The sequence below is a fragment of the Lissotriton vulgaris genome, chromosome 4_1 (assembly GCF_964263255.1).
Source record: "Lissotriton vulgaris chromosome 4_1, aLisVul1.2, whole genome shotgun sequence".
Lineage (NCBI taxonomy): Eukaryota > Metazoa > Chordata > Amphibia > Caudata > Salamandridae > Lissotriton > Lissotriton vulgaris.
Genome location: NC_141691.1, coordinates 834,307,938 through 834,380,026, shown reverse-complemented (window position 1 = coordinate 834,380,026; position 72,089 = coordinate 834,307,938).

The following is a 72,089-nucleotide window of genomic DNA, read 5'->3' as shown; positions in this document are numbered from 1 at the left end:
ACTCAAAAGCAGTAAAAAACAGGTATGGTCAGATAAAGTTTCAAAAAGTATATTTTTATAGCCCTAACAAAAGAATCTCCCGCAAGACCCTCCCTAACCCCAACGATTGTCCTTCAAAAGTCCCCAAAAATCACAACTCCCAATTCCCACCCCCCAAAAGTCTCTAAAAAAGGGGCAAGGGACACTATGGCAGGGTGCTGTTGGAATTAGCAGCCAGGGCATCATGCTCCTTGCGGAGGGTGGCAAGTTCGAAGCGGAGGCCCTCCACCACGTTCTTATAATTATGGACCTCCTGCTCCAGGTAGGACAGTCTGAGGGATAAGCGGCGCCGGTGTGCCTTGCAAATCCTGTGAGGGGCAGCTGCTTTCTTTGCTGCTGGGCGGTGGCGTTTGGCTTTGGTAGCCCGGCTCCGTACCGCTGGAGCACTGCGCTGGCTGGCAGCCCGCACGGAGGAGGAGGCAGCTGTCCCAGTGGACGTTGTTGTTGTTCCAGACTGCGTCTCCTCCTCCTCCAGGGCCACCAGCCGCCGATATTCAGCAACAGTGGCATCCAGCCTCCGTTGCCGGGCCATTCGAGCCAGCTCCTTCCTCCTTGATGGTGTCTTGGATTTGGAAGGAGCAACTACATGAAAAAAGAAAGACATAGTCTGTAACCAATGCTCCTTAAGATTAACACAAAATGATTGAGCAGAAAGTTGTCACAGTACAAGTAGCAAATTGAAAGCACAGTGCATAACTATTGAGGACAGTATCTATGTAACCTCCGACTTCTTCATCCTTGCTCTAACATTAGTGGGAGTTTAAGGAACAAATTCTACGAGCACTATGGACTTCTATTACAGTCGACTATGACAGTACACCACTCTTATTCTTCTTCTTCTCTCTTGTTTAGGAAAATTGGTACGTTATCTTATGCAAGCCGGCATAATGCCAGCGCAGTGAACTTGCACCCGAGAAAAACAGACGCACACCATGGTGAGTGAGACAGACTTGCGTTACTGTACCGGTCCAGTACATGCAGGTGGTGAAGCTCTTACTTTTCTATTACGGGTGGCACTGAGAATACTCTGTTAAAAGGGCTACTGCTTAATTAATTTAGCTTTCACCCTACAGTGCAAATGAGTATTAGAAAAGGAAAATGAAGAAGCTAAATTATCTGATTATCTATCACTTCACATGGGATGTATTTGATGACATATGGGATGACTTTAGGTGCTTTGCTTATTATTGAGTGAACAGTGATACCCCCACACATGAATGACGTACTACTACTAAACTAAAGTTATTAAGGGAGGTAGGGAGTGCCCACCGTAATAACTGGATATATGCTGTGCTTGCAGTTGCAATACAAACTACTGCTACTATTCATGGTAGTCTTTGGACAACGTTACAACTTCTTTTCCTTGCCTTTCCTACACTGGAACGGACGTGCGGGTGCGGTGTTACATGCTCTTCAAAGTAACACTTAGTTCATCCAGTGACCGTCTACTCTCTCTAGATTCACATATGCTATCTAAGAGTCAGATAGTACCATGAATGATCCAGGCATCCATCCATTCAAAGTATATTGCACACATACAGTTTCTGTCTCACCCACCCAGGCTGTTCTCCTTCCACCCATCCTTGCTTCATCATTCACCCAGCCATGCACCATACCATTTTCTTACCTTCCCAGCCACCTCGGGGACCAAGCAAACACATATCATTCTTCTTTGCCAGTCATCATTACATTTCTCGTGCTTCCACACTTACTTACACCCTTCTTTCGCTTTTCGTTCATCCCATCCATCAAGTTCACCTCAGATCTGATTGGGATTCTTCTCGCCAAAAACTTCACAGCTAAGTCGAAGTACATTTAGAGGAGGCTACTACCTGCTTTTTTTATAATACACCCGTGCAGAAAGCACACTCTGCAGTCTTCAATCTCAATGACTAAGGAATGTATAGCTTACCTCTGCCCGCCACCACCGTGTGAACCCTCACAGGCATGTCCTTTTCCGGCACTTGCACCGCCTCCTCCCCAGAGTTGTCCTCCTCGTCCAATGCCACCACCTCCGCGCTGGCCCCGTCTCCAGATGTTCCACCTACAAAGTACATTTAATAATGTTAGAATACACCACTCACTACTATATAATATTTGGTCTAGGAGGAAGAAAGAAATGTGAAAAAAAGTGTACAATTTAATAATTTTTGACTGTGTACTCTAGAGTAAAAATGTCCCTTTTTCCAGGGAAGGCTGTTGTCTTGCTGCACTTTTTGGCACAACTGATGAATGTTTGCTTTTTACTTTTTAACACGCACCACTTTTTCTCCTAACAGACAGAACCTTGACTTCTAAGAACACGAGCAGGATCAAGTTCAAACCAGGTGAGAGCTCGGCTCGACCACAAGAAATGTGTCCAATTAATCGTCAGCACTAAGCACTTTTCCATTTTCAGTTACACGTTCACTTTTATGACAAACTTGAATTTAATAAATGTGTTTACTTTTAATAAAGCTTTTAAACTTAAATAGACTCTGTGGTTTTTGGTCCTCCAGACTAGAGTGGATGAGCTAAAGGTTTTCGAATTTTTGCAAGCATGAGTCCGTGCCTCTGCCATCGGTGACTTTGGGAGCTAAATGACTCTGCCACACTATCTAGTCAGTAAGGAGATTGGGGGTTCAACTACAAAGTCTGTTATCACTGAGGTATGTGGAAAGTCTAACAGTTACAGCACCTATTATAATTGATAAGCTAAGCGATGCATTATTTAGTGTCCATAGTTCTGTTTGTGCAGATTTGTCCCTGCAACAGTAGTAGAATGGATTGTCCTATCCAAACCAAAAGAAAAGTAGTATCTTATTATTTCTTGGTGGTGGTCATTCACCTTTTTATTGTTGGCAATGGTCAAAGCATAAACATTTAGAATACTTGAAAAGACATTATGGACAATCCCAGAGGACTACACTCAGTGCATAGAGCTATTGCTGACTAGAATGGGAGTCCAATGGAAATGCCAAATGTGCAATCTTAGTTAGCTACACAGACAGACTAATAAGAATAATCTAGTAATACCACACGGAGTCATAGGGATAAGAATTTAGATCCTGTCTACAAGAAGATCAAAGACGATTTAGAAAAAATCAAATGAGGAACGCTAGGAAAAAATAAGTACTCTATATTAAAATTAAAACTTACTGGGGCCAGCAAAGGAGCCCTCGACTGCCCGGTCCTGGCCTGCATCGACAACAGCACCCTCCTCCTCCTCCTCCTGTGTCCTCCTCTTGCCCCTGGGGGAAGCTGATGTACAACATGAAAGAAAGAAAAACAGAAAACATGGATGATATTTATTTCTCAACCAAATCAAACATTTAAAAAAGAACTAACAAAGTAACAAAATATTTTTGCGAAATAGCAAATAGGGAACGACTCCACGGGATATATTATTGACCAATCTCATGTGGTCGACTACGTCATTACTTTAGTATTGCTTGATTTGCGGACCGTCGAATTGGAAACTACCCTATGTAACTCACTAAACAAAGTACTAAAAAGGTTTGCCTAGGATTGGCAGGCAGCAGTCCGCAGCACGCAAAGTGACAGCCAAAGTCCATCGTGATTGAAGATCAGCGACAACACTAAAGTTTCCTACTACATTCACCAGTCATTAAAATACTCAAACTATTAATCCACCACCACTATTTCTTCTTATCGCCATGTGTACAAAGGAAGGACTGGACTTGAGTCTGTAGGGGCTGATTTATAAGGCCCTTGCGGCTCTTTTGCTCCATTGTTGCGTGACTTTTGTGACGCAGCGACAGCACAAAAGAGGCGCAATGGTGCGGCGTATATTAACAACGTGACGCATCTGGGAGATGCATCACGTTGTAAAGCCCTGCGCCAATAGGGGTGTTCCGGCGCAAGGGAGGGCGTTCCTGCGCAGGAACGCATCCTAAAAGTGGCTGAGGGAAATCTACAAGATTTCAATCAGTCACTTTGAGGACAATGATGCGTGACTCAAACCCTGCGCCTGCTTGAAGCAGACGTACGGCTTGACGCAGCATTGGGGAGATAGGGCACCCCAGAGAATTGATGGAGCTGCACCATCGTTGCGACGCAACTCCAGCAATGCGCCACCTTTACGGCACAGATGCGTAACGCTTTGGTGACGTTTTGGGCCCATGGCGCGCCGCATTGTAATACGGCGCACCATGGGTGATGGTGGCGTGACGCACAATTACTGGCGCATCCCTGCAACTTTGCAGGGATGCGCCGGTAATTAAAAATCTGAACCTTAGTGTGTAGCATTGCGCAGTTCTTTCAACTACACTCATACATAATTTCACAGGCCAATGAAATGAACACAAAATCTAAAACAAATAAGCATAGTAGCAACACTACTGAGAAGGAGAGCAGTGTACCTGAAATGCACAGAAGATTTTGAAATAAAATGTACCTACAATGTAATGAGCAGCATTATTGCTCTTGGTAAAAAACAAAAATTTGCAATATAATAACACAGCAGGAGAAAACATAGTAGTAAAGACATAGCTACTACTACTCACCAAGCCCGGGGATCTCAAGGCCAAGGAGGTCGAGCAGATCTCGCTCACGGGTCAGGACATCCGTCCAGCGGTGGGTGGCCTGGTTGTAGGTGCGCCAGACCCGAGAGTGGTGGTAAATGGCCTGGCACACCTTCTCCCACCGCTTCCGGCGCTCCCGGGCCCCGTACCCGGCACTGATCTTGCCGCCTCCCATGATGGTCCTGGGGAGGCGTCGCTGAACATAAAAAATGAGTTGGCCCACCTCCTCCGGGGTAAAGATCTCCCTGGGTACGACCTCCTCCCCCCTCAAACGCCCGCACGGGGACCGGACACGGGGTGCGGGACCCTTCCCCTTCTCGGGATGCTTCCCGGCTCCCTTCACCATGGTCTGGGTGGAAAGGAATAAAGAAAATAGAATAGGGAAGAGAAGAAAAGAAAAGAGTTTACAAAAGTAGTTTAAAATTAACCAAAAGTAGCAGTAAACACAAAAATATAGGGCTAGAAAAATAGAGGGATAGATAATAAGTAAAATAGATAAAAAAAAACTTCAAACAAGCAAAGGATGGCAGAGATTGACAGAGGATACAAAGACCATGCCCAGAACCATAGCAATGAATGAGAAACAAGATGGCCGCGCCCGTTCACGACCGCGCGGGTAAGTTCGCGCGAGATTTTCCTTGCGAACACGCGCGAGACTGTACTGGCAAACCGCGGACTTTGCGAGAATACACTTCGCGCCCGGAAACGGAAATACGTCAGGCAAACAAGATGGCTGCGCCCTTGAACGACCGCGAGGGTAACTTCGCGTCTTGCGCTACGAGCGGCTCGCAAAAACGCACAAAACCTTGCCAACTAACACGCCGCAAAAAAAACAAATTGCATATTCGCACGAATTTGCGGCTTCCGAATCCGATCTTGCGCGTGTTCGCACCCCGCGAACCCCGCGAAATTGCAGAAAAACGAGTTTTTCAAAAGTGAAAGCACTCGGCAGGGGCAAGAGTTCAAACTCATCATTAGTAACAATTCCCGGTAGTGCTTCCTGACTGGGGCCCCTCCAGAATTCAGTTGCTAGTTGCAACAATTGTATGACCCTGCTCTGACCCTCACAGCAGGCTCATACAATAGCTACAAGTAGGCCACAAAGAAGGTCCTGGGGAAAAAAAATGCACTGCAACAGAAAGCAAAATTACAGATAAGGAAGCAGGTGCCAGACTGGAATTTTAAAACAGTGACACATTAATAAACTAACCCCAAATTAATTCATCTGAGTTGAAGCAGGGATGGTGTGCTTGCTTTTCCCCCCCATAATCTACAGTAATGATGAACCAGAGGGTGGCATTGATGTAACAGAGGGTTGCAGTGGTGAAACAGAGGGTGCTGGGAACCTGTGATGATGAACCAGACGTAGAAACAACATAATTCGCGACCGTTGCGCGACGAAATGTAAGTTCGCAATTGCGAACTGGTACGAAACCCTCGCGAACTGGCAGAAATCCTTGCGAACACAAAAAAAAAAAAAATTCGCAAGAATTCGCGGATTTTGCGGATTGCGAGTTCGCAAATCCGCAAATTCGCGAACGCGAGATCCGCAAAATTCGCCCATGCTTAATGGGGAGTGCCTTAGTGCATGGATGAGTGCATGGGTAGTGTTTGAGGGAATGGATGAGTGTAACAGTAGTGCCTGAGTTAATGCATGACTGCAGGGGTACTGCCTGGGTTATTGGAGGAGTGCATCAGTAGTACCAGAATGCATGGATGACTGTATAGTTAACTGGAAGAGTGCATGATTAGTGCCTTAGTGCATGGATGAGTGCATGGATAATATTCAAGGGAATGTATGAGTACATTAGGAGTGCCTGAGTGATTTCATGACTGCAGGGGTACTGCCTGGGTGATTGCTTGAGTACAGAAGCAGTACCTGGGTGATTGGAGTGGTGCATAGGTAGTGTCTGAGTGCATGGATGAGTGCATAGATTGTGTTTGAGGGAATGGATGTGTGCAACAGTAGTGTCTGAGTGATTGCAGGAGTGCAACGGTAGTGCTTGGCTGCTTGCATGAGTGCAAGAGTATTGCCTGTGTGATTGGAGGAGTACATGAGTAGTGCCTTAGTGCATGGATACGTGTATGGGTAGTGTTTGAGGGAATGGATGAGCACAATAGTAGTGTCTGAGAGATTTCATGACTGCAGGGGTACTGCCTGCGTGATTGCTTGAGCACAGGGGTACTACCTAGGTGATTGGAGGAGTGCATGGGTACTGCCTGAGTGCATGGATGAGTGTATGGGTAGTGTTGGAGGGAAGTGAATGACTGCAACAGTGAGGCCTGAGAGATTACATGAGTGCAAGGGTAGTGCCTGGGTGATTGCTTGAGTGCAGGATATTACCTGGGTGATTGGAGGAGTTCATGGGTCATGCCTGAGCGCATGGATGAGTGCATGGGTAGTGTCGGAGGGAATGGATGAGTGCAACATTAGTGCCTGAGTGATTACATGAGATCAGGGGTACTGCCTGTATGATTGCATGAGTGCAGGGGTACTGCCTGGGTGATTGGAGGAGTGCATGAAATGAAATGAAATGAATGAGACTTATATAGCGCATGACTTACCCTGGGGCATCTCAGCGCTTGCTTAGGGAACCCGTCCTGGTATTCCCCTGTGAGATAACCCTGGCAGGGTATCCACAAGGTGAAAGCCAGGCATCCCACCGCGAGGGGCCGTTGTGGAGATTAAGCAAGCTATTGCCCAGAGTCGCAGAGTGTGAACCCGTGAGTCGAGAAGGCACCGGAGCGAGAATTAACGAGTCCGTGGAATTTTGAGCCCAAGACCCGCCGAGGCGGGGAATTGAACCCTGGTCCCGGGCCGAACTCAAGCTCCAGGTCTGCCGCCTCTAACCCCTGAGCCATACTTCTCCACATGGGTATGCATGGGTAGTGTTTGAGGAAATGGATGAGTGCAACAGTAAAGCCTGCTGATTACACAAGTGTAGGGGTACGCCATGGTGATTGGAGGAGTGCATGTGTAGTGCCTGCATGCATAAATGAGTGCATGGGTAGTGTTGGAGGGAATTAATTAATGCAACAGTAGTGTCTGAGTGATTATATGACTTTAGAGGTACTGCCTGGGTGATTGCATGAGTGTAGGAATATTACCTAGGTGATTGGAGGAGTTCATGGGTAGTGCCTGAGTGCATGGGTAGTGTTGGAGGGAATGGATGAGTGCAATAGTAGTGCCTGAGTGATTACATGAGAGCAGAGGTACTGCCTGTATGATTGCATGAGTGTAGGGATACTGCCTGGGTGATTGGAGGAGTTCATGGGTAGTGCCTGAGTGCATGGATGAGTGCATGGGTAGTGTCGGAAGGAATGGATGAGTGCAACAGTAGTGCCTGAGTGATTGCATGAGTGCATGGGTAGTGCCTTAGTGCATGGATGAGTGCATGGATAATGTTTGAGGGAATGGATGAGTACATTAGGAGTGCCTGAGTGATTGCATGACTGCAGGGGTACTGCCTGGGTGATTGCTCGAGTACAGGAGCAGTACCTGGGTGATTGGAGTGGTGCATAGGTAGTGCCTGAGTGCCTGGATGAGTGCATAGATTGTGTTTGAGGGAATGGATGTGTGCAACAGTAGTGTCTGAGTGATTGCAGGAGTGCAAGGGTAGTGCTTGGCTGCTTGCATGAGTACAAAGGTATTGCCTGTGTGATTGGAGGAGTACATGAGTAGTGCCTTAGTGCATGGATAAGTGTATGGATAGTGTTTGAGGGAATGGATGAGTACAATAGTAGTGCCTGAGAGATTGCATGACTGCAGGGGTACTGCCTGGGTGATTGCTTGAGCACAGGGGTACTACCTAGGTGATTGGAGGAGTGCATGGGCAATGCCTGGGGGCATGGATGAGTGTATGGGAAGTGTTGGAGGGAAGTGAATGACTGCATTAGTGAGGCCTGAGAGATTACATGAGTGCAAGGGTAGTGCCTGGGTGATGATTGCTTGAGTGCAGGATATTACCTGGGTGATTGGAGGAGTTCATTGGTCATGCCTGAGTGAATGGATGAGTGCATGGGTAGTGTCGGAGGGAATGGATGAGTGCAACAGTAGTGCCGGAGTGATTACATGAGAGCAGTGTTACTGCCTGTATGATTGCATGAGTGCAGGTGTACTGCCTGGGTGATTTGAGGAGTGCATGGGTAGTGTTTGAGGAAATGGATGAGTGTAACAGTAATGCCTGAGTGATTACACAAGTGTAGGGGTACGCCATGGTGATTGAAGGAGTGCATGTGTAGTGCCTGCATGCATAAATGAGTGCATGGGTAGTGTTGGAGTGAATTAATGAATGCAACAGTAGTGCCTGGGTGATTATATGACTGTAGAGGTACTGCCTGGGTGATTGCATGAGTGCAGGAGTATTACCTGTGTGATTGGAGGAGTTAATGGGTAGTGTCTGAGTGCATGGGTAGTGTTGGAGGCAATGGATGAGTGCAACAGTAGTGCCTGAGTGATTACATGAGAGCAGGGGTACTACCTGTATGATTGCATGAGTGTAGGGGTACTGCCTGGGTTATTGGAGGAGTGCATGGTTAGTGCCTGAGTACATGGAGGAGTGCATGGGTAGTGATTGATGAAATGGATGAGTGCAAAAGTAATGCCTGAGTGATTACACAAGTGCAGGGGTACGCCTATGTGATTGGAGGAGTGCATGTGTAGTGCCTGCATGCATGAATGAGTACATGGGTAGTGTTGGAGGGAATGAATGAGTGCAACAGTAGTGTCTGCGTGATTATATGACTGTAGAGTTACTGCCTGGGTGATTGCATGAGTGCAGGGGTACTACCTGGGTGATTGGAGAAGTGCATTGGTAGTACTAGAATGGTTGGATGAGTGCATAGGTACTGTTTGATGGAAAGAATGAGTGTGACAGTAGTGTAAGAGTGATTGCACAAGGGCATGGTTAGTGCTTGGCTGATTGCATGAGTACAGGGGTACTGTCTGGGTGATTGGAGGAGTGCATGGGTTGTGCCTTAGTGCATGGAGGAGTGCATGGGTCGTGTCAGAGGGAATGGATGAGTACAATAGTAGTGCCTGAGTGATTGCATGACTGCGGGGGTACTGCCTGGGTGATTGGAGGAGTGTATGGCTAATGGATGAGTGTATTAGCAGTGCCTGGGTGGTAGTATGACTATGGGTAGTGCTTTGGTAATTGGATAAGTGTCTGGGTTATTGTATGAGTGCATGGGTTTTGACTCTGTGAAAGGAAAAATGCAAAGATAGTGCTTGGGTTATCCTATTAGTGCAAATGTTATGCTACAGAGATTAGATCACAGCATGGATATTGTTTGTGTGAAAGGATCATTACCTGGCTGATGATATCTGAAAGTTTTTATATAGTGTAAAGGATCAACGTTATTTTTATTAGAAATAAATAACATTTTAATGAACTTTAAACATTGTTTCTGGTTATCAAGCACATTATGTTATGGGTTCTTTCCTTTTTTAGTAATTTAGATACATAACTCTGAGGAACTATTTTAGAGTAGTATGGTGGTGAACAGCATTAAAACTCTTTTCAAACTTCACCATTACTCCCAGTAAACAAGAAGAAGAAACATTGCTATGTAATGTAATGTATTATAGAAAATATAATAATATATGTGTGAAAACACAATATAATTTTAGAACTACATAACATTTTTAGTTTCCCTTTTTTGCTGTTCTCTGATTCTATTGAACATCACCATACTCAGCGATTTCAACGTAGTATCATCAATGAACAGCGGGGGAAGAAACAATCAACAAGATTGTAAAAAAATCATTAACCCTATTATTTCTCTCAAGTACATTTGCTGAAATGTACACTCTCATGTATATCTGGTACAATATAGAGAATAAATATATAAACTATTTGCTTTTTAACACAACTTTCCAGATGCAATATCAATTAGCACAAATATTAATCCAAAGTCTACTTATAAATAGTAATTGTTTCAATGTTGTCCATTTTCTGTTCACATCTTCCCAATAGGACGAGTAATGTTTTCAAAACTTTCCCTTCAAAAATATCCAAAATAAATTCATTATTTTGTGTTCACATCTTCCCAATAGGCCAAATAATGTATTCCAAATTTTGGCTTCAAAAATATTAAATATGAATTTAGTAATTCAGAAGGCAACCTAGTTTTGAATTCCAAATGGGCATCTTTGCAATGTGTCCGTCCTTTATTACACTTTAAATACACAGTATAGTGTCCAGATATGGTGGTAGGTCCAGCATGGAAAATAATAGCCACTGCTATAAAAGTTCTTCCAGAAATAGATATTTGACTTGCACCAAAATTTAAATTGTTGTTTCACATTTTCTTCCATTTGCTCTACAACATTGTAGCATTAAAGTGAGATACTTTCCATATATTTCTATATGTAATGAAGACAACATCTCTGATCTACAATGTGAACATTTCATGTCCTGATAGACTGTTTTAATCAATTTGTTAAAAGGTACTGATTCAGAGTCTGGCATTGTCAGCATATGAATTGTTCTGTTTGTATTTCAGTGATGGTAGTAAAAGAACACTCTTCACATTTATGATCCCTACTGTAACTTAGTCCAAATACATTTTCAATCAGAATTCCTTCATGTTCTAACACTCCAAGTATAACCGTTAACTATTCTTGTACATCGTGTTGTACATTAAAAGTAAATGTCAGTGAAATACTACTTATATCCAAAAGATGATAAACTTAAGAAGCAGCATGGATTTCACTTCTGTCAGTTACCAACTGTTGAAATACATTATGTAATAAAGAACAGAATGTTTTTTCATGATTTCCCACGATTTCTCAATGAAGATCTTCTAGATAAAACACAACATTCAGAATCACATTAGCATAGCAGTTGATACCTGTACTATTTTTCAACTGATATCCTTCAATCTCATCAACAGTTTCCATTTTCTTTTTCTTTACACCTTCAACTTTCTGTTCATTTCTTTTCTTTTTTTGAACCTCAATTCCATCTTTGACATATTTCCATTTTAGACGGAATGTACGTTTCTCATATATGGGGTATTCACCTAAATCAGGAACATAAAGTCTTCTTAAACGATTATACTCTCTTATTCAGTTTGCATCGGCAGTAACCTTTTTGTCATCAAAATCTATCAAATACAAACCAGAACATTTTCTTACTTGAGAGAACGCAACATATGCCATTCCCTCTTTGAACACGGTACTTATAATATTTACCAAAGAGCTGTCTATACTTAAACCTTGAGATTTATGATTATTTACTGCATATGCTAAAGACATAGGAAACTGTTTTCTGCGAACTTTTACGAGCAAAAAACATACAACACAACGCCCAATCTGTGTTACCTCTTTAATCTGATCATATTTTATCTTCAAAAATTCTATTCCATCTCTGTTCTGAAATTTTTACAAACTCAACAACTTTTCCCATTGCTCCATTTACTAAACCTTGTTCGAGATTTAAATTACGCCGTAAAATTACCCAACAGTTTATACATACATGTAAAGCGTTTTCTAAGCCTGCTGTTTAAGATATAGACTTCTCCAAAGAATTCAATTTACACTGCAGTTTGTCTATGAGAATAATTGTCAATCCCTGGTGTTCAATTTTATCAATAACTTTCATTTCAACTATTTCCTGATTTCCAGTTTCAAAAGTTCTTGATAAGATGAAGAACAGTCTTGCAGTGTGGCTTTAGGCAAAAAATAGACTTCTTTTCTTCAAGCTTATTGTACAATTTTTCAGACGCTGTGTTTCCAGTTGTATACAAGTTTCTTAGTAGCCGACTTTCCAAAAGCTTGTTTATCATGTTTTGTCAATACACCAATTCTTATATCTTGAAGAATATTTCAATAATGTCCATCACTTGCTTGTCGCATATTCTTAATAAGTTCTTTATCTTCGAAATTTGACCAATTGTTCACATTTCAAATACTTCCCAAAGAATTTATAGTGTCTTCATGCACAACTGTTTTAAAAATAGGTTGTCCTTTTACAGGAGTAAGTTGTAGTAGATATCCAGATACAATTACATGTTTACCTCCAAACAGTACATCGTACTCTGTTTTTAAAATCTGTTGCATCCTCAAATGTACAAACACAAGTATCAAGTTTGAGACCATGCTCACCTCATCAGTGATTAAAAGTTTCATTTTTTCCATTACTCTTGAAACTTCATAAGAAGCTTCTCTAGATAGCCTCTGATATTCAAATTTATTATCATGCTCAACTGGTAGCATAATTAATCGATGTAAAGTAATGCCTGTAATGTTGTGTGCTGCAAAACCAGTTGGAGCTGTTACAACATAAGATAAATGTGATTCTGTAGTTTTGCAGAGCTAACTGGTCAAAACTTTAATTAAAAAAACGTTTTCCTGTTCCAGCTTGTGCTGCACATCATGTTGTATCTGTTGTGTCACTTGTTGATACATTTATTTTTGTGCGATGTTTAGTTGTTCTTCTAACTATTCTAACTGGATAATATTGTGTTGTGCTTGTTTCATTGCAGTTTCTACTTCATTCATGGCAGTTGCTGCTTCATTTACGATAATTGGTTGTCCTAGTGGATCTTGGCTTAGTGTAACTGAACTTTGACTATCTTGAAAACTGTCTCTAGCTATTTCACCTGCCATAGTAGTTTCATGTTCAATCTCATCATTTAACATTTGTAGATAAGTTGGGAAAATTGTGCATTGAATGCTATCTTTACAGGCATTGAAAGAATCTTCATAGCAGTCATAATCTCCCAAGTAATTCCTTTACACTACGCCAAGGCTTGAACAGTTGCAGAAGTGCTAAATAGAAACATTCCCTCTCATCTGGACTTTCACAAATGAGTTTTCTGTGGTTAATAAGATTTCCTTTGCCATGTTTTACCAAACATCCGTCGCATCCAATTACTGCATATTTTTCTTCATTTATATTTTCTGTAACATTTTGTTTAACGCTGTAATGTTGAAGTACTTCATAGAGACATAGGTTGTCCAGATGTGGACTCCTTTTGGGATAGTATGTATCCAACATATTAGTTTTACCAGTACCTGTACTTTCTGGTTCATTCAATGCTAAGTATTCGATTTCTCGTAGCGATTTCAATATTCTATTTCATGTGGTGGTAAGACCTAGACTTACCCAAATTATTCTTCTTGACTTTGAATATAAACTGGCAGTGCTCAACCAATCCGAACATTCATAGGATCCAATCTCTCGGTGGGAAAGCATTTTCAAGCTAAAGCTGTACAATTTCTTGCTAAGACTCTTTTCCTGTGAAATTTCTTCCCACATTTCTTTCAACTCCTTCTTTTCTGATTTGGTTATATATGATGTAACATAGCGAGCAACAGCAATTGAATTATCTGCAACATATTGAAAATCCATGTTTGCATTCCACATTGTCAAAGTCTCTGGATTGTAGTCATTCATATACTTTGAATCTTCGGTTCTTTTTAAGTTGTATGTATTTTTCGGAGATATCCAGGTTATTGTATGCCTTTTTGCTGACATAAAACTATTTACTCTTCCTTTAGAAATTATTGGACGTGGGAATCCAAAGCAACATTTTGTATAAAATGTTCCCTTTGATTTGTATTTTCATCTACAATATTTTCCACATTGATGACTTTGAAACCATAAAACTAGTTGTCTCAAGTTGGTTTCTCCTCTTTCTTTTGGAATGGCACAGGTAGCATACTCTTTGATGAAAAACAAAACACTTTCATCAGTATCAATTCCAAATGTTGGTGCATTCTTGATCCATATTAGCATGTGTATATGAGGAGCACCTCTGGCTTGGTACTCCTTTCTCCAAAAGAAATCAGTAAATTTTCCAAGAGGTGGATTCTTTCTATTGTAGATAAAAGACATCATAGCTTCAAACCTATGATTAAATTAGCTGTACGCATTTACAGGATCCAACTAACAGAGTTCTCCAGCTGTCTTCAATTAAATATTTTTTAGATTTGAATTTGTTTTTTGTAGAAATTCTAGTAAATCGTCCCATGCATATTCAGCACAGCTAAGTGTTACAAACCATGTAGGTGTACCTAAGTTTCTTTACATACATTTAAGTTCCCCGTGACGACGATACCAATACTCATTGGTACCACATTGACACACCATTAAATTAATTAACTGTGATTCTAAATGATCATCTCTTTATTGAACTTTGTCCATGAATTCCTTTGCAGAAACATGTGTAATATGAGCTCCTGTTTTTAATATGTAGTTCACTGCATAGAAAAGTGCAGACAAGTCACTTTCAAACAGAAGATGAAATATATATGCAATGCACTGTTAAAATCTTGGATCTTCTGAGTACAATCTTGTCGAGTGGTATTCTGATGCTGGAATCTGTACAGTTCGTTCATCATATTGTCCACCTTCTCCTTTGGGGAACAGCTGTGGAAAACAAGAAGCTTCTAAATATGTTCCCTTACACTCATGGGAGTTACCTTTGCTTTCTTCATTTTAAGTAATTTAATACTGTTTCCTATCTCTTCTCTTGAATGTAGAGGATGTACCCTGTAATGTTCGTAAATCTCTTCACTCCTGGACCTCTCCACTTTTTCTATTTGGCCACTTGAAATTTCTTTTTAATATTCTAAACATATTTCCTGTACTTCCACATTTACAGTTGTATAATAAATATTGTTCTGTACACGATATAATGTAGCCTTTTGAATTTTGGTAACATCTACTAACCCTTGCCATATTTTTCGACTCTTTGTTGGTAGACCATTAACTAGAATAAATACAGGCTCACTTTCCTCTCTGTCGATACCAACAGTTTCAACATTTTTCTTAAAATCTAAACATAAGTACACAACTCTTCCTTTTAGGCCTCTTTGTAAATCTGTTGGAGACAGCTTACCTGTTTTATGCTCCATACAAATTATGGCCTGAAACGGGTGCACAGATTGAATAAGAATGGCTTCATATGCATTTAAATCTGCCAGTTCCGGAGGTATAGCTACCAACTCTAAGTTGTTATGTACAGGTCTAGGTGGCATTTTGTTCTTTTCTAATTGTTGTAACAATATTTACAAATATGTTGATCAGTACCCAACTCAAAACGAACTTCCACCAACAAATAAGCACCAAATTGCTGCCACTTATCATTGTTTTCTTTTCACTTTTTAAATATACATCAACATTCCTAGTTTGACTTCTATAGGGAGTACATCGACAACAAATGCAAACACAGTTTGGTTTTTCAGATGAAACTATCTTAAACTTTGAAATTTCTTCTGCAAACTTGTCAGTACTAATATCTTCCATCTGTTCTTCAACACCTAAACTTATCAAGCTGTCACTTTCTCTACACTCCTCCTGTGAACCAAGGAAACAAACCTGTATATCATCACAAACGTTTTTTACATCTCATACTGAACCATGCAAAAGGGCTGCGTTCATTTCACTTAAAGATAATGCAGGACTTTTTACATAGCACAATCTCCTTACTAACTTCCGCATTTCTGAGTGGCGTACTGCTAACATTCTTAAATGATTAAATGTACCTTTATACACTGTTCTAGAAAGACAAGCCAGAGAATGACCCTGCAATTTAGTATATTTTCTTACTTTATATGGATTTAGTCCTGGCAACATCTTAATCTTCTGTTTAATACTTTTTTGGCATATTTTCGTATGAAAACTTGTAATATATCAATAGATTCCTATTGAATATTATAAATAATACTACAATCCCACTTATACACTGGGGCTTCTGTATAAGTCTTCCTTGAACTTCTTCAGCTATTACCTATTCCACATTTCTAGGGAACATCTTTTCTTTTTCAATTGGACAATCATCTTTCATCTCATAACATTGACCACTGGTATCAACTGCCTGAACTAATGTGTTTTGTTCAAAATAGCTTTCTTCATTAAAGAAAGGCTCAGTACTAGAAGCATGCTTCTATTCACCAGAAAACGTTTTGCAAAAGTTACTTCTGTTAACCAGTCTTATTCTTTGACTTTTCTCCTTCATAAAGTGCATTGTTTTATTCAATGTTTTCATTCCATTCAATACCAATACAAATAATGTTAGTTTCAATTCAAAAGCAGTATGAATTAATATAACATTTATAGAATAAATGAATGAATATAAAATTTATAGAGCGCTAACTTAGCCCAAGGGCATCAAGGTGCGATCAGCAGAACAATATGCAAGCAGAAGAAGCCGCACTCAGATAAAACTTCTAAGGAAACAGCCAGGTCTTTAAAACCTTTCAAAAAAAGTGTAATTGTTGCCCCGAAATTTACTCAGGGAGGGAATTCCACAGTTTGGCCGCAGCAATTGAGAAGGCTCTCCCACCCCATCCCACCCTTTTAAACCTAGGAACAGTGAGGAGGTGCTTGCTTGCTGACCTGAGTTTCCTAGTGAGAGCATAGTGTTGAAATAAAGCTTTAATGCCATCAGGACCCAGGCCGTAGTAAGCATTGTGAGTACGGCAGAGGGTTTTGAACATAATTCTTCAGTCCATAAAGAGCCAATGCAAAGAAAGAAAAGAAGCCGAGACTGAGTGGTATTTAGTCAAGTCCATCACCAGCCTGGCAGTGGCATTCTGCACCAGCTGCAGGCACCGCAACAGTCCCTTGTTAATGCCCAAATAAAGGGCACTACAATAGTCCAATCTGGACACCATAAGCACAATGACAACTTGTTTGGGTGAGGCAAATGAAAGAATCTGCGAGATCTTTCTTATAAGCCTGATTAGCCCAAAACAGGTAGCCACCGTCCTGCTAATCTGCAAATTCAAAGAAAGGGAATTTTCCACAAAAACTCCCAAGTTTTTTCCATGGGAGATGGGACTTGGGCAAGTGCCCAGAGAGTCAGGCCACCACTCCCCAGGCCAAATGTTCAACTTGTCCCCAAAAATAAGAACCTCCGTCTTCTCGCCATTTAATTTCAGATAGTTTTGCACCATCCATGAAGAAACTGCTTGCATGTAATTTTTAAAATTGCGGGCGGAGTCACTGATGTTATGAGTGATAGACACACTTAATTAGGTGTCATCCGCATACGATAACACATCTACACCAAAAAATGTTACCACCTTTGCCAGCGGGGCAACATAAATATTTAATAGCGTAGGGCTCAGGGAAGAGCCCTGGGGTACTCTGAATAATAGGGGAGTTGGATCCAAAAAGAAATGTCCTAATTTCACTGTTTGAGTCTGCTCACTAAGGAAAGAAGCGAGAAGACCTAAAGCTGAGCCCCCAATCCCTATCTCCCTGAGACGCTCCACAAGTATCAGTGGGGATAAGGTATCAAAAGCTGCGTAAGATCATGTAAAATTAATAAGGTGGCATGACTTGCATCCACCTGTTTATGAATGTTGTCAAAAACCACAGTGAGAGCAGTTTCTGTGCTATGACAGCTTCTGAACCCGTGTTGTGAACTATCAAGGATTTGATGGTCCCTCAAATAGACACTCAGATGGGAATTCAAGTGAGAATCTAAAATCTTCTCTGGGACAGGCAAGAGGGAAATGGGACGATAATTTGTCAGTTCTATCGGGTCCAATAAGGGCTTTTTTAGAAGTGGCCTAACTACTGCCGCCTTTCATACCAGGGGATATTGCCCTCCGAGATGGCTAAATTTAGGACAGTAGTGAGATGCGGTATGATAGCATCTTTAGCACTTTTGTAGGACCTTCAAGGGACAAGGATCCATGGGAGATCCAGACTTAGCTCCTTCTAATAAATGGCCTATAATCTCTGGTGACATACTCGGAAAAGCAAGTAACCTAAGGGTCACCTTCCTGCTGGAACTTTCCGTTGGATGAATTACAGGCTGGGCATCTAAGTCTTTATTTGAATTTAAAGCTTCGAACTGGGCATAGATATCTGGGATCTTAATGCAAAAGAAAGCTGAAAGCCTATCGCAAAGTTCCTGTGAATACTCCACAGGGTCAATAGCCGGGGGAAAGAGAGATAAGGGAGTTAACAATGTTAAAGAGCTCTTTGGAGGATTTAATCGACTCTAAGAGTTTAACATACTACCTTCCCTTTTCCTCCATGATAGCTGCTTTGTATGCTTTCAAGCATTGTTTATGCAGTTGTCTGCCTGCAGGTGCTAGGTCAATGCGCCAAAGTCTTTCCTGCTTCCTACACTCCTGTCTCAAATTACGGAGTCTATCGGAGAACCAAAGTGAGGAAGGCCTTTTTCTTGCTGAATAATGACATTTTACCTGTGCTAAGGTGTCCATAAATGCTAATCATTTTTTGGATAACTCGTCTGCAGCTAAATTAGTGCCTAAATGTCCTGGAAGCTGAAAATTTGTGAAAAGATTAGCGAAAGCCTCATTACTAATCAGATTAAGATTCGGTTTGTCAGCCACTCTCCTATTTTCAGATCGAGTATTCCAAGATGCCGTGACCCTTAAATTAAAGGGAATGGCAAAGTGGTCTGACCAGGCTAGCGGAAGGGGCTCTCCCATCCTAATACGATGATCGTTAGAAAAGATCCCATCTAGGTTGTGGCCCGCCGCATGTGTGGGGGATGTAACCAGTTGTGAAAAGCCACAGCAATTCATACTTTCCAGGAGGGTTTGTGTGTCGTGGCTTAAGCTATTATCTAAATGAAAATTTAAATCGGCAAGAAGTGTAAAATTTGTTCTTTCTAGGTAGGGCTCCAGAAGATTGCAAAAATCCTGACTGAAGGATGCCCTAGGGCCAGGCTGTCAGTAACAGAGAAATCCAGAAAAACTTTCTGTAGGATGCGTAATTATAGAGAAGTATAAAGCCTGGTACTGGTCGAGAGATGAGGTGAGTGGTTCATAGCGACAGGTAAAAGTATCCCTGAACAAAATACCCAGTGCCCCCCTCGTCATCCTGCCCTGTCCAATCTGGTAAGGCGGTATCCAAAAGGGATAGCCTCACAAGGTCGGGACCTGAGTAAACATTAGCCCACATTTCAGATACGAACACCCAGTCCGGTTATCGTTGAAGAACAAAATCTTTAAAAGCCACTTTGTTTTTAAACAGGGATCTCGCATTAACGAGGAAGCCCTGAACTGACTCCTCAGTAAAGGAGGGAGTACCCATAGCCTTTGTAATAACAGAGCTCTCCTCTCCTCCCCTATAATACCAAAATCACAGAACATACAAGAAGAAGGCCCTTTCCTAGCAAGGGTTTCTGGGTCTAAAATATGTTTGCAATGGGCCTTTACCTTGTACAGTTCCAAAGGTTCCTCTCTAGAATACCTAATCCCTACCTTTAAACCTGGCAGAGAAGAACCAGCATCCCTGGCGCCTGGTGCTGTCTTGGTGCAGACGGGTACAGACGGGCTTGCCTTTGATGTGCCGGGGGTGCACCCGCTGCACGCATCCTCTGCGCGGCGGGCCGGGCAAGCTGTTTTTATAGGCTTTGCGCACTAGAGCACTAACCCTCCGTCTCCGGGTCTACTACACTTTCAAGCTGTTGCTTCTTCTTATATGCTGCTGATCTTTTTTTATACTTTTTATAATCTTTTAATACATTTCTAATTACTCTATTCCGCAACATACATACACGTATGTCTTTACATTTTTTCTGTCTTTTTGTGAAATGTGTTTCTTTTCTATTGTATCTCTTTATTTGCATGTGCTTTGTTGTAATACTTTCTTTTCTCCTTTGGTTAATATTTTGTTCGTTCAATCTCTCTACAACTTTTTAAATAAATTGTTTAGTTCTCTTACCAGAAGAGACTTTGGGCTAGATGTAGGTAAACTACATTTACCGAATTTAAAATACAGAATTTTACCGATTCGGTATTTTAGAATCGGTAAATGCTATGTAGGTAATTACTCGGTAAGTATTACCGAATTGGTAAATACCGATTCGGTAATTCCCATTCATTCTTATGGGCCTGTAGGCCCATAGGAATGAATGGGAATTACCAAATTGGTATTTACCGATTCGGTAAAAGGGGGGAAACATTCAAGGGGGGCAGGGTGTCACTTTGACACCCTGTTGCACCCCTGAATTGTGCATGGGTGCACATGTGGCACACATACATGCCCTAAGGGCATGTATGTTTGCCACATGGCACTGTTATTAAATGCAAAAAATTGCTTTTTTTTAGGGTTTTCGTAATTTACCACCAACTTGTAGTTGGTGGTAAATAACAAATTCTTACAGGTGAAAATCACTCACTTGAGTGCTCCCTACATTACAGATTCGGTAATTTACCAAATCGGTATTTTAAGAATTCGGTAATTTACCGATTTCTTAAATACCGATTCGGAAAATTACCGATTCGGTAAATTACCGAATCCTGAAATGTGGCCTCCTACATCTGAAAAGCCTAATATCGGTCGGTAACGGCCGAAAGTCGGTAATTTCGGCCGTTATCGACCGGTATTAGGCTTCCTACTGTGGAATTTGACTAAAAAGCTCCCTTTTTTCCCTGGTGTCCCATCATGCACCCTATCCACCCTGACATCGACCAGGCAAGCCGATCCTCCTACTTCAAGCACAAACCCCGTTGTACCCCCTCTTGCCTGCTCTCTTTTCGTAAAGCTGACACATGCCAAGAATAATGTCCAGCTACCATGTAACCTACGGGTTTCCGTCCCGTTTGATATTTTCCCTCAGACAAGAACGGAGTCAGTCGGATGGTTGACTCGGAAAACCCCCCTCCCTAACTCTGTCACCGAACGAGCAGCTCTCGCTCATCAATGATTTCCTAGTTTGCGAGGACAGCCACGGGTTGGGTTAACAACCAAGGGAAAACCTAATCACACACACGAGACAGCCACGAAGAAGAATAGTTTACTACAGCCCATTCTCCTTCTTCCCCGCTGCACACACATACCATTGTGAAACATCACCACCCTTGTGTACGAAGTAAAGAACGCACAATGCCTAGTCCTCTTTACCTTTCCGACAGAAATGACCCTGTAACAATGCCTCGATTCTCTGTCCTCAGATACCAGCAACTCTGTAACTTACCACCACAATCGCCCCGATGCAATATGTTTGTTTATGTGTAAATGCTATTCAGGTTATCCTTTAAACGAGAACAAGTATGCTATGTCTTCTGTATGATTACATCATGAAATGATTGAATCGAGTCTAAGGGAAACTCCTTCTTTTCGATTGTACTCGTACTGTATATAAGTGCTGTTATGTTTCAAGCAAAGTAGACTACTCCTGAACCCGCTTGGTGAAGGAGCTCTCCCTTAACACGAGTTCTGGAATAAAACCCTTTCAACTCGAAGACCACGGACTCTGCTCCTCATTTTATGCATTACCATTTCCTTGGGTAATTATAGAAATTCCGAACGGTGTAAATAACTAGCTTTTTATTTACCACATTAATTGGCACCTGAACAGGGACGCTCCCTCTTCCCTACGCGCCGGAGATGTAAGTCGAGTCCTTGTCCCTTCCATACTTTCGACGGACTTCAAGTGCACAACAGCGGGGTGTTCCCGCTAACTCCCTCGAGACGAGGAGGAGGCAGACTGCGACTGATCATCTACACGAGGCGGTGAAGAAGATTGCGGAGCGTCCCAACCCAGAGCCTGACCAGTGAGAGTGCCGAGTCCGAGGTCTTTGGAGCCCCGAATTCTTGCGCAAGCGTCAAGAGTCCGATGACCAGGTCTTCAAGTTTTGCTTCTTGGTGAGTACCACTGAGATAGTATAAAGACGGGTTCCATTTTTGGAAAATGGTAAAGACGTGTTTCATTCGTGAAACCGGTATGGTTGCACTATATTCTAGTGTATAAAGTGTTCGTTTTGTTTTTGTATATTCCAAGTCTCTTTTAAATCGTAATTTGTTGAGTTTAAGAATGCCTCTATTTTCCAAATTACATACAATTGGCACCAAAAAGAATCTGTTAGAAAAACCAGTTAAAGTCCCGCCTAGGGACACTCCTGGATATTTTATGTACAACAAACATGGGTTGAGTGCCATATTATTTTTAGACCTTTGGGTAGACTATACCGAGAAATTAGAGATGGCGTATAGGTGGCCTGCCACAGGTACATGGGATATAGAATGCATTATGAGAGTGGAGGAAGAGTTATGGAAAAGAAAGGCGAGGCCCTCACAGACAGAAGCCATTGAGTTATGGCGTAAGGAAGCACACAGGAGGGCCCAGAAAGAACTAGGGAAAGTCGAGAAAAGTAAGAGAATGTCGGAGCAGGCTAAAGAAAAGCAATTACAGGTAGAAGGTGAGAAAGTCTTAGCTGAACAGGTAGAGAGAGAGAGAAACGCTCTTGAGACTGGTATTTATCCCGTTTTGTCTGAAGAAAATGTAGAAGAACACCCCAAGTCCCCAGTCAAAGTAATTCCCACTGCTCCCGAAAATTTCCTTCCTGCCTATCTGTCCGAACCACCCCCCGCTTATGTAAACATGCCTAGAACACGCCCGCCTGCACGTGCTCCTGAACTAGTAGCCAGTGGTTCTACCTCTGATTTAGGAGTGTCCGGGAACGGGACAGAGGATAAAGATGATGTCCCGCCTCTTGAGTGTCCTTACGACCCCGAACCCGGCAATGGCCCAATGGCCACGATATCAGAGAGATTGAGACTAGCCGTGGGTCAACTCCAAAAAGTCCCCCATTTAACGAAGCATTTGGATAGAGTTTACGAATTCATACGGACAGGTGAAGGTCCGGATACTCTGGTCCAGGTCATGAAGAACAGAAAAGTTCCCATCAGAGGACTGCTCCTGCGGTTCATCATAAATTGTCTGATCCGGGAACTAGACCCGGGTAATGGAAGCATAGACTCTGAGTTAATAGATCTTAGCGATCAGATACACCGAGGAGCACACGATCTAGGACATCAGATCGACAAAGTAACTAAAAGACTGGTTAAGAAAATTGTCACTATTCACTCTGAGAAAGTCACACAAGAAGATGACTCAGAGGAAGATGATAGTCCGACACTAGATAGAATGAATTTCCTGGGTGTAGCGCGACATTGTCCTGGCTCCAAGTGGCGGATCCCACGAATGTTACGGAAAATTAAAAGATTAGATCCTTCTTCGGAAGATCTTTTTCAGTCCACAGAAAGAGCCCTAGATGAATGGATGGACAATGAGCCTCCCCTTACCCAACAAGAAAAAGAATTGGCCCGGTCTGCCACCCATTGGATCTCACAGCACCGGGTATACGGCCCAGATATAGTAGCGCAAATGTTTTTGGCTCTTCCCCGAGCAGAACAACGACTAGCAGGTATTTATATGGTCCAACACCTGGCTACCTTACACGAGAACAACTCCCACCGACCAGACAAACTATACAAACTGTTACAGAAAGTAGTGACAGATAGATGGAGGTCTCGGGGACCGGAATTGATCAACACCATTCTGGACCTGCGTTTCCGTTTCCTCCAACTTACCTTAGCCTCATCAGATCATGAACCTTACAGTATAGGCCAATATCCTTTACGAGAAGTCCACCCCATACCCCAGCCAGATGGTACACTGCAACGAGTACATGTGTATACTCCCCTCACCAAATTAGAGATAATGGAAATGAAAAAGATGGTGCCCTCTCACGAAAAAGATCCCGGAGGATTCCATAGGGAATTGAAAGTATCCTCCAAATGGGTAGTTTTACATATCCAGATATAATAATACTCCTTAAAGTAATTCTACCTACAGGCATATTTGACAAATTGAAGGAAAAAGATTGGGAAGTGGGTGGTAAAAAGATCATGTGGACTGCCCTAGAACAAGAAGAGACAGACAGAAAACCAGGTGAAGGTTTAGGTGAGCGCGTAAGAGAACTGCCCAGTCTCCTCATACAGGTCTTGCCTCTGTTGTTGACAACGAAAAAGGAAGATTGGGATGCCATTTCTGCCTGTAAACAAAAACCAGACGAGGATACGGGTGATTATTACACCAGATTGGAGAAATGTTTCTCTATAAATAGTGGTCTCGCACATAACAGCGAGGCATATCCTCATCTTTTTGTGTCCAAATTGGTGGACAACGCCTTACCTTCCATCAGGAATAGAGTGTTGAAAGTTGAGAGTACCTGGCAGGCAAATAGTCCTTCACAAATGTTACAGATGTTACAGTACCACCACAACAGAATAAGGGAAGAACAGGAACAGGAAAAGAAAAGGGTAAAAGACACAAAAATGAAGGTACTGGTTGCACAGACGGCACCAGTAAACACGGGCCCCAAAGGTAATGTGGGGGCCAATAAAGGTACTTGTAACTACTGCAAGCAGCAGGGCCATTTTGTGAAAGAATGTCCAGTTCTGAAACACAACATAGCGACAGGAAAGACGAAAGAACGCCCACACACTCCTAGACCAGGTAACACTCAGCAGCCTCAAACCATTACGCCGCCACAGGTTCAGAAGCCCGCTACTGCTACCACACAGATGTACCAGTACGCCCAATCAGATTACCCCGAGTTTGAACCGTGTGCATGAGACAGCCTTGAGAGAGAAAGTGACTTGCCCCTTATTCCAGTTCCAGTAGATCAGAAAGGTCCATATGTACAAGCTCACTTACTGGGACAAGACAGAAAATTCCTCATAGACACGGGGGCGAGTAGGACTACCATAAGTCATAAGGAAGTCCCAGAGGTTCCTCTCTCTGGCTCACATAATATATCTCTGGGCTTTTCAGGAAAACCGATCATAAACAAAGTATCTGAACAAGTCTCTTTAGGAGTGGGTCCTCTGACACGTACTACTGATTTGGTCCTTACAGAAACGTGCCCAGAGAATTTACTAGGTATCAAGACACTCAAGGAACTAGGAGCAGTAATATGCTGTTCATCGGAAGGAGTAAAATTGTTCCTGTGAGACTTCAAAGGACATTTCACAGTCAAAGAATTCGACCCCAGACTAAAAGACATCCCACAACATTTGTGGGCAAAAAACTCGACTGATGTCGGTTACATGGAAATCACCCCACATCAAGTCACGCTCAAGGAAGGTGTAGTCTTACCCCGTATACGACAATATAAGATTCCACCCGAGGCTGAACAAGCCTTACTAAAAATAATCCAAGAACTTATAGAGCATGGTGTGGTGATCGAGACTGATTCAAATGTTTGCAATTCTCCAGTTCTTCCAGTCCTCAAAAGGACTGATCCTCAGGCACCCCCGGTCTACCGACTGGTGGTTGATCTCCGAGAGCTGAACAAATGTGTGATCCCACAATATCCGGTAGTCCCAGATATTTCTTCACTATTGACTGCCATAGATCCCGAAGCTGCATTTTTCACAGTCATCGACTTGAAGAATGCGTTTTTCAGCATTCCAATACATCCCGACAGCCAATATCTGTTTGGATTCAGTTTGAAAGGACGAAGCTTCAGGTTCACTAGAGCTCCCCAAGGCTTTACAGAAAGTCCAAGCATCTACAGCCAAGCACTAAAAAGACAACTTGACAGTATCAATATGCCTGCCAACACAGCGTTGATACAGTATGTAGACGACATCCTCGTCACAGCAAGGACAGAACCAGAATGTGAAAAAGCATCTCTCACAGTCCTACATTTCCTGACAGACAAAGGTCACAAGGTGTCTCCCTCAAAATTACAGTTCTGCGCACAGCAAGTAGCTTACTTAGGACATCTGCTGTCGAAAGAGGGTAGGCAACTAACACAAGAACGAATCCAACTGATTTCGACAATTTCACAGCCAAAGTCACAGAAAGAAGTCCGCGCATTCATTGGTCTCACTTCATATTGCAGACAATGGATCCCTCAGTATGCCCACATAGTCAAGCCACTCATACAGTTAACCACAGTGGAAGCAGCCACTCATACAACTCTCCCTTGGACATCAGAATACACCCAAGAATTTGAAGCTCTAAAACTAGCTCTGTGTCAAGCACCAGTTCTGGCCACCCCGAACTATAGCAAGCCTTTTACCCTGTTCGTGACAGAACGTGACGGAACAGCACTATCTGTCCTCACCCAAGACCAAGCAGGAAGTAACAGACCCTGTGCTTATTTTTCTAGCACATTGGACCCCGTAGCTCAAGCTTTGCCTGCATGTCTGAAATCCGTTGCGGCTACAGCCCTGGCCATAAGACAAAGTGACTCAATAGTGTTAGGACATCCCCTGATAGTACAAGTACCACATGCTGTGGAAGTCCTTCTGAACAGAACACAGACCCAACACCTGACTGTAGCGAGACTGACAGGATACAAACTAACGCTCTTTCAGCCACACATAGAGATCAGACGATGTAATGTGTTGAATCCTGCTACCCTTTTGCCCTCAAGCTCAGATGACACGACACAACATGACTGTGTAGAAATGATCGACGTAGTGACAAAACCAAGACAGGACCTAACAGATGTTGCACTCCCAGATCCTGATGTAACACTCTATGTGCATGAGAACAAGTGCTGGCGAGTTAGTAGCAGCCTATGCAGTAACAACGGACTGTAAAGTTATAGAGACCAAAAGAATTGACATTCTGTCAGCTCAAGCAGCAGAGCTCATCGCTCTGACACAGGCCTGCATATGGGCAAAACAATTGAAAGTGAACATCTATACCGATTCCCAATACGCTTTCGGTGTAGTTCACAATTTTGGAGTGTTATGGCAGGAAAGAGGTTTCCTTACCTCACATGGGGCCAAAATACAGCATGGTCCCCTGATTCAAGCCCTACTAGATGCCATACACCTACCTACAGCCATAGCTATTCTGAAATGTAAAGCGCATACCGAAGCTACAGACACCATATCCAAAGGAAATGACTTAGCGGACCGAACTGCTAAACAGACAGCTCAGAATCCAGTGAACACGTCAGACACTCAGGTACCAATACAGACGATCACTATGGTAGTGAGAGACCCCTTGAAAGATGTGCTAGACATACAGACTCATGCCACCTCAGACGAAATAAAGAAATGGGCTGAACAAGGAGGGGTCCAGACAGATCAAGGTTGGATGACCAAAGACCGAACAGTGTGGTTTCTCCCTGATTCCATGGTACAAGTCATAATTGACACAGCCCATAGCCCCGCCCACCTAGGCGAGAAAGGTATGCTGGATAGTTTAGGGAATATTTGGTTTAACAAACATCTGAGATCTGCAGCCAAACAAAAAGTAAAAACTTGCATGATATGTTGCCAATTTAATCCTGGTAAAGGTGTATCAGTAGAACAAGGTGGATTCCAGCCTCCTGATCATCCCTTCGAAGTCCTCCAAATGGATTATATCCAGATGGACAGATGTTGAGGGTACAAATATGTGCTAGTGGTAGTGTGTACACTGACACGATGGACTGAAGCATATCCCGTCCCAGACTATGGTGCCCAGACAACCGCTAAACAATTAGTGATAGAATTCTTCCCCAGGTATGGGTTACCAAGGGTCATCTATTCAGACAATGGACAGCCTTTCTCCTCCAAATTGATGAAGGCTGTTTCTCTCTTATTGGGATATTCCTGGAGATTTCATTGTGTCCGACACCCTCAAGCAGCCGGCCTAGTCGAACGGCACAACCAGACCTTGAAAACAAAACTAGCCAAAGTATGTGCAGAAAAAGGGATAGACTGGGTCACTGCCCTCCCGGTCGCTCTCTTTTATATGCGAATGGTGGCACATTCCCGGACCGGACTGTCCCCTTTCGAAATAACATTCGGGAGACCTCCTAACATCTGGGGTGTCCCTTCTCCTAGAAAACTGACTGACATTGATTCTAATATGCTGACAGATTACCTGGCTTCCTTGATGTCTGCACTCCAATCTTGTCGTTCACAGGTTACAGCAGCATTTCCAGACCTCACCACGCCTGGAGAACACGCCATCAGGCCCGGGGATTGGATCCTGATCCGAAATTTCGATCGTACCAGCCCCCTGGAGAAGAGATGGACAGCTCCTAAACTGGAACTGCTGACTACGAGGACCGCCGTCAAAGTGGAAGGACGCAAAGGATGGCTCTACGCTAGCCACTGTCGGAAATTTTTGGGACCTATACCCTGTAGTTGTTCAACAACTACAAACGCCACGGATATAATTTCACCAATTCCAGAACTCACTCCTCAACAGGAATACCGATCGCGGCTGCGATCCCACCAAAAACAGACTAAAGACATTGCACCTGATCATAACGCACCGGTGGCTAGTTAAGACCAGGAACAAGCTCTTGGTGAAGCGGCTGCTGGGGGACGTTTTGATCTCGTGTCCAGAGACATCTTGATATTAAATCCATAGACATGATGAGGAGAAATGACGCAGTGCGTCAATGGAAAAAGACTAATTATGTAAAATTACTGCATAGCAGGTTCTCGATCTTTCTGTTTACAATGTTACTTGTTTGCTGTGTAGCAGCCTGCCTGGGATGGATCTTATGTACAGTTTTCTCTCCACATTCTTCCACGTTTGTAAAGAATACCACTATGCATTCCTATGTTGATCTTCCCCCACACCTCGAGGACAGAAGAAAGGAATATATAAATAATACATTCATTTCCACCCTCCATAAACACCAGTTCATAGTCAACAAGACAAACTGTTGGGTTTGTGGCTTGATGCCACATTCGGTGCATAAGGGAATGCCCTTTTTCTCCCTCCCGTTCGGTTATTCAGGATCCGCCTATGCCTTAGCCATGATATTCTCTGCCTCAGTCAGAAACATTCCCCCGACCAAATTGAAAAACGAAAGTAATTGGAAAGAGGTAAAGACCAAAATAGTAAAGGCTGTTTCTAAAATGGTGGATCTCACTGTTACCTGGGGGAGGGCCGAAGATCATGAAAATATCAGTTACTCTCAGTTCCATGACATTGCTTCCTTCAGGGAAATGTTTTCCGTCGATCAAAGACGGACAGATCAAGGAGGTTGGGTAGTACCGCAAAACGGCCGGTTTTGCATAAGGGGGAAAGGAAAAGGGGAAGTAATGGGGAACAGCGAGTGTGATAGGACATACACACTGCCCGCTCCCGATTTTCCGACCATAGTAACTGCCCCAAACACCTATTTTATTTGTGGACCCCATGCGCGCACCTGGTGTCAGACTCCACGCTGCAGGATCCGATCGTTGTACATATGACTCCACCTCCCTATCTCACCAACACGCCAGTACTTATAACACAGCGAGTTCGAGTGATAGAGCGAGGGAATAAAGAAGAAAACAAAACAAGGAGGGGACGGAAGGGGACTGCAGGGAAGGGATGGCTGAAAGACAAAAAAACAACAGGCACACAGGTTATAAATGCTCGCAGGGAATCCCTACTCTCTTTTGCCTTCTCACTACTGGTAAAAAGAGTTTCACCTTTTCTGAAGCAATGCACTCCACCTTTCCCCTGTGTGTTCTGGTATGAAGAACTGCAATGATAGTCCCTATGGAACAAATAACACCAGTTACTCACAATTACTCTCAAGATCATGTAGTTAAAGCTCTCTAGTATTTTGGCACATACCCTGCCTTGTGTGTTTCAGTGCTCAAAGAAAACAAGTGTCAATATTCCATAAATCGTGAATCAAAAACCAAAGTCTGTCTCTTAAATGCCAATTCCTTCCTTCAGGAATGCCCAGACATTAATCCTTAAGTGAAACGGTAAGTTGCAGCTTTCTACCACTGACTTCCGCTCTTATTTGTAATAGCACACTCCTTGGAAAACAAGATCCAAACACGGCAAGGTGTAGGCTTAACCCACTGCCCTCCGCTTTGGCAATTACACGAATAAACACTAGTGTTTCTCTTCGTAACGGCAGCGAGCAGGAGGATACCTCCCACTACACCCCGCTCTCACTTTAGTTCCAAAACACGCTTCTCCGTGCACAAATGTCCCCGTAGGAAGTCTGCTCTACTGATCGAGCTACGTGTTGAGAAATCACACGCCGCTCGTTAACTCACAGTTACGATGCCGCTTTCTGGCTTCTCTCTGTTCGTTATCCGCTCTTAGCGAAATGCTCTCCTTCCTCGTCTCCGGTGCGGCACAGAACACTGGATCTCCAAGGAAACCAAAAAGAATAAACAAGTTGCGCGTCCTAAGCGCTACTCGTCCAAGACTCGAGTAAACAAAATCCCAGGCTTTCTCCTGCTCCTCTTGCGCAGGACAACGATAACGCAAGGGAAAACAAACTCTCTCTGACTCCCAGAAGAGACCAGCACAGCACCTCACAGATGTGGTTCTAATGCACTGTGGTTACAAAATCACGAACAAAGTGGTGATAGTCCGCCCTGCATTTATAGTGCCACGCCCCCTTCTAGGGCTTCTGGGAGTTGTAGTTTACAGGTTAGGTAGGCGCGTTTGGTGGAACCTGACAGTATGTCCCCGTCCCTAGCGCCTTCTAGGGCCAGGTTTAGCAGGGAACCTCCTGTGGAAAGAACGCACCGCAGCAGGAGCATGCACATCTGAGCTAAGCTCCCAGGAATCATCTTCCGCTGTATACCCCTTCCAAGACACCAAGCATTTCAGACTACCTCTGCACCACTTGGAGTCCCTTATGCTCCTCACCTCATACTCCATACCCCCATCACACAACACCGGAGGAGGTGCAGCCCTGCGCGATGTAAGCGCAGGTTTCAGCAATTGAACATGGAACACAGGGTGCATGCGCATTGATCCTGGCAGTTTCAACTTATAAGTTACGGGATTCACCTGTTTCACAATGGGGTATGGGCCTATGTATCTTGGATGAAACACACTACGCAACTTAAACTTGATGTTTTTCGTTGACAGCCACACCTTATCACCCACCACATACTGACGACTCTCCCTCCTGTGGCGGTCCTCCCACCTTTTGTAAACCTCCTTTGCCCTGTTCAAGTGAACCTGCACTCCCCTGTGTACCCTCCTCAACATCAAGACCCTTTCTTTTACCGAAGGCTGGTCACCGAGCTCAGCGGGCATGTCAACCGGCAAAGTATTAGCATCAAAACCAAAATTAGCTTTGAAGGGTGACATCCCCGTCGAGCAATGCCATGCATTATTATAGGCCAGTTCCGCCATCCACAAAAGATCCACCCAAGACTCATGAGCCTCTTTCGAAAAGCATCTTAAGTATTTCTTTAACGTTTGGTTCAGACTTTCTGTCTGCCCGTCTGTCTGTGGGTGGAAACTGGTGGACAGATTGGACTCTATATTCAGGGCACGACACCACTTGCGCCAGAAACGCGCAATGAACTGCGGTCCTCTGTCTGACACTATAACCTTAGGGATACCGTGTAACCTGACCACATTGCTGGCTAACAGTTGTGCAGTCTGGCTAGCATTCGGGAGGTTCTTACAAGGGATAAAGTGTCCCATTTTAGTGAGGCTGTCTACCACTACCAGTACTGCTGAATGACCTTTATCCAGCGGAAGACCCGATACGAAATCCAGACTAATATGTTGCCAGGGTTTACTGGGGGTAGGCATGGGTATCAGTTTGCCGGCTTTCTTGGTGGTCATTCCCTTGGCTCGAGCACAAACATCACAACGAGCCACCCACTCCGAAACATCCTTATTCAGGGTAGCCCACCAAAAATGCCTTTTGACTGTCTCGAGGGTTTTACGTATACCAGGATGTCCCACCAGTTCCCCCTCATGACACCAGCAAAAGGCCTTCTTCTGCAAAGGGATCGAGGGCAAAAACAACTTCCCCTGAAAGAACGGCAAACCTTCTCTCACTTTGCAATCCAATCTGTCATGAGCCCACGACCCCCATCCACCCGGGTACTGATGTTTTCTCACCTCATCCAAAAAGTTCTCAGCTCTCACCACACACAGAACCTTCCCAGTAGGGATGATCGCCTGTTTCTCTTCCACACATTCCACAGGCATGGTCTGTCTAGACAAGGCATCAGCCTTCCTATTCTCCGACCCCGGGCGAAAAGTGACCACAAAGTTATACTCTGCGAAGAAGAGTGTCCATCTCATCTGCCTAGCTGTCAAATGTCTAGCAGAAGACATAAACTGCAGATTCCTATGGTCAGTGTACACTGTGATGGTATGTAAGGCCCCCCATAGGTATTGTCTCCATTCCTGAAATGCTCTCTTTATTGAAAGCAATTCCTTTTCTGCTATCGTATAATTGAGCTCAGCCGAACTCAATTTCTTTGACAGGAAGGCCACTGGGTGCAACTGCCCTGTACTTACATCCCGCTGCGACAATACCGCCCCGATTGCTTCATCCGAAGCATCTGCCTCTACCACAAAAGGATGTTCTAAGTTGGGATGTGCCAGCACTGGGGCAGTAATGAAGGAAGACTTAAGAACCTGGAAAGCCTCCCCTGCAGCAGAGGTCCACTCGAACGGCACTCCTTTTCTCAGAAGTTTTGTAATGGGCACCGCCAATAATGAGAAATGCAAAATGAAGCGCCAATAGTAGTTCGCGAAGCCCAGGAAACTCTGGACTTCCCTCACGTTCTTCGGTACTGGCCAATCTCGCACTGCCTCCACCTTGCGCTCGGACATCTGTAACCCCAAAGGACTGATCATCACCCCCAGGAATTCCACACTGTAAACACTAAACTCACATTTACTGAGTTTCACAAAGAGACTATATTCTCTCAGCTTCATCAGAACCTTGCTGACCTGTTCTACGTGACAGCTTACATCCATAGAATATACCAGGATATCATGGATGTACACTACAACGAATAAATCAATGAACTCTTTCAGGACATCGTTGATCAGAAATTGAAAAGCCGCAGGGGCATTACACAGCCCAAACGGCATGACTAGATATTCATACAGGCCATACCGCGTCTTGAATGCCGTCTTCCACTCATCCCCCTCTCGTACCCTGACCAAGTGATAGGCTCCTCGCAAATCCAAGCGAGTATAGATCACAGCCTCTCTCACTTGATCAATCAGCACCGTAATGAGGGGGAGAGGGTACCGGTTACGAATGGTGTTTTTATTCAACACGCGGTAGTCCACACATGCCCTCAAATCTCCGTTCGCTTTTGCTATAAAGAAAAGGGGAGAGGCAGCTGGGGAACGAGAAGGTCTTATGAATCCTATACTCTCGTAGTGATCGATGTACTCCTTCAAGTGCACCGTTTCAGGAACAGACAAGGCATATACTCGACACGTGGGAATCACCGCCCCGTCGACCAAATCAATCCTACAATCATAGGGTCTATGTGGTGGGAGTTGTTCGGCCTTGCTTTCGCTGAAAACATCCTGAAAGGATTCGTAGTGTTTGGGGAGATTCACCTCCTTCTCGGCGGCAGTAGCCACCATGAACTGTAACGCTAACACTGCTACTGGAGAAGATGCATAAGGCACCAAGTGTTCCTTGCAAAACCCCGAAGAGAAATGGACAGTGCGTGATTTCCAATCAATGGAAGGATTATGGAAGGTGAACCAAGGCATCCCCAAAATAATCTCATATTGGGGAGCATCTATTATATTCAACTCCACCGTTTCCACATGCCTTCCCTCCGACACTTCAATGGACAATTCCACCTCAGCGGTTTTCTCCGTTATTAGGCCAGATTTAATGGGCTGTCCATCGACTGCCAAAACCTCCTCTGGATTGCCTCTAGGTATCCTAGGTATCATCAAACGAGCCACCAACCCATTGTCTATAAAATTACCGGTGGCCCCTGAGTCCAGCATGACCATTACTTGATGGACGTTATTCTCACCCTCCAAGGTCATAGCCAGGACCAGGTGGGATTCTGTTTCTCCTATCCCCGAGGAAGACAACGAAGTTAGTTTGCAGTCAGGGTTCTCCTCCCTAGTTTGCGGCGATACCAGCCCTTCTTCCCCCTCACTACCGGTTTTGGATACAGCCACCCGTTGGTTCCTATTCCATGGATTGTTAGTCTTGGGCTTAGAAGGGCATTCTCGAACATAGTGACCCTTCTTCCCACAATACATACAAAGGCCTTGTACCCTTCTGCTTTCTCTTTCGGTTTTTGACAATGGAGGTCTTATAGCGCCTATTTCCATCGGCTCAGCCCCTGCTTCTGCGGTTCCCAAAGCCCTAGAAGGAAAACCCACATTACGAGCATAGCCCCTATCCCATTTTCTCCGATCCCCACTCCGCTCTGTCAATCTGCCATCCAATCTCAATACCAGGTTCACCATATCTATACAGGTAGTGGGTTGAGGATCAATATGTGCCACCGCATCCTTCAATTCATCCCTCAGTCCCTGATAAAATAAAGACATCCTCTTACCCTCTGGCCAATCTGTTTCAGCTATCAGCCTATTAAACGTGGTTAGGTAAGTTATCAAGTCACTCCTACCCTGACGCAGAGACAATAGCTCCTTATCTGCGCTGAAGTTGGTGGCCCTCCTGTCAAAGACTTTCTCAAACTCGTCCCTGAACGTGGTCCAGTTAGACAACATTGCATCATCTCTTTTCACCAAAGGTACTGCCCAATTGGCTGCGTCTCCCACCAGATAGGAGATAGCAAACGCCACCCTGGAATGATTTGTAGGAAATGAGGCGGGTTTACAGGAGAAATGGAGCAAGATTTGAGTCATAAAGGCTTGCGTTTTGCGTGGATCCCCCCCATACCGTTCTGGAGTGGCTAAAGGAATAGGGGGAGGAACTGTAACCTGAATCTGAGAAGGACCGGTAGAAAAAGGATTCTTGGATAGCTGTTCAACCCTATCCTTAAGAAGCACAGCCTCCGCTTTGGACGCTGCCAATTCTTGTTGAACCACCACCAGGGCCCTCAATACATCATCCAAAGTGGCCATATGTACCCCAACCGGACCAAGCAGAATGCAATTCGTGGGTTCGTGATTCTGTCAGACTCCACGCTGCAGGATCCGATCGTTGTACATATGACTCCACCTCCCTATCTCACCAACACCCCAGTACTTATAACACAGCAAGTTCGAGTGATAGAGCGAGGGAATAAAGAAGAAAACAAAACAAGGAGGGGACGGAAGGGGACTACAGGGAAGGGATGGCTGAAAGACAAAAAAACAACAGGCACACAGGTTATAAATGCTCGCAGGGAATCCCTACTCTCTTTTGCCTTCTCACTACTGGTAAAAAGAGTTTCACCTTTTCTGAAGCAATGCACTCCACCTTTCCCCTGTGTGTTCTGGTATGAAGAACTGCAATGATAGTCCCTATGGAACAAATAACACCAGTTACTCACAATTACTCTCAAGATCATGTAGTTAAAGCTCTCTAGTATTTTGGCACATACCCTGCCTTGTGTGTTTCAGTGCTCAAAGAAAACAAGTGTCAATATTCCATAAATCGTGAATCAAAAACCAAAGTCTGTCTCTTAAATGCCAATTCCTTCCTTCAGGAATGCCCAGACATTAATCCTTAAGTGAAACGGTAAGTTGCAGCTTTCTACCACTGACTTCCGCTCTTATTTGTAATAGCACACTCCTTGGAAAACAAGATCCAAACACGGCAAGGTGTAGGCTTAACCCACTGCCCTCCGCTTTGGCAATTACACGAATAAACACTAGTGTTTCTCTTCGTAACGGCAGCGAGCAGGAGGATACCTCCCACTACACCCCGCTCTCACTTTAGTTCCAAAACACACTTCTCTGTGCACAAATGTCCCCGTAGGAAGTCTGCTCTACTGATCGAGCTACGTGTTGAGAAATCACACGCCGCTCGTTAACTCAGAGTTACGATGCCGCTTTCTGGCTTCTCTCTGTTCGTTATCCGCTCTTAGCGAAATGCTCTCCTTCCTCGTCTCCGGTGCGGAACAGAACACTGGATCTCCAAGGAAACCAAAAAGAATACACAAGTTGCGCGTCCTAAGCGCTACTCGTCCAAGACTCGAGTAAACAAAATCCCAGGCTTTCTCCTGCTCCTCTTGCGCAGGACAACGATAACGCAAGGGAAAACAAACTCTCTCTGACTCCCAGAAGAGACCAGCACAGCACCTCACAGATGTGGTTCTAATGCACTGTGGTTACAAAATCACGAACAAAGTGGTGATAGTCCGCCCTGCATTTATAGTGCCACGCCCCCTTCTAGGGCTTCTGGGAGTTGTAGTTTACAGGTTAGGTAGGCGCGTTTGGTGGAACCTGACACCTGGTTGCCCCAAGGCTGGTCTGGAAAGTGCTACATCGCATTCCTATTACCACCGACCTACACAGCCCCCGCAAATTATCACCTGATTGACCCTCTGACCCAAGTTAAAAGACAACGAAGGGGGGTCATAGATGCAGAAGATACTACAGGACAAGAAGTAGGAGACTTCTTTAAAGGTTTTCTCCCTTTCTGGGGACCTATGGCAAATAGTCGCCACATCCGGCAACTAACCTGTGTACTTCAGGCCGCCATAGACGAAACAACTGGCGCCTTTTAAATAACATTACAGCTGAGGTCGCTGCAGACAGGCTCATGACACTACAGCACTGTATAGTTTTAGATGTCCTGTTAGCCGACCGTGGTGGTGTGCGTAAGGTAATAGGGTCCAGTTGTTGTGTATTTATTCCCGACAACGCCCCCTCAGTCTATTCTGCTATCTCCCGCCTCCATGTTCTATCCGACAAATTGGATATGGACACAGGCACATGGTCCCTGACCGGCTGGTTTTGGGACCTCCTGTCCACCTGGGGGTGGAAGGCACTAACAGTCCTGGGACTCGTTTTGGCCACTATCTTCACCTGTTGCCTCTGTGTCCAGTGTGGCCCGCCCTTTGTGGACTGTGTGCCACTTCCTGTACTCCTCGTCCACGAAACAGAGGAAAGAAAAATGAAATGATCATGTTACAGGAACAAGTATACGATCTGATGAACATAGAAATTGATTAAGAATTTCTGTAATAGGGTTTCTATGGGACAAGGAGGGAATGTGGAATTTGACTAAAAAGCTCCCTTTTTTCCCTGGTGTCCCATCATGCACCCTATCCACCCTGACATCGACCAGGCAAGCCGATCCTCCTACTTCAAGCACAAACTCCGTTGTACCCCCTCTTGCCTGTTCTCTTTTCGTAAAGCTGACACATGCCAAGAATAATGTCCAGCTACCATGTAACCCACGGGTTTCCGTCCCATTCGATATTTTCCCTCAGACAAGAATGGAGTCAGTCGGATGGTTGACTCGGAAAACCCCCCCTCCCTAACTCTGTCACCGAACGAGCAGCTCTCGCTCATCAATGATTTCCTAGTTTGCGAGGACAGCCACGGGTTGGGTTAACAACCAAGGGAAAACCTAATCACACACACGAGACAGCCACGAAGAAGAATAGTTTACTACAGCCCATTCTCCTTCTTCCCCGCTGCACACACATACCATTGTGAAACATCACCACCCTTGTGTACGAAGTAAAGAACGCACAATGCCTCGTCCTCTTTACCTTTCCGACAGAAATGACCCTGTAACAATGCCTCGATTCTCTGTCCTCAGATACCAGCAACTCTGTAACTTACCACCACAATCGCCCCGATGCAATATGTTTGTTTATGTGTAAATGCTATTCAGGTTATCCTTTAAACGAGAACAAGTATGCTATGTCTTCTGTATGATTACATCATGAAATGATTGAATCGAGTCTAAGGGAAACTCCTTCTTTTCGATTGTACTCGTACTGTATATAAGTGCTGTTATGTTTCAAGCAAAGTAGACTACTCCTGAACCCACTTGGTGAAGGAGCTCTCCCTTAACTCGAGTTCTGGAGTAAAACCCTTTCAACTCGAAGACCACGGACTCTGCTCCTCATTTTATGCATTACCATTTCCTTGGGTAATTATAGAAATTCCGAACGGCGTAAATAACTAGCTTTTTATTTACCACACTACATCTGGCCCTTAATCCTCAGCAACCTTTTGGTGTTTTTCTAGTCCACTCTTTTTAGTTTTCATTAAGTACTTCTGTTTTCTTTGTTCTCTTCTCTTTTCAAGTTTTCCACTCAAAATATCTTTCTAAAAAACAAACAATTGGAAATTAAAAATGAATAACATCTTAATATTGAAAATAACAACTAAGCACAAAATTACAATTAAACTCCTATTGCATTAATAACAACTATAAAGAGAAAAGTGTAAAAACAAGCAAAACAACTGCAAAAACAGAAGAAAAGGTGGTCACACAGAAAGAGACAGGAAAAAAGAAAGGTTTAGAAACAGTAAAATCCAAAACTCAAAGAACACAGCTACTGCAAAATGTAGGAAATGTAGAAAGAAGCAACAGATGTGCAGAAAGAGGCCAGAGAGGTGCAGAAAGAGGCAAAATGAGTGAAGAAATGAGTAAAAGGGGTGTGAAAACAGGCAAGAGTAGTGGAAAAAAAGAAGCAAAAAAGGTACAGAAAGAAGGAAGAGAAGTGCAGAAAGAAGTGACAGCTTTACAGAACGAGGCAAGAGAGGTGCAGAAGGAGGCAGGAGGAATGCAAAAAGAAGCAAGAGAAGTGCAGAAAGGAGTAACAGAGGCGCAGAAAGACTCAAGAGAAGTACAGAAAGATGCAAGACTGTGTTTTAATGATTGCATGAGTGCAAGGCTAATGCCCGGGTCATTCAAAGAGTACATAGGTAGTATCTGAGTGAATGGTTGAGTTTAAGAATACTGCCAGAGTGATAGGATGAATACGTGGGTAATGGCTGCGTGAATGTATAATTGGGGAAATGCTGCTTAGGTGATTAGATGAGTGCTTAAGTGCTGTGTGACTGAGATTATGACTTGAAGAATAATGTCTGGGTGATTATATCAGTGCATGGGTAGTGCCTGGGTAAAACCATCACTGTAAGAATAATGTCTGGGTAATTCAATGACTGCATAGGTACTGCCTAGGAGAATGTTTTAGTGCAACAGTAGTGCTTGAGTTATTGTATAAGTCAATGCATAGTATGTCAGTGATTTCATGAACACAGGAGTAGTGTCTGGGTGATTCCATGAATTCAGGGGTACTAACTGGATGAGCGGGTAGGTGCATTGATAGTGCATATGAGTGCAATAGTATTATCTGTCTTCTTAGTTAATTCTATAGCTAGTACTTGAGTACAAGGATGACTCAAAAAGTAATCTGTAGTTCCTTGTATGAGTGCAACAGTAGTACCTGAGGTAATGGATATTGGATATTGTCTGAGTAAATCTTTGAGTGCAAAAGTAGTGCCTGGGTGATTGCAAAATTGTACAGGTAATACCTGATTTATTGAATGTGTGTATAGGTAGATCCTCGTTAACTGTATGACTGCATGGGTAGCGCCTGAGTAAAAGGATGAATGTAAGAGTAATGGTAGGGTCATTGGATGAGAACATATGTATTGCCTGTGAGAATGGATGACTGGATGGGTACTTCCTAAGTGAACAGTTCAGTGCTAGAGTAGTGCCCGCATGATTGAGTGCAGGGATGCTAGCTGAGAGAAACTATGAGTGCAAGGCTAATGTATGGTTTATTGCATGAGTGTATGGGCAGAACTTGAGATAATGGATGAGTGCGCGGATACTGCCTGAGTGATTCTATCACTGCAGAGGAAGTAACTGGATGATTGTATGAGTGTATGGGAAATACCTGAGAGAAAGTATGAGTGTTAGGGTAATGCTTGGGCCATTGCATGAGTGCATCAGTAGTTTCTGAGTGAATACATGAGTGCATAGGTACTGCCTGAGTGTATGTTTGAGTGGAATAGTAGTGTCTGAGTGACTATATAAATGTATGGTTAATGTCTGAGTGATTAGAAGTTTGCATAGGTAATGCCTCCTTGATTGCTTAACTGAATAAGAATGCTTAAGTGAATTAATGAGTCCAAGGGTGATATGTGCCTCTTTGCATCAGTGCATACCTAGTGCTTGAGTATAGAGATGTAATTCTCACTATATTCCAGAAAGCAAGTATGCATGTGTCTGTTCCTTTTCCTAGTGGCATCATATATAAAAGAAACATACAAATACATGTATACCAGTGTTTTATACCTCTACCATCTCTATAGCTATAACACATGTGAGAATATATGTGCAAGCAGACACATACTTGAGTCATAAGACTACAAAGTCCCTTAACCTCGACAGACTGCACTTCCCACATCAAAGAGACACCTAAAATTAAGCGACATATTTGTGTACATTTCCATATACCAATACAAGCTAACCTGATTACTAATCCTTCTACCAACCAGTCTTAACCCTCACTTTTGTGCTGCAACTTCACTATTCAGCAAATACTGAGTGTGTTGGGTCTCACCAAATGCAAAGCAGCAAGTTTTTCAAAGTGTCTGTTAAAAGTCTCACTATATTCCTAAAACCATGCATGCATGTATCTGTACCTTTTACTAGTGGTGTCATATGTAAATGAAATATACAAATACATTTATACCAGTGTTTTATACCTTCACCATCTTTATAGGTATAACACATGTGAGAATACATGTGCAAGAAGACACATACTTGAGTAATAAGACTACAAAGTCCCTAAACCTTGACATGCAGCACTTTCCATTTCAAAGAGACACCTACAATTATGCAGCGTATTTGAAGTGTACATTTCGATAGACCCATACGAGCTAACCTAATCACTAATCCTTCTGCCAACAAGTCTTAAACCTCACTTGTGTGCTGCAGCTTCACTATAAAACACACAAGATGATGGACGGAATGTTGCACAACATCAAAACATTCACCCCCAGTCACAGATCTGGGTTTAATCCATCGTTATTTTGCTCACCAATCCACCCCAGATCAGACATGGCCACACTATTCAGCAACTACTGAGAGTGTTGGGCCTAGCCAAATGCAAAGGAGCAAGTTTTTCAAAGTGTCTCTTTAAAGTCTCACTATACTCCTAAACGGATGTATGACAGTACGACGCGTACCGTCACAACGCGTGCTTAAACAACGCGTCCCTTACAACGCAAGTCGTCACCACGACTTGCGTTGGGGACGCGGATTGAGAATAGTATAATTACTATTCTAAGACCAGTCCCCGTAGACACTAGGGAAGGTGTTTGGAATAGTAAATATACTATTCTTAATCCTCTAGCGCCCTCCAGTGCAAGTCGTGGTTACGACTTGCGTTGTAATAGACGCGTTGTTAAAGCCTTGCGGAGTAAAATCCGCGTGGTAAAGGATGTTTCCCCTTCTAAACCCATGCATGCATGTATCTGTACTTATTTCTAGTGGCATTGTATGTAAAAGAAACATACAAATAGAAGTTTACCTGTTTTTTATAACTCTACCATCTTCATGGGCATAACACATGTCAGAATACAAGTGCAAGTAGAAATATACCTTAGTCATTACACCATAATGCACTTTCAATTATGTGGCGTACTACATCTGCACTTTTCCACGCAATTTTACAAACTAGCATAATAACTAAACCATCTGCCAATGTACACATTTTACTTTGCACAAACTATTTCAAATATCATTTTATTACAATAAAACAAACTACAATAGACATCTGTATATTTGATAACGTATTTCAAACATTACACTACAAAGAGTAAAGCACTGCTCCATAAAACATAATACACCTCATAAATATCTTACCTTTGAAATAGCTTTGCAAATTCTCATTAAAGATACTCATTAAAGATTTTCTTTTGTACACAATAAATGTCATGCAGCACTCTCAGCAAAGTGAAACCAGTAATGGCAAACTTTCCCTCTCTTTCTGCACAAAAGTACATATAGGTAACAAATCACATTGCTTTCTACATTATTTCAAATTGTGAAACACATTTCTATTGGTTCGACATATTAACCCTTTCTAACTGCCTTCAAATAGTGCTCAAAGTGGTTCTGTAATTTTCTGAAGTCACAACTTCACGGGAGCTCAAAAATCCATTCCTAATAATACTAGTATACTTTTTTAACAACACACTACTTCTACACATACAAATGACTAAGGAAACCTTAATTTAGTAACATATCACTTACATTTAAAGTATCTATTTCACATTTTAAATCCACTGTAAAGTTTCAACCATTCCCCCATTCTGCTAAATCCCAGTTTCCATAGTAACACTTTCTGCAACATTCAACTGTACTGGCAGGCCACAAGTTCACCATATTTTCAAGTTCAGCACCACAATCTTACAAATACAAACAGCAGGTGTGGTTGACTTTTGCAAAATATTACATTATCCTACCTACTGTACCTTTCAAACATTTTTTAAAAACCAATCAAAAACATGATTCCTCAGCAAAGTAACATGTATCCTATTTTTGATTGCATAATGTTGATGAACAGCCAATCACTTATCGGCGTTTTCAAAGTCAGCATCTTCTCCACCATTTTAGATAACTCTCATTCTACCAACTAACTACCTGAGCTACATACAGCTTTTGATTCCTTCCAGACCTCCCTTCAAGATGGTGACAGTAGGGAATGCAGGGCACAGCTATTTTTTCTGGTGCAAAAGCTATGCTGAACGCAGAGGTATTGACAAAGACCTAGGTTTGCAAAATGTGGATATTAGATGGATTGCATAGAGAGGATTAAAGTGGCACCAATTGATGCCTTTGGTTACAACCTTTTTGCATCTCCAACCCCCTGACCTCATGATTGTGCACTGTGGTGGCAATGACCAAGGCACATTGACTGGGGAAAGTCTGGAAATGCTAATGAAGTACACCTTTGCACAACTGATGTTGCCTCTGCCTCAAACTGTCTTTGTATAATCTAATATATGCCAAAAATAGAATTGGATGTGATCAAATGAATTCTGTCCACACTTTGAGAAAGCTAGGAAGAATGTCAATAAAGCTTATTTCTGCTTACCTCGGAGACCATAGGATGGGCTCTATCCATAACAACAATTTACGTTTTGATATGGATGACATCTACAGAAGTGATGGGGTTCACTTCACGGCTGAAGGAAACAAAGTGTTTCCCAACAACCTTGAGCTGTGCATCCGCACTTGCATGTAGCTACAACAAAGTCATAATGAAAAAAAGGGCTCTTTTTAGAGCCACCCTAAAACCCAACAGTATATATATTTTTTTAAAACATACATACTCTTTTTTGGGGGGGTGGATTTGCGAACACGTTGCGAACCCTTCGCAAAAGCACAAATTCAATGTACTACAACACAATACACTCTTCAATTTTAACTTTGATTTTTTTTATTACATTATTAATAAATCAAAGTTATTGTGAAAAATAACTAAACGCACTATCTTTTTTTAAAAATTCACAACTATAACACAACCTTGTAAATACTATTCTATTAAATTATTTATTTGAGGTGGAACTGCAAATCCATCGCAACATTACACGGGGGTCACGGCTTCAAACATGAGAAAAAAAGTGCCCCCAGTCCCATTACTCAAAGTCTGCCTGTGGACCCCATCCCCCGAGGCACAGCCATTAAAAAAAAAAATGCTTGACCCCTCCCCTGGGCATTTTTTTACCACGGGGACGCCATCCCCCGGGGCATGCCCTCATGTTAGAGAACATGGGGGATCCCCAATGCCCCCGCGGTCCCTGTCAGCTCCCCGCCTCCTGCAGGAGCCGGCATTGCTTTTGGAAAAGGGGAGCTGCAAACATGCTGCCCCCCCTTGTCCAAAAGCAATTTGCTTTGCTTCATGGAAGCAAGAGCTGTTTTTCTGCTCTCGCTTCCATGAAGCGAAGCAGAAGTTTGCAATGACAGGCCCGGAGCAGTGCTCCCGCCCTGCCGTAGAAAACTACAATGTCCCGGGGAAGGGCACTCTAGGACATTACTGGCGCCAGCCTTGGGGCTTAGGGGGGTTCTTGAGGCCCCCGATCCCATATTACAGAAATACCCTGGGGGAGCCCCTATCAAGTTTTTTTTACAAGTGCAGGGGTGGTGGCAGTCCCCGGGGCTGCGGGGCCCCTGCAGGTCCGCATTAAAAATCAGCATTTCCCCCGAGACCTGGTCCACCTGGGCCCTTCTAGAAAATGAAGCACGGGAGCCCACGCTTCATTTTATTATTTTTCAGCAGGATTCACGGACCCTATGTGAATCCATTCAAATTTGTTTACAAAATGCTTGTTTTGGCCCTCAGGGTCCCTGTGGGACCCATGGAGAAGGACTAGGGGATCTGGGTGTTTCTACCCTATCCCTTTATCTTGTTTTTTTTACCTTTTTTCTTGTGACACGGTTCAACCGATTCACAAGATGGCTGCCAACTCTTTTTGGTTTGGAATTTTTGCAGCCAATCAAAATAAAGCTTGTGCTAAGGAGGGTTCACGGATCTACCGCAGTCACCAGATATCGTTCACATTTTATTTTTGAATTTCTCAGAAATAACTGAATGGATTTACACCATTTAAAGCAAAGAGTGCACTCTGATCCAAATTAAGTGTAATTCCTTTCAGCAGTTCGGGCTATAGCTGTGACGAAAGCTTCCTATTAAAATTAACATGGAGAAAATGCATTTTGGGACCCGCTCTTTCTTCTCAACCCTCACTTGACAAATCACCCCGAAACATTCAAGACAGGACCTGACCAGTGCGCTTCATATGTTTTGAAAATTTCTGGAAGATTCGTCAAACGGCATTAAATATATTGGCAAATAAAAAAACACTTTTCCTATTGAAACTAGGTCCCAACTATAACTACCTGTATGTGTGTGTGGAAGATTACATAAACAAAGTAGAATCCACTCTAGTGGTGGTAGTGGTCCCTACAATGGTGGGGAGCACACAGTGTTGTCTAGAATACCCCTCACACACCAACAGGCCCCTTGGTGTCATGCTTCATCATCAGGGTCTTTGCACCCCTCTACGGGATGCAGCGTGCTGAGACTTACGACTACGTAGGAGCACTTGGAGTGAACTATATGTTGGTGAGTGTGGGGGGGTTATTGTGTGAGTAGTGAAGTGGTGAGAGGTGAAAGTTAAAAAATACCTGGCTCGTAGGGAAAAAATAAAATGTATTTAGCACTCGGCTTTTATTGTTAAAAGGGTGCAGGGTGAGGTTGTTACTGTATTTTAATGTACATAAACCTCAAAACGTGCGTCAACATGACATGTTTCGGAGTATGGAAACTCCTTCTTCAGGACGAGGGAGTGCACAAACCTCCTCACCTTACTCACATGTAGTGTAGATGTTAAAGTGTTAATTACAAAAATAAAATCTACAAAACAAAATTAGGTGTAATGTTCCTAATTATGTTTTCATGTTCCAGATGTCTGTTGCGCCCAATTGGCGGTAATATAACAAGACCTGTGAAGATAAAGCGCATAATAAATCAAAACATCACATTAGGATATAGATTATCATCAGAAAATGTCTGTTCAAAAATAGGGTAATATGTGACCTAGTGTGGTCTGGAACCCTGTAAGAAAAGGACAAGGACACACATGTAGACTAATACACACACATTTACAAAAGGTAAGTCATAAGCTTCTCCTAAGTTGTTGTATTTCTAGGAGAAAGGTTTGGTTTGTTCAGTGCTTACTTATTCAATAAGGCAGGATGGCCTCATGAGCCCTGCGTGGTATTGGGGGTAGTCTTCCGGCTCAGTGCGGCTACCTAGAGGACATAGGAAGCTAGAGTCAGGATTCATAGTTTTTTCTTGTGGGAAAAAAATTGGGGTAGGTTTCCTGCATAACAAACTCACGGTTACAGCATGCTTAGATGGACTGTCATCCCCTCAACGCGGCTCCGGCGGTATGCCGTGTGTTCGGAGGTTCGTACCTTATATACTAGCCAGAGTGCCCTGAATTGTAGCCTGATTGGAATCGGATAATGCCCATAGAAGGAGAGAAAACCCAATTGATTCTCCGGTTGTGCGCGGAAGAGATGGGCGTAGTTGCTAGTGAAACGCGCATGCGCGCGGGAGTAGTGACAACGTCGACTCTCGGTGAGGACGTGTTGCCGATCAGCGCGCATGCGCCGAGAAGTAGCGTAGGACCCTGTGTGGGTTCAGCGCGCTAGTTGCATATCGCGCTGTGGACCTCTTTTAATTATGAGAGTCGCGCTGATGCCCTGCTCGTTTGTAAAACGAATAAAGTGTTCTGGTATGGGCCATAGTTTAATCGTTCAAAAATATTTTGCAACAACTACCTGGATGGGTTTATGAACCTATTTAGCATGCACAGGGTCACTAGATTACGAATGGGACATGGATAAAGAAGGTTTTTGTTCAATCAGATATGCTGGGATAGAGTGACAACCCCTGCATATATCCATCCATTACATACATGCTCGTCAACCAAGCCCCTACTTTAGTTGATAAATAGGGGGTTATGCACTGGGTTTATTATGAAATTTATGAACCCATAAGTCAGCGTAGTTGACCCCATGGGATAGAGTCATTGAGTCCGTTGGTGTTGGTGCCCCAACGGAAAACCCACCTCTGTTCCTTCTCAAATAGTCCCACATCAGTGGGGAGCTGTTCAATTACAGTCCAGTGCAGTTCATTGACACAATGTTGTGCCTCCAAAAAATGTGCTGCCATTTTTGTGGTAGATTTTTTGCATCTCACGTTACTTTTATGTTCGTTTATTCTCGTTTTAACTGCCCGGGTGGTCATACCCACATATTCCAAGTTACAAGGGCAGGTGATTAGATAAACGACATTCTTGCTATTGCAATTGGTGAACACTCGTTGCTCCCATTTTGTGCCATTTTTGAAGGTTCGAGTGTTGCTTTTCTTAGTTAAGTGGCAACTGTTGCAATTCCCGCATGGGTGATGTCCCTGTACTCCACGCAGCTGCGGTCTGGTAACTGTGTGCTGTGGTCTTGTGTGCACGAGAATGTCTTTGAGGTTCCTTCCTCTTCTGTGGGCAAAGAGAGGTTTTTCAAGGTTAACGTACCACTCGTGAGTATGCACCAGTGTTTGTTCACCAGTTTGGTTACCTGGTTGGAAAGAGTACTGTATGTGGTGACACACACTGGTCTGTTCAGAGTGTCGTCTTTTGGGACTTTGTCTTCCAGGAGTGACTCTCAATTGTTATTACGAGTCCTTTTCATAGCCTTCTTTATTACCCTCTCGGGGTATTGTCTCTGTTTCAGTTTTACGCTTAGATCCTGGGCTTGGGATTTGTACCTTGCTACGTCGCTACAATTGCGGCGTAGGCGGAGGAACTGTCCGTATGGTAGGTTCTCTCTCAAATGACATGGGTGAAAACTGTCAAAATGTAGTAGACAGTTCCTCGCCGCCGGTTTGAAATGAGTTTCAGTTTTCAAGGAACCAGACTCATGGTAGATATTCAGGTCTAGGAACACCATTGATTCATTTGACATTGAATGAGTGAATTTTAAGAAGGTATTTTGGGTGTTTAGCCATGTCATGAAATCCAAGACTGATTGTCCGTCTCCATCCCAGATGACTAGGACGTCCTCTATGTAACTTTTCTGGGGTGCGTATTCTGCCCCTGAAAGGATTGTTGGGATGGAGGATCTTGGTGGTCTGCAGGTGGTGCACATACAATCCCGCCAGGCTCCGCGCGAAAGTGCTCCCCATGCTGGTACCATGCTGTTGTAAATATATGGTGCCTTCGTATTCAAAAAAGTTTTTGGTAAGTGCTGTTGAAATGCACTCCATCACCACTCCTCGTGGAGTTTGATATTTCCATGGTTTTTAATGTAGTACCTCCTCAATGATGAGGAGGGTTTCGTCATGGGGGAGGCTGGTGTAGAGGCTCTCTACATCTAGACTCAACAGCATTTGTGAGTTTTGGTCAAATGGGAGATCTTGTAGTAACTGTAGTACAGCTTTAGTGTCTCTCAGGTATGTGTCTGTCGCTTGTACCAAAGGTCTTAGAAAGTCATCAGCGAATTTAGACAAAGGCTCTAGTATTGATGAAATCCAAGTTCCTCTCATCTGATAAGAGTCTTCTGCACTCTTGGTCATAGGCGGTGGTGGTTTGAATAACCACTGCCCCGCCTTTGTCGGCTGGTTTTATGGTTAGTTTTTTGTTCTGGGAAAGTTCTCTTATTGTCTCATTTTCTAACCTGCTCAAATTCTGGAAAACGTTCTGATTGGTCTCCAAATGACCGAGTTCCAGCATGATAGCTTTTTCAAAAGCTAGAACTTCGACAGGGAGTTGGTTATCGGATGGTGTGAAGGTCGACTTTGGTTTTAGACCCGTGTCCGAAGTGTCAGGAGTGGGTTCTTTGTCATTATCATGCTGGAACTCGGTCTTATTGAGACCAATCAGAACGTTTTCCAGAATTGGAGCAGGTTAGAAAATGAGGCAATGAGAGAACTTTTCCAGAACAAAAAACTAACCATAAAACCAGCCGACAAAGGCAGGGCAGTGGTTATTCAAGCCACCACCGCCTATGACCAAGAGTGCAGAAGACTCTTATCAGATGAGAGGAACTATCGGGTCTTGCCAAACGACCCAACTGAATCTCTACGCACACAGATAGGGGCAATGACTGAGGAGGCGCTAGCCCATGACTGGCTTACCAAGAAAGAAGCAGATTTCTTGACACAAAAAAACCCTCGTACACCATACTTTTATATGGAGAAGAGACTACTGCTCGTCTAGCAGAGATACTTATGTGGCAGTCCGCAACAAGTATAAATCAGCCATCTCTGTAGCCAAAAAAGCTTATGCCTCAGAGAGAATTTTATTAGCCCCTTGCAAGTCGAAGGAGATCTTCAAAGTCCTTGATAAATTTACCTCTGACCCCAGGACGCTCCCGACTCAGGCCCCCACACAGGAATCCTGTAATGCGCTCAGCACTTTTTTTATACAGAAAATTGTTTTGATTAAGGACACTATCCCGGTCACCTCACCTGGCGCTGATTCTGTTACTCTCCCTCACAATGCTCTCTCCCTCACACAATTCCCTCCTCTTGATTCCACATCCCTAGCCACTTTGGCCGTTCGCATCAAGTCTGGTTCCCCTGACGATCGCTGTCCGCCTTCCATACTCCGGGACATCTGCCACTCTCTACCTGACTGCATCCTTCCCCTGCTGAACTCTTCTCTTTCCTCCGGGACGGTACCCAGCTCCTTCAAGGAGGCCGTTCTGGTGCCTCTGTTGAAGAAGCCCGGAGCTGATCCCGCCATCCCGGCGAACTATCGTCCTATCTCCCTCTTGCCCTTTTTCTCCAAAATCTTGGAAGCTCATGTCACCGCCTGTCTCTCTAAGTTCATCGAGAGCTCCAACTTCCTCGAGGCCAACCAGGCCGGCTTCCGACCCGGCCACTCTACGGAGACTGTGATCCTGGCCGTATTGGATGCCTTGAGAGATGGCGCTGACAAGGGTACCCCCCAGGCCTTGGTACTATTAGATCTGTCGGCCGCTTTCGACACGGTGGACCATAACATCCTTCTCCACCGTGTCGAGCAGGCCGGCATCCAGGGCCTGGCGCTGGCATGGGTCAAAACCTTCCTTACCGGGAGATCTCAGACCCTCAGCCTAGGCACTTTCAGGGCTCCTAGGGAGCACTTGCCTTGTGGGGTTCCCCAGGGCTCCTCCTTATCCCCTCTTCTCTTCAATCTCTATCTTCGCCCCCTTCTTTTTTCTCTGAGGCAGTGGGACGTCACCGTCTTCAACTACGCGGACGACCTGCAACTCATCTTTTCTTTAAACTCCCCCTCTGCTATTCCCAATTTCCAGGCAGCCATGTCCCATATCCTCCATGGGATGCGTCAGAACCAGCTTAAATTGAACCCAGGAAAGACGGAGCTCCTTCTTCCCGGCAGGAGCTCTGCCCACTGGGGTCCGCATTTCTGGCTGGCAGAACTTGGTCCCCCCTCTATCCCGGTGGCCTCGGTGAAAAGTCTCGGGGTCACCATTGACTCCGGGCTATCTCTTGGGCCCCAGGTGGGGACGGTGGTCTCCTCCTGCATGTTCCAGCTGCGCAGGATCAGGAAGGTGACTTACCTCCTTACTCCTGATGCCCTGCTGCAAGTTATTATGGCCCTTGTCCTCTCCCGCTTGGACTTTTCGAATTCCATCTATTATGGTCTGCCTAAAGCTTCCCTCCTTAGGCTGCAAATCATCCAAAACTAAGCGGCGAGACTGGCCCTCGGGATACCGAAATGGCAGTCTGCCAAACCCCTCCTCATCAAATTGCACTGGCTCCCTGTCAGTCTGAGGGCAGCCTTCAAGCTCGGCTGCCTCATTTTCAAATCTCTCTCTGGTTCTTGCCCCGCCTTCTTGAAATCCCTCATCCGGCCCTACTGTCCCTCACGCAATCTCAGATCATCACATCTACACCTCCTGGCTGTCCCCCCCATCAAACTCTGCAGATCTGGCGGTCGGAGATTTGCATATCTTGGCCCTAAATTCTGGAACTCCCTCCCCTCCCCAGTCAAGACCTCTAACACCCTCATCCAATTCCGTAAATCATTAAAAACCTGGCTCTTCCCACAACCCAGCTAAAGTCCCTCTGTCCCCTCAGCATCTAATCAGCGCCAGGAAACCCACGGTGACAGTGCGCTTTACAAGCACCCCCTTAACATAGTATACCGAAGGTACACCTAAGTCTCACCAACCCTCCAGGCAGTCCCATCGTATCTGGGATTTCATCAATACTAGAGCCTTTGTCTAAATTCGCTGATGCCTTTCTAAGACCTTTGGTACAAGCGACAGACACATACCTGAGAGACACTAAAGCTGTACTACAGTTACTACAAGATCTCCCATTTGACCAAAACTCACAAATGCTGTTGAGTCTAGATGTAGAGAGCCTCTACACCAGCCTCCCCCATGACGAAACCCTCCTCATCATTGAGGAGGTACTACATTCAAAACCATGGAAATATCAAACTCCACGAGGAGTGGTGATGGAGTGCATTTCAACGAGAAAATTACAAAAAACAATTTGATGGACAGAATGTAGATCAATGTCTTACATTCACCCCAGTACAAGGATCTGGGCCTGCATTTCAACAGCACTTACCAAAAACTTTTTTGAATTCGAAGGCACCATATATTTACAACAGCATGGTACCAGCATGGGGAGCACTTTCGCACCGAGCCTGGCGGGATTGTGTGTGCACCACCTGGAGACCACCAAGATCCTCCATCCCAATAATCCTTTCAGGGGCAGAATACGCACCTGGAAACGTTACATAGATGACGTCCTAGTCATCTGGGATGGAGACGGACAATCAGTCTTGGATTTCATGACATGGCTAAACACCCAAAATGCCTTCTTAAAATTCACTCATTCAATGTCAAATGAATCAATGGTGTTCCTAGACCTGAATATCTACCATGAGTCTGGTTCCTTGAAAACTGAAACTCATTTCAAACCGACGGCGAGGAACTGTCTACTACGTTTTGACAGTTTTCACCCACGTCATTTGAGAGAGAACCTACCATACGGACAGTTCCTCCGCCTACGCCGCAATTGTAGCGACGTAGCAAGGTACAAATCCCAAGCCCAGGATCTAAGCGTAAAACTGAAACAGAGACAATACCCCAAGAGGGTAATAAAGAAGGCTATGAAAAGGGCTCGTAATAACAATCGAGAGTCACTCCTGGAAGACAAAGTCCCAAAAGACGACACTCTGAACACGCCCTCACCGAGAGTCGACGTTGTCACTACTCCCGCGCGCATGAGCGTTTCACTATCAACTACGCCCATCTCTTCCGCGCACAACCGGAGAATCAATTGGGTTTTCTCTCCTTCTATGGGCATTATCCGATTCCAATCAGGCTACAATTCAGGGCACTCTGGGTAGTATATAAGGTATGAACCTCCGAACACACGGCATACCGTCAGAGCCGCGTTGAGGGGATGACAGTCCATCTAAGCATGCTGTAACCGTGAGTTTGTTATGCAGGAAACCTACCCCAATTTTTTTCCCACGAGAAAAAACTATGAATCCTGACTCTAGCTTCCTATGTCCTCTAGGTAGCCGCACTGAGCCGGAAGACTACCCCCAATACCACGCAGGGCTCATGAGGCCATCCTGCCTTATTGAATAAGTAAGCACTGAACAAACCAAACCTTTCTCCTAGAAATACAACAACTTAGGAGAAGCTTATGACTTACCTTTTGTAAATGTGTGTGTATTAGTCTACATGTGTGTCCTTGTCCTTTTCTTACAGGGTTCCAGACCACACTAGGTCACAGATTACCCTATTTTTTGAACAGACATTTTCTGATGATAATCTATATCCTAATGTGATGTTTTGATTTATTATGCGCTTTATCTTCACAGGTCTTGTTATATTACCGCCAATTGGGCGCAATAGACATCTGGAACATAAAAACATAATTAGGAACATTACACCGAATTTCTTTGTAGATTTTATTTTTGTAATTAACACTTTAACATCTACACTACATGTGAGTAAGGTGAGGAGGTTTGTGCACTCCCTCGTCCTGAAGAAAGAGTTTCCATACTCCGAAACATGTCATGTCGACGCACTTTTTAAGGTTTATGTACATTAAAATACAGTAACAACCCCACCCTGCACCCTTTTAACAATACCAGCCGAGGGCTTAATACATTTTATTTTTTCCCTACGAGCCAGGTATTTTTTTACTTTCACCTCTCACCACTTCACTACTCACACAATAACCCCCCCCCACACTCATCAACACATAGTTCACTCCAAGTGCTCCTACGTAGTCGTAAGCCGCAGCACGCCGCATCCCGTAGAGGGGTGCGAAGACCCCGATGATGAAGAATGACACCAAGGGGCCTGTTGGTGTGTGAGGGGTATTCTAGACAACACTGTGTGCTCCCCACCATTGTAGGGACCACTACCACCACTAGAGTGGATTCTACTTTGTTTATGTAAATTACCAGGGGAGATCGAATCCACTTACCCTCTCCCTCCCTCCTTTGTTAAAAGACTTGTGTGGAAGATTAACCACACTGGGGTAATCCTCAACAGGTGTTAAAAACATGATCTAATAGTTGCAAATTATTCCTTGCTGAATAATTTTAACTTTCATTGAGAGGATATATGTTTTCTGATAATTCACCATGCCTTGGCTTCTATAGTGGTTTTATTTGCCTTAACTACAATTGTTTTAAAACAAATATTGCTCCACCATCCTATAAAACTGAGGCTAACTTGACTACAAGTTTTCCTCTTGAAATGACGTAACTTTATGCCCAATTTCCTCCGTATTTTCTTTCCTTGTCACTTGCATCTTGTATAGTCATATAATATTATGATCTCTGCACTTCTTCGTAAGGCTGACACCTTCACCATTACCAATCTAGTCCTTCCTTCATTCTCGCAGACATAATCATTATTCCAAAATGTCTGACACCGTTGCCAACTTAGTGCCTCCTCTAGTCTCACACATATAAGCCAGTTTCACTCACTCCTCTGATCGACTCACTGTTGTGGTCGGAGGCTCCCGTCATCCTGTCACGGCATTGGTACTTGCTGGTAACTGTTACACCTTCCACAGGTTAGTGAGGACATTGTTTTCCCCCTTTCTAAGCTTTGTACCTCTTCCTGTAGATTTCCCAAGCCTGGGATTGAGGATTGCTCTCAGTGGGACCTTTCCCCGTGAAGGCTACATACTTCTCCGCATTGAGTATTGTGCTTATATTTGCTTATGTAAATATTAATTTGGTACGTTTTAATGCTTACTACCAGCTTCCTTGTAAACTGTCCAATTGTTGCAGTGCGTAACTTGGCTTTTCTATTTCGGATTCAGAATTACTACCTCTGTTTGGCCATGTGTATTAAACCCTGTCATGCCATTCTTCTGCCACTATGATAGGTATGTGGATACATAATTTTCTTATTGCACGGTATTGTCAGTCACTCTATGCACAGTGCATGATAGAATACCAATTTCAGTATACATAGGACTTGGTCTATTCTCCTTCTTGTTTAGTTGCGGTGCGGTTAATTGGCTGTTTCACTACAATTGGCTGTTTCACAACCTATAGGGCAATTATACCATTATAGGCATGTTTATCACATATATCATGCTTTAACTTGATATGACTGCATTCTCTTGCTCAAAGTGGTACACACGTCTGATTTCTGCTTTTTCTATTTTCTCCCATGCTTTCCCCCAATTTTCTTCACAGGTGTTGTAATTAGGTGTTGTAATTATGCATATGATGACATGTATACTGTGCACACCAATAAATGTTATCAGGCATATATTTTGAAGTACTGATGACGATCCTGCATTAACCATGGATCGAAACGTCTTCGATGTTAAACACTCTGACCCTTTAAATATGTGTATCTAACTTCTGAGTGCAGTAGTGTTCTCCTTGATGTAAATAAGTGACACCCCCATTGTGGATACCACTGATGTCATTTAATGTCTCATGCCTATTTATTTTCATGATGTTAACACCCATTGAGGATTGCCCTATATATATATATATATATATATATATATATATATATATATATATATATATATATATATATATATATATATATATATATATATATATATATATATATATATATATATATATATATATATATATATATCTCTGCAATACCTCGCAGACTTTCACCGTTCCTAGGCGAAAAAGCAAGGCAAGGACCACTTCTTGTAGTTTTCTGCAGTGTTTATTTACCCCAACAGCTAGTCATGACGCGTTTCGGCCGTCCCTGCGGCCTTGGTCACATCAAATATATATATATATATATATAATTAATAGTATACTGCATATCCATTTCAGATTACTCCTGGACATTATTCTTGTCTCCAGAGCATTGTTTTCAATTTATTGACTGCAGGAACCTTTGTTCCTGAAAATACTTACTAACCTTATTAATTACATGTGCCTGTTTTAAGAGGCACTGCTGTAGGAACGCCCAAAAAAAAGACCGCCAGATAGGAGGAAGCTCCTAATCTGTGAGTCGGCCTCACAGCGGGTTTGACGGTGTGGCGATGGGGCATACCTGGTGCTGCACTGCCAAACTCGTAATCGGGCCCTAACTTTCTATCAATATATTCATATAATATTTATGTGACTTTCTTTAAAAGACATGATGACACAAAACAACTAAAGTCTAATGCTTCATTCATCCTGGTCAGATCCACCGTATTTCATCATTTAAACCAATGAGCTTCCCTTAGTGACTTTAAAAAAAAATTCAAATCTTTGATAAATTTGTACCATTCCTAGTATTACTAATTTTATCAGCGATGTGAGGAAATGACTTTTTGCAGCTTCACCCTCACTTTTTGCCCACACGTTTCGACTATTAGGTAATGGTGTAATGACTCTGTAATGCACTGAGTCCTGCTGACCACACCCCAGTGATGTTTTCTGACCCATAAAAGGCACACTTTATACCCAATTGGCATAGGTTAACTTACATTTAATTCCCTAGTATTTATTTCCAGGGGTATCGGGGGCCTGTAAGTTAAAATATCCCTCATGAACTGCAGCAATTATTGTACCACCATGAATATGACAAAGTAAATCATGTCTCCCATCTTGCCACTGCAGACTGGAAGAGTATACTGCTTACTTGATTTTGCCATTTAAAGTAATGACAAAGCTCTACCCTCCTTTTTAATATTTATATCACCCCTATGTCTGGCCTACTGAGCCCTAAAGACAGAGTGCATCATAATAAAAAAGTTGGGCATGTGGTTCTTAACTTTACATGTCCTAACAGTAAAAATTCTGCATTGTAATTTTTACTGCAGAAAGGCTAGCAGCTCCATTGGTGAGTACAGGATGACACGCTGACTACTCAGCAGTTTTAACTTCTGAGTGGGACTACTAAATATGATACTTCAAGGAATCAAAAGAGATGTTGCATTAAACTCGACTTGATGCTCAAATTGAATTTAATGTAACGTTTGTACAAGTTGCAACTTTAGTAAGTAGACACTTTGTTGCTCAAGATTTTCCAGTGACTGTTTACAGTTGCTGGCCTTGAAACAGCCTTTTGCCCTCATGTGGAAAGTGTTAACGACTCTCAGGAGGGAACTAAAAGGAGCTACCGTTGGAAGAGGTGTTACCTTTCCCTGACAAGAAGGCCAAACAGTGTGAGCCCAAAAGATGAGCTTCAAAGGGAGAGCTGCCTTTGAAGGACAAATGGTGGACACACATGAGAGGGGCTGCTCTTTTGCTCTTTCTGACAGGTTGTCATCAAAGACATAGAGGAGGAAGCCATTGTCAAAACTATTTTTCCATGGGCATGTAACCCCAGGTAACAACACCTAAGTGATGGGATAGGGAGATTCACATGCCAAGAGAAGGGTTCTGCCATGTTGGTAATGGGCATAAGAGTGTATTATGGGCTAGCTAGAGGTCATGCTTTGCAGGAAGTGATCACTAAGTGGGAGGGGATCTAGTAGCCCATTGGCTAGTAGTTGGCACGTCCCAGAGGGCACAAACGGGGCATTAGGTGGCACCCCTGGCACCTAAACTTGAGATCACATCTGTACTGAAGAGAGGACCGAAGAAGGACTGCTCTGCTGTTCCCTAGACCCAGCAAACAGAGACTGCATCAAAGACTCAACTGCACCTGCTGCTCTTTGGGCTGGGAAAGCACGGATTCTGCATGCACTCTCATCTAAGAGTAGATCTCATAAGGAGACTTATGCTTTCCTGCAAAAGTTGTATAATAATGAACTCTGTGTTGCTGTGGTAAATTTTGTCCTTATTGTCCTGAGGATTAGAGATACAGGCAAGTGCAATGGACCGTGAGCATGGCTTTGTGGACATTTAACATACAGAGTTCTTGTGGAATTAGGACCTTGATCTCACTCTCCGACAAAGTTCTTATGACCTGTATGATTTTTAATGTATTTTGTACTCCACTTCTGGGATATTTCCGATACCTTTCATATTGCTGCTGTATTTATAGCTTTCTTGCTGGTTTTTATGATGATGTTATTTTTTTATGAACTGTTTTTATTTTGCTTTTATGGCTTAATGAAGGCTGAATAAAGTTTGTATGACTGACTGACTCTGCATGTGCTGCACTGCTCGAGGAAAGGTCATCTTCGAGCCTCAGCCATAAGTCCATGAGTACATGAGTCAGCTGGCTAATTTACTGACTCAGGTTGAAGAAAGAAGTCTGCATTGGTGAGTAGGTAGCCAAAAACAGTTGACAACTGCTGACCGCCTAAGTGTAGCCTGTAAGACCAAGACACAACCCCCAAAAGTTTTACCTGAGTCTGCTGGACCCAGGAGAGTCGTCAGAATGCAGTTTGGTCTCCCAGCAAGAAGTTATCACCAGCTAAAGGAAACCACTGGTTTCTCTGTAACCAGAGACCAGTAGACCAGTGGCAACTGTTTTTTAACTGGAATACCCCTGGACTTTAAGGGACATTGGCCACCCCATTGTGTTCATGGACTTAGGGGTGGCCCTAGGAAAACCCCCATCACCAGATCAGCTTTGGTGGACATCTTCAGCATCCTGTATCCCTTGAATCGGGACCACTTCATTAAAGTCTAAGGGGGTTGCCCATCAAGCCTGGAGCTGGACTGGAGATTAGTTTGACTGTGAGATAACTGTCCAACTGGACCTCTTTGGTCCTTATTGCTCTCTCCCTGCCGGAGTAGGTCACCATAAGTGGGCTGGAATAGTAGTTTACAACTTTATAAGAGTTTTACAGAGCTTAGATGCTAGTTTGGTCCATTACAATGATTTATTGTGCTAAGTGTAAATGCAGTGATTTATTGTTTCTTTAAGAATTCATTTTCAGAAACCTCCTGTAAATAAAAAAAAATGTAAAAATGTAAATTGATACTTGTATAGCGCACTACTCACCCGCAAGGGTCTCAAGGCGCTTGTATGAATACCGCTGTGGAACCCATCCTGGCTTTCCCTGTGAGGCATCCACTACTGGGCACCCCCAAGGTGGAGGCCAGGCATCCTTAGCGTTGTGTGGGCCGTTGTGGAGATTAAACAAGCTATTGCCCAGAGTTGCAGAGTGGGACTCCATGATTGGAATAGGCACCGAGGCGAGAATTATCAGGTCCATGGAATTTTTGAGCCCAAGACCCGCCGAGGCGGGGAATTGAACCCTGGTGCCGGCCAAGACCTCTGCATCAGGGTCTGCCGCTCTAACCATTGAGCCACACTTCTCCACTGTAGACTTTTGTCATTGATGTGTCCTGTTTCTTTCTTATTAAACTGTTTTGGTAGTTGTTTTTGTTTTACACATGTTACTTTGATCAACCCCTCACTGCCAGGCCTTTCCCCTCTAGTGCCATTGCTTTTTTTGGCTATTTGGAGTAGTTTGCGCTTAGGCCCTCATAACCTTTTGTCCACATAAGGTATCCATGCAAAATTTGTGTCCTTTTCTTCAACATCCAGAGGATTCTAAAGGTACCCAGGGTTTGTGGATTTCCCTGGAGGGGACCGAGAAACTAGGCAAAATACAGCTACATTTAGGTTTGTGGTTCTAAAATCACCATCTTCCCACCTTTCAGAAACATGCAGCATTTAGTCAGAAAACCACACAGTTTTGCAATTTTACTAGGACCTATTTTTCCTATTTGTTTGTGCTTTAAACCTCCTTCCTGTTAGTGGTAGTAATGGTTGTGAAACCTATAATGGATCGTGGCAACCTATACATTTCTGAAAAGAAGGCAATATTCTGAATTCAGCAAGGGGTCCTTTGTGGAGATCCTTCACGCTTTTCCGTTAGAAAGTAACAGTTAAAATAAAAAAGATTGAAATTGAGTTGAAAAAAACAGCCATTTGTGCCTACATTCTCACCTGTCACTTCTTCTAACTAAGCTAGATTTGTGAAAGCAATATACTGTTACATCCGCTGGACCCTTCTGGTTGTGGGGATATATCGGCCTTGTAGGTTCACAAAGTACTGAGGTACCAGAGTCAGTAACTGAACTGCATCATGCAATGGTTTTTTATTGAGTATACAGCAATTCATTTGGTAAAATATAAAGAGTGAAAAAGGCATCAAGGAAACCTATGTATTTATGAAATGGGAGCAAGGTAAGAAGTTTAGAATCAGTGGTTATTTGCACATCTCTGAATATGTGGGTAGCCACACTAGCATGTGAATTAGGGGGCAATTTTCAAAATGTCTTCTTTTTTACACTCTGTCTTACATTTGGAAGGCTGAAATGGATAGAAATGCAACTAGTTATAACAATTGTTCTACTATCCTGTATTTCCCTATGTCTCCCAATGGGAACGGTACCCCACCCGTGTGGGTAGGCCTAGTGCCCGTGACAGGAAATGGGTCAAAACACAACATAGACACATCACATTTTTCTACTGAAAACTGACCCTTTTTTTGCAATGTGCCTAGCTGTGGAGTTTGAGCCCTACTTCACCCGGCACCTAGAGAAACCTAGCAAACCTGTTGTCCCGGGTTGTCCGGGGACAAGGGAGTTGGGCTATCCTCTACAGTGCTAACCGGCACCTCAAGGGAAGGAGAGGCAGAGAACTTAAATAGGCTTCTCACAGAAGGTTTTATTTGTGTATAAGTCTTTCTCCTTCGGCTGGTGATGCGTTCTCTGGCGAACGCCGCAGGGTCGTAGGCAGGAGGGCGGGGTTGATCCAATGTGGCTCTTCAGCGGGTCGTACGCTTCCTCCAAACCGGGACACCGTATGGAAGAGAAGAAGACAGGGGAGTGTCAGGACTATATATATTGCTGCACAGTAAGGGACCAGGAGTGAGGGAAACCCGTGCCACGTGGTATATACAGATCGTCTATGGAGAGGAGGTGCTCGTGAGGGGGGGTCAGGACACTTTACATGGGCTGTACAGGTCACTCGATAACAGGCGGGACTCGACTTCCCATCCACCCTGCCATACGACCCCGTACCTGTTGTAGCCACGTTCCTCCTGTGGGACTGTGGCGGGGCGGTTTGCAGATCATTTGGCCTCCTGGCTTCTCCGTCTCCTCCGCTTTCCTCGGGCTAACGTCCTCCTCCGAATGGCTGCTCACACGCTCCTCTGCTCCTTGGCTCGCTTCTCGGGAAACGCTGTTCGCCACTTCCGTGATCCGGGTTCCTTTTGACGTTGGTGCGTCGTCCTTCGGGGGCGGGGTTACCCGTGGAGTGTCCATCCCCTTAAAGGAACAGGCGTCGGCCACCAGTACCCAGGGTCGCCGCTCCTCCAGTCTGAGTCCACGTCAGGGTCAGGCGGCTGTGGAGAGGGAACGGAGGCAGGTAAGACAGCGGGGTCGGACCACCAGTCTGTGGCCGGACCCCCCTCCAGGGGCCCGCGGAGACCCACCCCGTCACACCTGTACATTTTTTAAAACTAGACACCCAGTTGTGTGTGGGAAAGTTGTGGAATTACTGAACCAGCACAAACTTCTTACCAATATAGCATTCCCCCGGGTCTTCCAAAATAAATGATACCTCAGTTTTGTGGGTAGTGCCCGCAACAGAAAATGGCCCAAAACATAATGTGGCGACTTGAAAATTATCAATCACAAAAAGACCTGGTTTTGCAAAGGAGTCACCTACGTTTTTGGTCATTGGATTGGCGGCCATGTAGGGAAACATACCAAACCCACATATTTCTGAAAACAAGACACCCAGGGGAGTCCAAGTATGTGTGGCTTGTGTGTATCTCTCAATGTCTTCCGACCCAGAAACATGCAACCTCGAATGTAGCTAAAAACTGACATATTCCTTAGATTTCATAAAAAAGAAATGCCCAGTTAATAATTAAAAGCCATAAAGCCATGGCAATGCACTGACCTCTTTACAGGCCATTCACACACCTTCCATTCGTGACACATACAAGACCATTCGCACTGCCAGCCATAGGACCAGCAATTTACAACATTCATATCAACAGACAATGTAGAGACGATGTACACCCTGGCAGAGAAAGTCAGAAAATACAAATATTACTTTACAACCAACTATTCCTCAAGTACACACACATACTGGTTGGATTTGGAATGAGGGTGAGTGAAGGTTTGGAGCGTAAAGCTTTATTAACAAGAGATTTCACAAACAGGAAATGCACTCTTACTAGTTAAAAAGTTAAAATTCTGAACCAATGACTCACAGCTCGTGAGCTGTAAAGCCAGGACAAGGTCCAACCTCTTTACAGGCCATTCACACACCTTTCATTTGTGACACATTCAAGACCAATTACACTGCCGGCTGCTGGCCCAACACTCATATCAACAGGCAGGACCAACAAGAGCTCATCACTTTCAAACGCCCACATGTCTGACACAGCAACCACACCGGCTGATGGAGTATGTGGACTGGCATTTCGCTACCAGTGTGTGTAGTGACCAGCAGCAAATCACTACTCATACACTGCCAGACAAGTGCCAGTCCACACACACATAGCCAATCAAACCACAGTCCACATACCGCCAGCCAAGCACCAGTCTGCGCATACCTCCAGCCAGGCACCAGTCCATGCAGACCTCCAGCCAAGCACCAGTCAACGAACACCGCCAGCCAATTGCCAATCCACACACACCGCCAGCCAAGCACTAGTCTATCCACACCACCAGTCAAGTGTCAGTCCACACACACCGCCAGCCAAGCAACAGTCCATGCGCACCGCCAGCCAAGCACCAGTCCACGCACACCGCCAGCCAAGTACCAGTCCACAAACATACACCCAGCCAAACACCAGTCCATGTACACCACCAGTCAAGCACCAGTCCATGCACATCACCAACCAAGCACCAGTCCACAAACACTGCCAGCCAAGTGCCAGTCCATGCACACCACCAGCCAAGCACCAGTGCACGCACATCGCCATCACATTTGTTATGCAAAAAAGCAAACACAGACCAATTGGTAATAGGTACAAAACTCTAACTGCAAACACAATAGCTCTGACTAAATACATCACACTAATGCCAACCATGAAATCCGAACAAAAAATATAAAATGATTGTGGTACAATTTAAAACATGTAGGCACATAGCCCAGGATTAGAAGGACAATAGGGGCAGTACATACGACTCTCCTTCTGCACACCTCTTCGGGGACAAACTCTACATTTCTGAGCGAGAAAGTCTTTTTTGGCCGTGGCAGGAATGTGATCAGGAAAGTGGCGATCTCTCAATCTAGCCGCATCCTCCACCACTGCTTCTCTTGGAACTCCTGCCTGTTCCACTAAAACAAAGCTGATGATGAAAGACTGCTGAAACTTAACAAATGTCATATTTGACCCCGGAGAGCAATCCTTAAATACAACAAAGGCATTGTAGCTTGCTAAATGGAATAAATGTACAGCTAACTTCTTATACCAAATCTACACCTTAAGAACAACAGTGTAAGGTTCCAATCTCTGATCTACTCGATCTACTCCACCCTTGTGCTTATTGTTGTCTAAAATGCACACAAGTTTGCGCATTTCAGCAACCTGACCCCAAACAGTCACTGGTGAAGTACTTTCATCGTGGATGGTAGTCAGCATATAGACATCTCTCTTGTCAGAAAATTTCAGAGCTAGAAGTTCATCAGTACGCAAGACACTGCACTGTCCCTTCACAACCTTTTTAAAAAACATCTCTTTTGGTTAACCTTCACTTTTAGAGCAGATTGTGCCACAAGCAACAATGTCCATTATGAACAATTCCCTTATCAATGTCACACCAGTGTGAAAGTTATCTAAATATAAATGACTAGCAGCCCGCCCCAGCGTTGCCTGGGGGCAATGAGGCTTCAGGGCCAACCGCCCGCCCAGGCCCCCGCCCGCCCCGACATTGTCCGTGCATGCCCATGCACGGACACGGACCAGGCCCCCCTCCCGCCCCGACTCCCTCCCGCCCCGACTCCCTCCCGCTCCAACATATTCCTTTCCTAGCTGCCTCATATTCGAAAAAGATGATGACTGCTGCCAAAGCTCGAAAACTTTCCCTTTCCTTACCTGTGCCGCCGCTACTCACTGCACAGCCTCTGGTCACTGCACCGCCTCTCCTTCTTCGTCGTCATCACGCACGTTGCGTCGCGGTCATCACGCACGTCGCGTCGCGGTCACGCTAGGTCCCGGCCGGCACTACTTTCAGGGGACTACTTTGTTTTCAAACTTAATTTTTTTAATTTACTTTTTTTTTTATATAGCCTATGTCCATCTACACACCCTGACATTTTCATAGATGTATCGGGTGTGTAGATTGGCGCTGTGGTTCCCGAGTTTACCTGGCCAAAAGGTGCAAGTTCTCTCTTTATAATAGTAGTATAGATGACCTCTGCTAAAAATTCCTCTACCAAGTTTCCACACAATTTTCTCTGTAACTCCGAAAGTGTACTGACAATCAGTGGGGGTCAATATTGGATTCCCTACCCGTGTAGACCTTGAAATTATAGAAATATCCAGTACTACTCTCAGACAGCTTATACATCTTAAATCCATAATGTGCCCTCTAGATAGCAGTGTACTGCCTAAAAACCAATCGGCCCTTGAACAGAACCAAAGACTCAAACACAGTTATTTCTTACCCTGGCACATAGATCTCTGAAAATGAATCTACAAAGTGATCAAGAATAGGCCGCAGACTGGCAGGGCCTTTATTTGATATAGAAGGGATCCTCACGTTCTCGGAAGTGTGACCACTATATGCCATTCGTGGCTCGGGTAGGTTCCAATACTTCCAACTCCGACACTGTCTCCTCCAGTCAGAAGTACGGCCCCGCGTGAGCAGGAAACTAGCTAAATATGAAAAATGGCTGTTGACGAAACTTTCAGACAAGAAAATGATCTCTGAATTGTACATCTTGCTGAGAACACCAGCCCACCAGCAACACTCTGCTGGCCAGAAACGATGGGCAAAGGAATTGGGGAGGGAGGTCATGGAGAAAGAGTGGCAGGATATCTATTACAGGGCCAATCATATGGCTAGTAACACCACCAGCAGGGAGGCTGCGGTCAAAGTTGCCATATGTTGGTATTTGTCGCCAGCCCATTTGCACAAAGGGAATCTGGAGTGCAGCCAGACATGTTGGCGAGGATGCGAGGAAGAGGGCACACTAGTACACTTATTATGGGACTGCAAAAAAACAGACAGTTCAATACTTAAATACCGCAATTTCCAGCTTACACGGTGCTGGGGCTGCCCAATCCGATAACCTACCCTTTGAAATTCACCCGCGGAAGCAAATAGGTCTGGCTTTGGAGGCGGCAGTTCAAAATATCCTATCACATTGGGGACACAGACTTGTCCGACATACACGGGATGGTTACACAAACTGTGGTATATTTTAGGAATGGAAAGGATTCAAGCTTCTATTACAAATTCTGAAGAGAGCTTTAAGGTTACCTGGCGGCCCCTAGTGTCCTTGTTGGCTACGGCATTAAACAAAGTGACCTGCCCGAAATATCTTCGACTACTCCGGCTCACGGAAACAGAGGGGACAAGTGAGGCTCTCTGAGTGGCTATCCAATGAACGTCTTCCCACTGAGTCCCTGAAGGGACAGGCCTTAAGCACACCAGATCAGGGGAGGTAGGGGTGGGGGGAAGAGAGTTCTGGGTTTGTTAAATTTTTGAAAGTTTAGCGGGGGTAATCCTCGTACTCTGCTTTGACAAAGACCTATCTCCGGGCCGCACTCTATGGACATTTGGGTGCTCATATGGACAATTTTACTTGTGTAGGCTGGGGGGAGGGGGGATGTGCGATGATTTGGGTACAGGGGTACCCAGTATATGTGAACTTTCTATCTTGCAAAAAGTCAATAAAACAAACTTAAACATAAAAAGACAGTCAAAATCAGGGTGATCTCATGGCAATGCTAAAGCATTATCAACAAAATGCAACATACAAAGAAGAAGGAAATACTGATTTCTACTCATGGTTGCAGGAAATATAGCCATTGCCATCAAGGGGTCAGTAGACCAATATGAAGACAGTGACAGCTTTCTTATCAGGCCCAACAAAAAAGTTATACCCAAGAACTTCTTCAGCTCCTCCAGATTTGTGGGAGTCCACTGGGTAGTCTAGAGTGGGGCTTAAGTCTGGCACTGTTTTCCCTCAAATACAGTTCATCATATAAATTAGTCTGCTCAACAATCTCAGCCAAAACTACATCATCCATAAACAACTGAAAGAAATGTATAGGCAAAACTTTTTCACAATTCACTTTACACCATGCAATACCACTAAAAGCAGGCAACTCCGGCTGCACAATGTCTGGGCCAACCCACAGACCAGCACTTCCAATGGGAAGCCTTGGAGCTCTGGGCTGAAATCCAGATGCCTCTGGCTGCACTATTGGCACATCACTGTCCTCCTCTAAAACAGGCACTTCATATGCACTGAGAGTAGCTCCATCTTCAGATGATTCCCTTTGGACAGACAATTAGCTGTCAGAATCCTAGCCTTCCTCCTCTGCTTCCAATGCAGAGTCAATCTCATAATCATGGTCAGATTAAGACTTGAAAAGCATTCCACAACCTACTGAGGGGTCATCCTGCGGCTAGCTATAATCCTTATATATACAAGTAACTTGGCATATAAGTCAACAATACCCAACACTGTGTAGCTTTATAAAAGAAGTAGAAAAACTACTGGCATATAGAAGTTGCAAGGTAAAGTCAATCAATACAAAGCACATAAAGACCTATATACTGTCAAACAATACCACTCACTTGCCAGAGGCCACTACACTCACCACACCTACTCTGCAGAGACACAGCAAATACCGATATTGAACTAGAAAAAAAAACAAAAGAAAATATCACACAAGGCAACAATACAAGGAACATGCCACACACATTCAAACAGAAGCTTGGTAGGCTGCTATTATTACAACATTTCCAAAAAACACATTCATGCAGGTCATTGATACTCATTTGTAGTAAACAACATAAAAAAGTTTCCTTACCAAACACTTGCAACTACACCAACTTCCATTCTACCAGTGCCGAAACCATAAGCACAAGTTACACCAAAGTAAAAACAAAAACTTTGGACTAAAATGAAAAGGAGAAAAAAAAAGTTAAGATCTCAAATAATAGCAAAAAATGCAGACCATCAGCTGAACTACATTCAACACACAAACTGTCCCTGGTGGTCTAGTGGCTTCTGCCCCCCTTGGGGCAAATAGGCTTACAAATAACAGTCCTATCAGTCCCCAATGGGGTCAGAAACAGCCAGAATATTCACCCTCAAAAGGGAAGTGACCCTTGCCCAAGGGGCCACTCCCCAAAACATTTTGCACCATAAACAATAAAATCCCTGGTGGTCTAGCGGCATCTGCCCACCTTGGAAAATGACCCTTAAAATATAAGGCCGATATGCCATCAAGGGGGGCAGAAATGGCCAAAACATTCACCCCAAAACACTGACACTTGCCCACAGGGCCACTCCCCAAAACGTTTTGCACCATATACAAAAAGATCCCTGGTGGTCTAATGGCTTCTGCCCCCCTCCCCCGGGTGCATATGAGCCTAAACATATATGGCCAATCTACAGCCAAAACATTCACCCCCATAAGGGGAGTGACCCTTGCCCAAGGGGCCACTCCCCATTTTTTTTTAAATACATACAAAAAAATTCATGGTGGTCTAGTATCTTCCGCCCTTGCCTAAAAATATAAGGCCAATCTGCCTCCTAGGGGGGTAAAAATGGCCAAAATATTCATCTACAAAAGGGGAGCGACCCTTGCTCAAGGGATCGCTCCCCAAAACATTCATAATTGCATACAAAAAAATCAGTGGTGGTCCAGCGGCTTCAGTTGGGCCTGAAAATATAGGGCTGATCGGCCCCCCAGAGGGCCGAAATGGCCTAAACATTCATCCCCAAAAGGCAAGCGATCCTCGCCCAAGGGATCGCCCCCAGGGTGGGCCAAAACATGAAAAAAAGAAATTACCCCATGGAAAACGACCCTTACCGTAGGGGTCACTCTCAAAATGTGTAAACATAAAATCCCTGGTGCCTAGTGGGTTTTGGCCCACCCCCCCTCCGAGTTTCAAAGGGGGCCTAAACACAACTGCACATGCCCCCAGGGGAGTGACCCTTACCTAAGGGGCACTCCCCCAACAACACAAAAAAAATCCCTGGTGGTCCAGTGGATGGATTCCTGCTCCATAATCGAGAGGCCTCACCTGTGATCATGGAGCAGGATTCCATTCAAAACAGGGACAAGGGGAAAGGAAAAACTCTTTCCTTATCTCCTATTTCTGTTTACCAAAGAACATATACTGCAAATATAATCTGTGCACTTTAAACAGGGATACATTCCCTTTCTCTGAGTTTTCAATAGCATGTGTTTCTCAATCTTGTCATCCTCCATTACTCCAATTAAATTGTTCCCTGGATTATTCCCCTTTTGTAAGAAATAATACGCTCTTCCTTTCAACTCTTTAACAAATCAGAATCCATTTCTTTTGAAGGACATTTTTTAAAAGATATGACCGTTGGGATTTTTTCAGAACATAAATGATTTGTCCTCTTGTGACCTTTCTTTCTATTTCAATAATTAATTTCTAGTCATGTGTTGAGTTTTAATCTCTGCATTAAGTAGAATTTCTTCCTTGTAGTACCACTCTAAAACATTCTTCTTCATTCGCTTAGTGTCTCATAATCTGCCCCTCTTTGTGTTATTTTAAATATTTAGTTTTCTAGAGTAACTCAATATTTTGAGTATGCTTGATCTAAGTATTACATGCTGTGCATAAGTATTCATTATTACTTGGCAAATTCAAGGATACAACATGCTCTTGTAAGGCTAAGGTAACTATAAATTGCATACATCTAGTCCAATTAGAACATAGGACAGAGTGTTTTATGAAATCATGAGGGCTGAGTTAATAACATGAAAAAGTTGATTAACCAGCAGTCAATATAGAGGATGGGTACTGGTAAAGACATTTGTTTTTTCCTTCGATGCAAAAATGACGCACATGATACGCATGGACTTGTTGTTATGGCCAATAATCTTTTTGGACTAATACAAATGTGTACGCGAGCCTACAGTGCCAAGAACCCATGTAGTCTCTAGATTTCATGTATGTAATTATGTCACAGAGACAAATCCAGTAGGAATAGCCAAGGTTCAGGGATGTAACAAAGTCCATGAATTCATCTGCAGTGGAGCAAATACATAAGGAGTTTTAGACAGAAGAATAGTAGAGCATATTTGGAAACTCAGCCCAAGTTAATAAATTCCCATATAAGGACCATTTCGAAGGTGATGGTCTAGACATTGTCTTGGTACACAGTAAACATGGGATTTTACTTCATGCAAAACATCTGGATGTCCTTAGTTCTTACCTCTGGGAGTAGAGAGAGAGGCTTCTTTTGTTTTTAGTGCCAGAATAGCCTTTCTTGAATATGAAAACATTGATTTGGGCTCTTTCAGGGTGAAACAGGGCAAGGCACTTGTCCTGATAGGTAATCCTTAGGTGAAGCTAATAGCTACACCAAGATTATGGATAGACAAATGTTAAAAATGATAGTCAGTTCTCTTTGCCAATATTATGTGTAGAATTTGCCTAAAGTGCTGTCCTAACAGAAGCATACCTATGGACAGGATGAATGTTTGTTGTTGTCATGAACCATTGCCTTTAAAAAGAGAGAGAGAGAGAGAGAGAGAGAGAGAGAGAAAGGGGGGGCAAGGGTGAGAGACACCAGAGCAGGGGTCCCCAACCTTTTCTGTACTAAGAGCTAGTTATATTCAGTGAGAACCATCATGATCTTCTAATACTATGTGTGTTGTAACAGTGACCACATCATATAAGATTGCATCACCGGCCATCGTAAGCATGTTTATTACCAGCAGTGATCACCCCTGTGCATCAGTCATGGTTGCCAATTATAATATTAAAAATGCTTTAAAAATGTGGAATGCCTCTACCTGGATAATACATAACAGCGATTACTGCACTGCATAGGTACCAAGTTAATAATATTAGTAATAATTCTTCACACCACATGATTTAACACTCAGATATCAGCTTTAAACATATTTTTAGAAATTTAACCATTTATCTCCAGACATCAGGTTATGAGTTCTGAAAATACACAAATTTATGTCTTAAATACACACTTTGCAATTTTGCTATAGATATATTACTTCAAACAAGCAACAACTTCTAATTTAGCAGGCTGGGCTGCACACAGGAGTCCTACTTTTAAACAGATGGAGAGCTACCAGTAGCCCACGAGCTACTCATTGAAGAAGCTTGCAATAGAGGCAGATTACAAGAGTATCATTTTATAAGTATGCCACCATTATAGCTGCTACTGCAATACTATGGCTAGTTCAGCCAACATAAACTGTTCTACCAACATTACAGGGAAAGAAAAACTGAGCCATGATAGTTTGTAATACCTAAGCACAATTAAACCCAAATTCTAAATGATCCACCATGATTTTCCAAGATAACGTGAGCAACTGCTAGTTTTCAGGTGGAGGTCTGAAAAGTGAGAGAGGATAGATTCACATGTCTAGCATGGTCTGTTATCTTTACTTCATAGGCTCTATATCGGTGTCATTACATCGCAAGGTAGTTTTTCATCTTTTACTTCATAGGTAAGATAGCTGTGTATATGTATATATTACTTAGTGGTGGCTGCCACTAGGTAGTTATAGTTAGGTCTGCTTTTCCATAGAAAGAGCGTTTTTTGGTTTGGCAATAACTTTGGCCTCATTTGACGAATCTTCAGAAATTTTTCCCAAAACAAAATTCCTCCATCTCAGCTCCTTACTGGAAAGTTTTGGGGTGATCTGTCAAGCGGGGCCAAGAAAAAAGAGGGGGGGGGTCCAAAAACTCGAAATCTCCCGGCATACAATTCCCATAGACTTCTTTATGAGGGAATTACGGCAAATTCAACAGGAAGCTAGATTTTGGTCTGCAGGTTGTGTTTTTCTATGATCTGTTGTAACTCTGTTCAGTAGTATTCGAGATACTAGGGGTAAAAAAATAATAGATATCTGGATGGAGGACCAGGAAGGATCTCAAAAGACTCTCCTGGGAGCGCCAATTAAAAAAATTAAATGTTCTGATTGGACAGGGAGCTTTATTTCTCTAGGGCCATGTCACTCCCATGGGAGTCAGACTCCAGCAAGAGCGAGCTCTTGTGTTGGCTACCAGCAACACGAGGAAAATGTTAGAGACAGCCATTACAAGATTCAGGAACTTTGTTCCCCTGATCTGAAGTTACAACAAATATTTATATATAGGGGGCAGGGTAGAGATCCCCAAAACCCCTTATGCCCATGGGGGGGGACCACAGAAACACCCATAGGGCCAAAATAAAAAGTGAAATGGCAAAAAATCTTGCGAGATTCAGAAAAACAAAATAGTGGGCGGGCCACATTTATTTATTATAAGTCCCGGGGGATCCTGCACCCGGGGTGCTATGTTCATAGTGGGGAGGTGGGCTGCATAACACCTCCTCCCCAAAACCGCCAGAAGCCATGGGGAGCCCGCCCCTGGGGCCGATTCCTTGAAGGGAGGGGGCGTGAGGCCACAAAGCCATTAATGGCCCCTTGGACCCCCATCTCCTGGGCAACCCTGGGATGTAGCAGTTTCCCTGCCTACAGCAGCATAGACAGGGAAACCTGTGTTTGCTCTCACTTGGTGGGAGCTTTTTTTAATCTCCCACGAAGCAGGAGCAAACACCAACTCCACTTCCAGTGGGTGGGAGCTTCAAAAATGCTCCAGCCCGCTGGAAGCTGATCTGTTTCCCTGTCCACAGTGAAGCGGGTGGGGAAACAGATCTAAAGAGTGCTCGCGCCTGCAGGGAGCAGCATTTAACAGTCGCTCCCTGCATTCAGGAGCAATACCAGCTCCCACTTGATGTGGGAAGCCGGCGGGGGCCTTGGTGATGCCCTACGGCCCACAATGACCTTATGGTGGGTGCCCTGGTTGGGTACCAGGGCGCACACCTTTAACATTGCAGGGCACCAGTGGATGGGGTTCCTGGGGCCAAAATCGGCCTAGGGCATGCTGCTTGCCCATGCAGTAGAATGTCGCAAGGTCCAATGGGATGGGGTTCACGGGGTCAAAATTTGCCCAGGGAGGGGTGCAATGTGCCCCCCTCTCCTTTTAGAATGTCACCGCGGGTCCTTGGGAAGGGGTCCATGGGTTAGAAATTAGCCCAAAGAGGGGGACCACATTTCCCCTTCCTCCTAAAATTAATTCCAGGGGATGGTGTCCCTGGTAATGAAATCAGCCCATAGATGAGGGCTGTGTTACCTGTTCCTCTAAAAATGATGCGGTTGCCACCTCACCCTAATATTGACACTGTGCCCAGGGGATGGGGTCCCTAGGGAGAGGGCTGCATGCCCCCTCGTCCTCAAAAGAACACCAAGCCCTGAGGCCAAAATTGGTTGGTGAGGGGGGCTGCATGGCCCCTCCACCTGAAAATTATGCCGGGCCTCAGGGGATGGGGTCTCACGGGCTGAAATCAGCCTGGGGAGTGGAGCAGCATGACCTCTTCAACCTAAAATTTACACCAGGCACTGGAAAAGGAGTCCTCTAGACCGAAGTCGGCCCCAGAACGGCAGCCATATGCACTCCCCTTCCCTTTATTTAAATGAGTGTACCTGGGGGGTGGGGTCCCTAGGGTCAATAACAGCTCAGGGAGGGGGCCCTCCTACCCATAAAAAGTACATGCCCTGGGGAATGTCGTCCCCAGAGCTTAAAAAAGCTCAGGGAGTGGGGTTGCGTAGCCCCCATCCCTTTATTTATAGAAATGGCCCTGCAGGATGGGGTCCCCAGGGCATAACAAGGCCTGTGGAGAAGGCTATGCAGCCTCCTTCCCCTTTAATTAAAAAACAAACAGCCTTCGGGGATCGGATCCTCAGGGCCAGGCCCTATGGCCAACCTCCCACTGTGCAAGGCCAAAGGCTGTGCACAGGGTAGGGTTGCATGCATGGATGAGGAGTTGGCTTGCAGGCCTGGCCTCGCACCAGGCTGTGAGCCTATCCCCCACCGCGCACGTTGGAATGCGAGGGTTGCATGTATGTATGGTAATTAAGTATTACTTTACGCAAAAAAATACCTAGAAATCCACTGAAAAAAAACAAAGGTTAAAGTAAC